This window comes from Nematolebias whitei, chromosome 14, assembly GCF_014905685.2.
Source record: "Nematolebias whitei isolate Nwh7 chromosome 14, NemWhi1, whole genome shotgun sequence".
In the NCBI taxonomy this organism is placed as follows: domain Eukaryota; kingdom Metazoa; phylum Chordata; class Actinopteri; order Cyprinodontiformes; family Rivulidae; genus Nematolebias; species Nematolebias whitei.
This window is the reverse complement of record NC_056511.1, coordinates 38,169,672-38,241,760: the sequence shown is the minus strand read 5'-3', so window position 1 is coordinate 38,241,760 and position 72,089 is coordinate 38,169,672. Positions and strand designations below refer to the sequence as shown.

The 72,089-nt window shown below is 40.5% G+C and overlaps 2 protein-coding genes across 2 annotated transcripts; both read left to right on the top strand.

The window, feature by feature from the left end:
• The first annotated feature begins 13,606 nt into the window (after positions 1 to 13,606).
• On the top strand, positions 13,607 to 26,915 carry f11r.1 (F11 receptor, tandem duplicate 1). The gene is made up of 10 exons (XM_037687525.1): positions 13,607 to 13,845; positions 17,462 to 17,521; positions 20,532 to 20,648; positions 20,763 to 20,909; positions 21,049 to 21,251; positions 24,016 to 24,118; positions 24,225 to 24,338; positions 24,618 to 24,630; positions 26,233 to 26,293; positions 26,405 to 26,915. The coding sequence occupies exons 1-10, from the start codon at positions 13,800 to 13,802 to the stop codon at positions 26,438 to 26,440; spliced, it is 900 nt and encodes a 299-aa protein (XP_037543453.1). The 5' UTR covers positions 13,607 to 13,799; the 3' UTR covers positions 26,441 to 26,915.
• Positions 26,916 to 29,028: 2,113 nt separating this feature from the next.
• On the top strand, positions 29,029 to 67,057 carry LOC119420145 (ubiquitin-associated and SH3 domain-containing protein B). Its single transcript, XM_037687524.1, has 14 exons — positions 29,029 to 29,156; positions 56,618 to 56,671; positions 56,791 to 56,977; positions 58,814 to 59,012; positions 59,111 to 59,280; positions 60,259 to 60,467; positions 60,548 to 60,692; positions 60,792 to 60,912; positions 60,996 to 61,118; positions 61,250 to 61,342; positions 64,278 to 64,422; positions 64,508 to 64,614; positions 65,995 to 66,104; positions 66,205 to 67,057. Exons 1-14 carry the CDS (start codon positions 29,029 to 29,031, stop codon positions 66,340 to 66,342), a joined length of 1,929 nt encoding a protein of 642 aa, XP_037543452.1. The 3' UTR covers positions 66,343 to 67,057.
• The last annotated feature ends 5,032 nt before the right edge of the window (positions 67,058 to 72,089 follow it).

Here is a 72,089-nt window from a genome sequence, read left to right as displayed (position 1 = left end):
TTAACTTCAGAGATAATTCGATGCGGAGCTAATATGACATTTGCTTTGAAGATAAACAATATGGCGTTGATGCACAAGGACTGGTCCAAAATATAACTTTATTGTCAAATGTTATAACTTTTTTACCTTTGACTCCTTGTCTTTAGTCTCCACTACAACATTTCCCCAGAATGCATTGCACTGGTAAAATAATGGCAATGTCTTTAGGTGAAAAATGTAATAAACATGTACTTTTAAAAAATAACTAGGAGTTTTCACGTGTCACAAACAACAACATTTAGTAGAATAGAGAAATAACATATTGGAGCCAATATGTCACAGATCCCTTTAAATGACAGTTTGTGTGAGACATGTTTGTGTTCATGTGGACACAAAGTCCACCATGATAAACAGAGTCAACATGATGTCAAATGTCCATTTCTGAAGACCACAGGTTGGAATTAAAGCTAGTATCATCTTCTGAAACTCTGTGATTGAAGCAAACTCTTATAAACATCAGATAATTATGAACCACATTTGTCAATCAAGGCCCACAGGCAAAATCTGGTCCTTGGTAACATCTTATCTGGCACCCCAAGATTATATTTTAAATGTTTTTTTGTTTTTTTAATATTGATTTGGTTAAAAAACTGAACATGCTTTCGTTTAGTGCAGACTTCCCATGACGGCCTGCTTTGATGCCAGAAAAAAAGTTGGATTTTCCTGTAATTTTTGATTTTGATGTGGTGGAGCAAAGAACATGAAACAGGACCAACTAAACTCCTGTTGATGAATCTGCAACAAAGAAAAGATATTGGGTATTTGACTTGAGTTAATGACCAATTTTTTTATTTTGTCCCCCTTATGTAACTGAATTTGACTCCCCTATTGTAGATTATTTATTAAATGGGGGTCATTTTCATTCATTAAATGCCATTTAGACCTAAACGCTTCCTTAGGAAGGACAGAAACAAATGCTGAACAAATGTATAAAGTTTAGGAATAATCATGGACATACATGCTCAAATACAACCATACACCCCCACTAATATTTGGGTCTCAGCGGGTTGAACCTGGAGCACAGTTGCTGTACCCATCAAAAGGTTTCTGACATGATTCAGCTGATATTTGACCAGCTTCTTGGTAGAGTTCATATAAACTGGTTGGTTTCTTGCCACAAATCCAGATTTTTTTTTAATTGAACTAAGGTTCGGAGTTTGGAACATCCAATCCAGAAGCTCAATATCTGCCTGTTTATCCAATTAGAAATCAGCTCTGATGTGTTGGAACCACTGTCCTGTTGGACCACCTAAATGTGTCCAGGTTTCAAACATCTAGTTGTTGATTTGAGATGAAATTTCATCCTCTTTCTTCATTTTTCTGTCCACTTTGTGCAAGGCACCAGGACCCCAGCATGATGCTACCACTACCATGCTTGACAGCTGGTACCGTGTTCCTCAGATTTGAAAGCCTCACCTTAGCTCCTTCAAGCAAACTTGACAACTTAATTTTAGTCTTGTCTGATCGTAAGAGACATTAGATTTATCCGTGTGGACAGCTGTTAATTTTTTGAACTTGTTAAAGGCTTGTTTCTTGGTCTTGGTCTTGGCAGAGAAGGCCTAAGAATTCAACCTTTTTGAAATCATATTACACTTTTTATATTTATTTGCAATGTAGATTTTTTTTTAATTTCTTTTATTTTCTGTAAGCTACTTTTGCAGTTGAGCAAGAAACATTTTTATTTAAAATCATCCAATCAGACTCTTTTAAATTTGTGTCTCCAGGCAGAAACATGTTTGAAGGAGCTCTCTCATTGGTCAGGACTTCACTTCCAGGAGAGAAGGCTGAACTCAGTCAGCATCTACAGAATGAGTTTGTTTAATAACTGACAAGATAAATAACTAATCAGAATGTTGATGCAGAGGGGGGGGGGGGGGGGGGCAAAACACAGGGCTCTGAGCCTTCAGGAAGGTCCTGCAGGTTTATCCACCATGTGAAGACTTGTGATGCATTCAGTTGCAGCCTGTAAATTCTACAATCCACACTGAAATTGTAGTTGCTCTAAAATTGAAGGTTAAATTTCCCATTCATGTTCATATTGATAATTCTAACATTACAGTTATATTATGGTTTCATTTCATGATGAAATTTTACAGAAACAGTAAGTTTTGTGGGTTAATTTTAGATTTCAGGTGAATTTTTCTAATTACATATTTGAATGCAAGAGACTCGGTGAGCTACAAGGCATTCTGGGTAAGCTTCGGACTGAAATGGGTGGACTTTTTCAGGTTCTGTGTTCAGACGGGTCATCCCTGTTGGTTCTTCTGTTTAGTGTTGCGTTTAGTGCATCCTCACTGAAAGTGTAGCTCTCATGATTCACCCCTGATGTTAAGTGATGTCAAACAAACAAACTAGCTGCTGTAGTCAACCATGATCACTAAAAATAAATAAACCTTATCAGCCTTTATGACCACTTATTAAAGGATTAGGTAAAAGTATATAAATGCATATATAAATATTTGATGTAGTTTTAATCCACCTTGAAATCAGAATCCTTCAAATAAATCAATACATTATAAAAAGTTAATTTCAGGAGTCACTGTATGTAAACAGTTGACCATAACTAATCCAACATTGACGTTTAATATAGTTTTCGGCACCAAACGTATTCAGCAGTTTGTTTTGTTCTGTTTTACTGAATGATTTAAATGAAAGACTTTCAGCAAATTCCACCTGAATGTGTGTGCAGCCTAAAACTCAAGTGCTTCAAAACGCCATAAAAACAAGTGAATATGTAATAAAATGAAGACGTACTGTGGGTTTGAAGTGTCATCATTATCCTGCCACAGAGGAGGCAGGCGGCCAGCAGCAGCTGCAGGTGATGCTCCATGTTGAGGTGGATCACAGCTTCACGCCTGCCACAGTTGAACAGAGGACATCATGACACCAGGAGGGCCCATGGACCCCCCTCCCCCACATGAGTCCAATATGAGCCTTTTCAGAGCATGGACTGAGCAGAACCTGCAGTGTTGTTATGTCACAGAGAGCGGGCCTGCAGCTCCATCTGCAGCCCAGATGCAGAGGAGACACCGCCTATGCGGACTGACTGCACTGCAGCAAACACACACACACACACACACACACTCCTCTGCAGGTGAAGCAGCCCCGCAGCCTTCATGCAGATCTCATCTGATGTTTTCATCATTCTGATTTCTTCAGGTCTGTATATTTAAAAAGGTTCTGGTCTCACCTGGTGTTCGTCCTCTGGGTTCTGCTGAGCTGATCCGGAGGAGAGCTGCAGCCTCAGCAGAGCTGGACTCATGACTGGATGGCTCCGAGCCTTTAAACACACAGGCACACTCATGGAGGAACTAAACAGAAACAAAATTAAATATAAAAATTAACCCAGCAGAGAGCTGCTTCACTGGTTTCTGGGCTTCTGAATTAAATAATAATAACTAAATGATAAATAATAACATATAAATATAATTTATATAATAATATAAATAAATAATAATAATAATAAATAATAAACTTTTTAAATATTCTCTGCAAAAATTTTCCAGATTTTATTCACTTATGATCAAAATGTGCCAAAAATGTTGATGAGCTCAAACTGGGAACTAGTTTTACATATTTTAATGTCTAAATAACTTCACATTTATGCAGATAAAACATGTCAGTATTATTTTGGAGGGGATTTATCAGTTCCTGTTGGTGCCAAGAGTTCCCTCTGCAGGACTACAGGGGGACCACCCAAACCTGGTCCAGCCAGTCGCAGATTTGGTGACATCTAGTGTCTCTTCATCAAACCTCTCCTGCTTCAAGGAACAACCTAAGAGCAAAATAATCAACTTTAATTCTCAGTTGTTTGATCTCCAGGGATGCAGACAACACCAACCTGCTTTAAAATGGCCGCCGCAGCTAAATGACTTTGGTAAACAGAAAACGATGGCCACAACTCCGTTGATTTTATACTAAGCTAAAATCTGGAGTGGTAGTGGCTGAGAGTCAACAAATACTCGGAGCACTAACAGGTTTCAATAACTCTTTTGTTATGGGTGACAGTATTTTTTTAAAGGATGCTAGTTTCAGACATAAATTTGAGTTGAAGAGTGAATAAGCTTCAATACATTGATCAGACTGAGCTGTTCTCAGTTATTAATATTAATAATTAAAAAGAAGAAAACAAAGTGAGCTTTTATCAGAAGGCAGTTTGTTGTTTTCCACTTTACAGTATCTTTATTATTAGCTTTTATTTTTATTTTATTTTTTACAAAATTCTTCAAGTTGAAACACATTCTTTCCATCTTAGTGTGACTTGTAATAAACTGATCCACTGGGCGGGGAGGGAGACGCATCTCCAAGCTGCCAGGTGAGGTAGTAGCAGAGCAGAAACAGCTGAAGGAGACCCCGGCACCATCGCTCAGGAGCATGGTGTAGTGATGACTGGCGGTCTGTGCGACCACCTGAATGTGGGATTCAAAATGTTCCACGTGTCCGAGGAGATGTTCGTCACACGTTTTCTGCGCACCGCTCTACGTCGACACCACAGAGTCACACTTTGAGCCTCTTGTGAACTTCTTGTGGGTGGCTCGAGCGGTGATTTATGGGCGGTCAGAAGAAGCCTAATGACGGCTCGTATTTGCAACCAAATATGGAAACAGATTAGTAAAAGAGCTATAATGAAACTCCCGAAACATTTTGGTGCCAATCCAGTGTTATTAACAGGGCTTAATTTGAGCTGGATCCTGCCAGAACAGGATCCGGGCACTCTCTTATTTTGACAGGGTGTGTTCCGATAACTGTTTGCTTGGATCCGGTAACTCTCAGGCTTACTAATAATAAAGTTAGGAACAAATATGACTGCCTTTAATGAATAAAACTTATATTGGATATGTAAACTGAAAATAATTATAAACACTCATTTTAAACACAACAGCCACTTACGAGCATAAAAGCTGCCCCTTCAAGTAGCATTTCTGCATCTACCCTTAAAAAAAATGTCCGTCCCTAAAAGAGTGGTGGGGGTGAGTGCCGAGCTAACCAGGCAGTCATACGTGGGCAGGAGTCCACAGCCACAGGCAGGCGCCTGGAGGTTCACATGTGGAGTCGAACAACAACAAGCAGGGACAGTTTCAGGCAACCTTCAGGTAAGAGGGGGGTAGGATGCTTGACAGAATAGGAGTGTTTACAAATGTAGGTAAATGTAGATGTTTAACAACCTGTTAAAATATACCAAAACGCAGGATCTACAGCAGCATCTACTTTATTCAAAATTTTATGGGGGAGGAACCCCAGAGCCCCCTGCCAACCCACCTACTATTTGCATTCCGGCATTGATCAGTTTACAAATTAAGCCCTGATTATCAATGACCCCTGTCTGACCACCTCTATGAAAACCTTCCATCTTTATTTTAACTTTAACTCTCTGAAGCTCGATGAAAGAAAGAAAAGTCTCAGTCAGCTGTTTGTTACAGAAACACTGTGAAAAATTTGAGTTAATTCAGGGTTTAATGACAATATGTGAACTGAAGAGAAGTTGACCATCTCTATTTTCATTCTTTGTTAAAATGAAGTTGATGTATGACAAACTTTACTTTAAAAACAAAAAGTGTCAAACTGAAGGCCCGCTGGCCAAACTCGGCCCTTGTGAACATCTTACTTGGGCCTCCCAAGACATTTTTTTAAAGAAAAATATTTTTATCACTTCTTATTTTGCTAAAAAAAAAAACATTGATAAATATTTAATTTGTGCAGGCTTCTCATGACAGTTGGCCAACTTTGAAACGTTGGATTTTTATTTTTTTTTAGTAATCTTTATTATTTATGTGGAAAGACTAAGAGCAACGAACCTCAAATGAACCTGAATCAAGAAAATTTGTCAGGTATCTGACTTGAGTTAATGTACAGAGAAGTTGGCCTGTGGCTTGGACCAAGTTTTTAATTTTGCCCCCTTTTGTAACAGAGTTTAACATAAAATATTAGCAGTAAGAACTGCAGCAAGTGGTCCTAGTGTTAAAAACTAAGAGTTAAACTGTCAAACCTGAAGCTCCTGCATGTTTCAAACCCAGCAATGATTCCTTAAAGTACAAAAATTCAAATGTAATGTAGAAAAAACCCCAACTAATTTTAAAGACAAGATTGTCAGTCATTGAACCTCTCAGAGGCTTTCAGTATCAGAACCAGGAATAAAAATCAAAGATCTGAGAAGCTTCAGGTTGTAAAAACATGAGACCTTAACAGTCGAGAAGATATCCCCACCTCAAGGTTTTTATCGGCAAATACTTTGTGGTTCAATGTTCTTTGTACTTAGAAAGTCAAATTTTAATTTCATCAGTTTGAAGTTTTACTTCCTACCACGCGACTGTAGTGTAGCCACTTATACAGGCTCTCTGGTATTACTTCAGCTGTGACATGAAAAGAGACAATCAGAAAAAACTGAAAATAGAGGAAACAGGAAAACGACCCTCGGCACTCACTGCATGCCCGTACATCAGCTCTGGTACATTAAAATCTAGGAAAAGTTTATTTGACATCCACAAGTCTACCAATAAACATACACAGAAAATACAGAATAACAAACAGCCATGGAGCACCCAACCATTCCAAAACCCCGAGGAATTCACTAAAGGAAGTAGACTGCAAAGAAAATGACGATGTGCTCTGAATCGAGCAGCAACTGTTGGTACCAGCTTGATAAAATGGGGGCTTGTCACGAATGCAGCCTGTCCGGTCACCAAATCCAGAACGTGGACCATTGTTTGACTTCCTGCACCTGAAATCCGGTATGTTTAACACCTGCTGACCTCTGTCACCTCAACGACAGACAAAGACATGGTCTTTCTGGTGTGACATGATGATGATGATGATGATGGCTTTTAGAAATGTTTGATTTGGAAAGAAGTGTTTTTTCTTCATTCTCAGAACGATATGCCTTCACAAATGGTGTTTATGACTTTATTGTCCCCCATCGCAAAGTGAGGCAGAGAATCGGAAATACCATCTGTCCATACGTCTAGGGAGCGGGATAACAAAAAAAACAAGTGAGATACCCACTTCTGTTTTGGTGTGTGGATACGTCTTAGCGTAAGAAACGTCCCTGTGGAAAATTGATTTGCCACGCCAAAATCCAAGATGGCTGCTGCCATGTATGTATATAAACCAACCAGTCAGATAATTTAAAGACTGTGCTAGTGTCCCTGTGATGGACTTGCGACCTGTCCAGGTTGTACCTCACCTCTCGCACAGTGACTGCTGGATACTGGCACCAGTGACCCCCGCGACTCAAAAAGGAAGAAGCGGGTAAAAGATAATGGATGGATGGACGCTTTCTAGTTTTTAAACTGCTTAAAAAGAGTTTCCTCAAATGAGTGGAGTGACCAAAGATTAATCTATGGTGGGCAAGGCCACCATTGGCCACCCCCTGGCTCCATTTCACCTGGTGGTGGATAAAATTGTTCCCTCAGTTCACCAGGATCCGTCACTCTGCTCTGCCTCATGCAAGCAAAAAAACAAACCTCTGTCTGTTCTTCTCCACATTGTAACTCCTACCCACTCAAATATCTTCCATCAAAAACATTAAGGTTTACTTGCATTCACTGTTTAGTCCCAGTCCAGAAAATAAAAAAACACTCATCTCACAAACTACAAATATTTAATTTTTGAACCCCTCAGTGACGGGGGACATCAGGATAACGCTTGTTCCATTTGCACCTGGTAGTGTCAAAAACATCTTTAAATATGACAAATCAGTCTGTTATAATATAGTTATCGTCCGCCATTGAAAGTGAAATATGTTTTTACTTTATGAGTTCATTTGTCTTTTTTGTTAGTAAAATATCTCATGAACCACTAAACAGACCTTAGCCAACACAAAAAATGGCTCCAACTCGGTCAGATTTGCAAACACCGAGCTAAAGTTTGATGCCGTAGCAGCTGCTTTTCATCCCTCTCATCATCAGATGCTCTTAGCCCAGAACTCTGGCATTAACGCTGGCGGGCGACATGCATTCCTTCAAGGAACGCTTGGCTCAGAGGAACAAAAACTGTGGTTGAGGAGCGAGACTTTTGTTAGACTTGTAATCCTCTGCGCTGTAGTGAAACTGAACCAAGGCTAAAAGGGAAAATAAATCAATAATAAACCTCATACGGCACTGAAATGTCCCCAAAGTCCACTGGAGCAGCACTCTCTCCCCCTCCCCTCCCTCCTTCTGTCCCCCTCCCTCCCTCTCGCCACTGTTTCTTCCACGAGCCGACCTCTACTGTATCTACCCCCGGCATCACACTGCAGAGCGCCGAGGAGGACTCAAAATGCACCAGAGAAGGTGAGAATGATTCATATGCACGCATCAGAATCAGAGCGTTATGGTCTCGTTGAAGAGCGCAGCAGGGACTCTCTCACTCTTCCATCCGGGCTGGAATAAAGAAAAGGAAAAAACATGCGTTAAAAGCAGTTTCACTCGAATTAAACGATGAAGTGTTTCAAACAAGCAGCTGTGTTGGGCTCCTACAGAGGTGAGACACAGAAATGCGTCAACGTTGGCAACTCACCAGTGAAGTTTGCAGCTCATGTCTTTGCAGCGTAAACAGCGGGGCTGGACTGGGATCAGTTGTTCAGGATTACGGGACTCTTTCTGTGGGTGGGATGGGAGCTACAGAGATGTGATACTGGTGTTCCTGATATCTGAGCCCCATCTGTACGGCACAGTCAGCTTCATCCGTTTGGATCCTCAGTATTGATGCTTTTATGTTCTGACTTTTTGGTTTCAGGAAATTTGGGAGACTGACCCTGTTCACTACGGTGTTACTCTTCGGTAAGCTCATTATAAAGAGTCAACGCTTTTGAGTTTCCAGAGCAACCCCTCTGTGGTATTATTATCACTTTTTACTAAACCCAGGTTTCACGTCGGCCCAGAAGGTGGTCCAGTTGGCCTACTGCTCATTGGCCGAGCACAACCTCAGGATGGACTGCAAGTACTCGCTCCCGGCAGAGGCGCCGGAGACCTTCTGCAAGTTCACGCAAGGCGAGAGGCTCCTTGACACCACCTTCCCCGGCGAAGAACAGCACGCCCCCTTCAAGAACCGCGCCAAGGTCCGCCTCTTCCCGGGCAACATCTGCCGCCTGCTGTTCAAGAACCTGCCCGCCGGAAAGTCCAACTTCACCTGCAACATAAAACAGGGCGACTCGGCCACGGCGACCAAAACTTCTGTGGTTGAGAAAAGTGAGCCGCTCCATCCGAACCATTGTTCAGCTGCTTCCTGCCTTTTCCCCTCCCCCCTTCCGTCAAACAAAAACATCCTTCCTCTTGAATTTGTCCAACTTTTTGTCCTTGCAGAGCTCCTGCTGCCCTGCTCAGCGTGGAGTGTCCTGTTACAGAGCCGCAGTGGGCTCCTGCCAACCTTGCTGGCGCTTCCTCTGCTGCTGGAAACTCACTGGTGGTGAAGCAAGCGTCAAACCGCTGCGTCCGTCAACACCGCCGCCATACTCACTCGGTGACCGACGCAGGACTCTCCTCGAAGCGTGTATGCACAAGGCGCAATAAGCTCCAACAGGAATGTACCGACATCATCCATACCTGGTTTGTCCCAGGGCTGCGTCCTCTGCATCGTACTAAGCACAGATCCTGCTGCATTCTCTTTAAACGCCATCGTAGCAAGTAGTACACCTCTGCCGGGACCAGACTAACTCCTGACAGACTTGTTTTCACATGTTAGCGAGTACAAAGCATGAATGTGACCTAAATCTCAACCTGTAACCTTGATTATCTGCAACTGTAGTCAATGCAATGAAAGATAAGCTTGAGCCTCTGTTCTTGTAGCACAAACTTGTAAGGGACGTTTCCTGCGTTGCCATGTGTCAACTGAAACCTTAACTCCAGCTGAAAGGTTATGCATCGCCGCACTCGCTGCGGCGTGAATAATTGCTGAGTTTCATTCGTCCTTAAGGTGGAGCAATCTATTTTGCCTGACTGAAATCTGTCCCCTGTGTCTTTTCTTGGCCGGCTGTCAAACAGTGAGGGCAGGCTGCGCTGACCTTGGGCCACACGGGTCCACGGAGCCAAGGGCTACGAAGGGAAAGAAAAATGCCGAGCAAGGTTAAATCTAAATTTCAAGAGTTTTTATTTTATTTTATTTGACTGAGCACAAACGCATGCATGAGCAATAAAGTCCCTCTGCTTTTCTGCTCACTTGGAGATGACTTTTGTTACAAAGGGACGATTATTTTTGCCTTCCACTCGTGCCTGAGACGCCCGTGTTTAGCCAAGGCTCGTTGAATGCATCCTCCAAGCTTTCTGACGTTACTCCACGATGATGCAAGATTAGCACAGATATGGATCAACGTTTTCTCTGATATTGTAAAGGATTTTTACTCATGTAGAGACACTGTAGATGAGTAGTTGGTGTGTAGCACAAGCACAATCATATAAATGCACTGAAGAGCACTACTGTACTACGTACTGTATGTTAATAAACTGACTGAAACAAAAGAGGTTTATTTTTCACTCAGACGGTGCAGTTTACAAAATCACTGCAGATACTAAATAATGTGGACTCTAATCAAATAGGGTTGCATTGAAAACTATAATTTCTGAGAACTTTACGCTACATAGATGGATTTTAAAGTTATTTTCCATGGAGTTCAAAGCAAAGACAGCAAGCGGTACTCCGATGTCCCTCGTCTCTGAGAGATTTGAATAGTGAATGTTTGTAGTTTTCAAGATGAGTGTTTTTCTGGACTGAATTGAACAGGGACTATAAGTAAACCTTAATGTTTTTGGTGCAAGGTATTTAAATGGGGAGGAGTTACACTGTGGAGAAGAAGGGAGTTAGTTTTTTTTAATTTTCCAATGTGGTGCAAAAGGGAAGACATTTTTTGAGACAAGGGAGCCATTTTTTTCACGACCAGGTGCAGTGGTGGAGCCAGGGGGTGGCCAATAGGGGCCTTGGCCCCCATAGGTTAATCTTCGGGTACTACAAAGAGTGTCTGAAGATTAGAAAAGTATATGTTTTTACTTTATAATAATTATTATTATTATTGTTTTTTTAGGAACGTAAACTTTTAAGCAATATAAAAACCAGAAACAGACCGATGAATAGTCAGATGGAGGGCATTTCCACTTCTCTTTTTCGCTCTGTGATGGAGGACAACAAAGGTCAGGTATTCCTTAAAGGAATGCATATCACCCGCCACATTTAATGCCAGATTTTCTGATTAAAATCCTTATATGATGAGAGAGGAGATTTAGTTATTTTGGTGTAAAAAAATAAAAAATTCATTCACAACCTGATGCAACAAGAAGGGCTCATCTACTTCAATGCCAAATGTGAGTTGAATGTTTGCAAAACGAGCTGAATTAGACACATATTTGTGTTTTAAGACGTCAGTTGTGGCATCCATCTTGATTTGGGTTGTCACCAAAAGTTAAAGAGTAACAGAGGTATAACCAGTAACAATTTCCTGAAAATTTCATTAAAATCCATTCAGTGGTTCATGATATATTTTGCTAACAATCATGTTAAGTTGACTCCATGTACCAAACGTCATTTAAAAAAAAAATGGTCTTGTTCAATCTGTTAGTCCTCAGAGTATGAGCTGGGGATCACTTTCCGTTACTACCACAGAAAAAATCAGGTCAATATCATAAAACAAGTTTTATACACACAAATTTATATATATTTGTGAAGTTTACAAATTGTTCGATATTATATTTTGGTTAATTAGTATAAAATACTTACATTTATGGTCAAAATTCTTATATTTATATTATACATCAGAGACTCTACTTCCTCAGACGGCTGAAGCGAGCTGGTCTGGGAAGCTCAGTCCTCACCTCCTTCTACAGGTGTGCAGTGGAGAGCATCCTGTGCTCGAGTATCAATGTGTGGCATGGAGGCTGCACAGCTGCAGAAAGAAAAGCTTTGCAGAGAGTGGTGAAGGCTGCACAGAAATCTGTTGGAATCAGTCTCCCCACCATCACAGACATTTATACCTCCAGATGCAGGAAGAGGGCTACCTGCATCATGAAGGACCCCACTCACCCAGCACACACACTTTTTGCCCCACTCCCCTCAGGAAGGAGGTTAAGGAGCATTAAGTGTAGAACCACTAGACTGAGGAACAGCTTCTACCCTGAGGCTGTTAGACTCATGAATCTCTAACTAGAATAATCACTGTGAAAAACCATATCATGTTGCTGCTGATCTGTTTCATGTTGCTGCTGATCTGTTTCAATGTTGATGTGTTCATGCGTGCACATCTGCTCACAGACTCATGTTCATGTTTGTGCTGATGTTCAATGTTTTATGTTATGAGTGCTTAGTGTATATTTAGTTGATGTTTTTCTTAGTTCATATCTTAGATGTTATTACTGTTTTTCTTATACATTTTATTGTTGGATGTAACTGGGACCTTGTGTACATAATTTCGCTCCACCACATGTACCACATGAGGTGCGAATGACAATAAAGAAACTCTGACTCTCTGACTCTGATACATATAACATATTTTATAAAGTAGATGTGATTTTAAAAAAGATTTCCTGCAATTTGGTGTATTTTAACGAGTTGAAAAGCATCTACTTTTACCTACATTTGTAAACACTTGCATCCTACACCCCCCGCCCCTTACTTGACGGTTCCGAGCCGACTTCTCCTTTAAATTCACGTCCAACTCCACATGTCAAACCTCCAGGCACTCACTCCCACCACTCTTTTGACGGGCAGGAATTTTTTCTTAAGGGTAGAGGCAGAAATGCTTCACTTGAAGGGGCAGATGATTGTATATGCTATTAAGAAGTCGTGTTGTGCCGTCTGTTATGTTTAAAATGAGTGTTTATGAAATTATTTTCAGTTTGTGGTAAATGGACTGTACTTATATAACGCCTTTCTATCTATCTTTCTATCTTATCAAGACACCCAAAGTGCTTTACACTACAATCTGTGTCCTCATTTACCCATTCATACAGCACTGTATCTCTACAAAGCTAACTGAACAATCATTCTAAAAAGAGACTCCGTATTTTATCACATTCATACACCGATGGGACACAGATTGGAGGCAATGAGGGGTTCAGTGTCTTGCCCAAGGACACTTCGACATGTGACTGCTGGTGGATTTGAACCCCCAACTCTTACAGTGGAGGATGACTGCTCTAACCACACAACCACAGCCTTCCCTATAGGTTTACAGTTTATAATTTACATACCTCAACTCTAGCTTCTGATTGGCCGGATTGGGGTCATGTGACATTAAGGCCAGGAAGTGCTGTTTTAGTGGAGTTGATGAAATGTGGAGTTTGGTAGAAGGCTGCGAATAAAGTTTTCCATTTGCGTCTTGCTCAGTTTCATATCTGGAGTGATCTAATAACCACACAGCGAACCCTTACGTCACACATTTATAAGCCATAAAACTACGGCGCTAAACATTATTTTGGCACTAACGGAGCTCCATACAGGGGGCAGTCAGAGGGAGGACGTTAAATACCTCAAACATTTGAAACTGGGGGGTAAAGAACGATAACGACAGGAGACCATTCCAGCTCCTCGTTATGAGGGTTTGTTCAGTCCGACCGGTTTTTCCTCTCTGACGTCACGGCACCACCTGTAACAATCCTTTAACCGGAAGTCACCGAATTGTTAGTCACCTGGTCGTGTTCTTCTTCAGGTGAGAGCAGAGTGGGTGTTGGTTCTGACAGAAAACTGTTCAAAATAAAGAGCAAAGGTCATTATTCGACGGGAGGACCTGTTTGGACCACTTCCCGTTCAGGTTTTTGAAGAAGTTTAGTTGGAAACGTCGAGTTGGAGCGAGGCTAACCGACATGGAGCGGCTCGTTTCGGTGCTTTTGTTCCTCTGCGCAGCAACAGGTGGGAGTTTTATTTTTACATTTCTGCTCCTTTAAAATCACTTTTTAAACTCAAACCTGTAATAAATCAGCTACAGTTACTGTAAGACAGGCCGACCTGTGGTTATCTCCCTGAACCACAACAAACATGTTGGAGTTTCGGTGGTGGTTTGGCCTCTGCTCCCAGTTTGCTCTTCAGCTTCCTTTAAATATTATTCAACACTATTTGGATTATTAATAACAACAATGTGCATACGTTTAATAGAAGTTGCGCTGAGAAATAAAGCTAAACTTTGAAATACATATAAGCAGGAAAATACAGTTTTTATTAAAGGTAATTTTGATATTTCATAAGCTTTAAAGGGAAACACAAAAAAGTGTAACTTATATTCATGTTGCCAGTCTCAGCTTTTTAAATATGTAAAAATATTTCAGCATCTGTGTAATTGTGATGTAAAAAAAAATGCAAATTAAATAGTTTAGATATAGTTCTGTTTAAATTAAAAAAATAAGCCTTTAACATAATTTAAATACATTTGTTTATAGCAGATATTTCCAGCTGTGTGCTCATTAACGAAGTGTACTTTTAAAATAATGAAGTATTGTTTCACCACATTTACATGTTAAATCAATCATGTTTGATTAAGATCTTAAGTTGCAGACATTTATTTTGCCATAATATAATCAGTTTTAGGGGAAACCATAAACAAAATGAATTTGATTTTCAAGCCGTTATAAATCTTCACTTAAATTTCCCAAATATAAAATAAACCCCCTGTCCTGAACAGAGTTTTTACAGTTTCTGGGTTCTTGTTTTTTTTTACAGTGATACTGATTTTTAAAAATGACGTCACAGTTTTAAACATGCTTCATCAGACCTTTACTTTGAAAGGTGTTTGAGATTGACACACTGAAACTGACCCAAAGAGGAAGTTTAAGGCTTCTGCTGCATTCAAAGACTTTTCTTCACCCCAGCTAAAACTTCAGTTTATCTCAAACGCCTGCAGTTTTCAGACGAGATGAAGTCGTTCCACACTTTTTTATTTATATATCTTCACCTCTATACTCCTGGTGGGGACGAAAAGAAAGTCTCTTTGCACCCCCCTCAGCCTGCCTCATCCTGCACCCCCAGTAACGCATAGTAGAGTTGCATTCGGGCCCAAAATAATCCAGCCCCAGCCCGTAGCCATCATTTCTGAACCCCACCCGACCCTATGAATTAACGGTAATTACAGGTCTGATCCCCCCCCCCCCGATATTTTTAATTGAACTTTGACTGCTTATATGAAGGTCAGCGGACGCGCGCGGTTAAGTGAAGGGCAGAAAATCGGAGCTGAGGGTGTGTTTGTCCTTTCATGGCCGTCGAAGTGCATTAAATCCTTGCTTCTGCCTGCATTCTGCATTATTCAGACACGGACCGTGCTCTGACATCTTGGATATTTTGTGATCTCACCTGTTTGGGCCGTCGGCCACGCACGTCCGCTGAGTGCAGCGGCTGAATGAACGTTTATCTGGGCGATAGATCGCTGGCAGTAGTCCATCTGAAGCTTAACTGAACTTTTTACCTTTTTCAAGGCCGGTCAGTGCGCGGTCAAATGGCCGCGTGCGGCTGGCGATTGTATGGCAAGCCATGTTGCCACATAATTGGATCGTCAGCCGCACGCTGATGCAATCAAAGCCTGACACCGACCTGGCCCACACATTAAGCACGTTATTATGGCCTGGCTCTAATTCGTGTCGGGCGGGGCCGGGCTCCATGTTCGGGTTAGAAATGACCACTTTAGTACACGGGTCCTCTTATCGGTGCCTAAAATGTGAACAAAAAACCCTTTACAGCCTCTACTGTTATTACAGCTCTGCTTAAGAGAGAATGTATTTATTATTAGCATCAAATTCAATTAATTAAATTTAAATCAATCAATTAATCTGTTCCTGATACACCAGGACCCTCCCCCACCCACAAGTTTAAATTATTACAGTTGGATTCAATATTTGCTGGTTTATATTAATAAACAAAATTTTTTTTTTTTTTTTTTTTTTTTTACCACTAAACACGATAATTTAAAGAAATGTATGCAGTTTAATCTTGAAATGGTTTGTCAACGTGACATCAGTGAAGAATTAAGCCCCTGCAGGAAGTTGTGACGTGTGTGCACAAGAGCCAAATCGTGTCTGCACGTTAAAGCTGTCATTTCTAACCCGGGTCCGAAGCTCGGCCCAACCTGAGTTTGGGCCGGGCCATAATAATGATCTGGATGGCCGAGTCGGTCTCGGGCTTTTGATTGTGTTAGCAAATGCGCGCGACTAACGATCCAATTATATGGCAGCATGGCTTGCCATACAATCACCAGCTGCATTTCCCTGCGCGCTGACCGGCCTTGAATGGACGTTCAGACACTGCACTCGGTGGACGCGCACGGCCGACGACCCAACAGGTGAGATCTTAAAATATCCTCGCAGACGGCAGAGCGGGGTCCGTGTCTGAACAATGCAGAATGCAGGCAGAAACGGGGATTTAATGCACTTTGATGGCCACGAAAACACAAACACCCCCTCAGCTCCGATCTTCTGCCCCCGCTTATTCAGCCACACGCGTTTTTTGAGTGTTCATAACTATATAAGCAGTCAAAGCTTAATTAAAAATGTCGGGGGTTTTTGGGTTTGGACCTGTAATTACTTTTAATTCGTTGGGTCGCGTTCGGAAATAACGTCTACGGGCTTGTCGGGTTGGATTATTTGTGCCCGAATGCAACTCTACTGCACGGGTAAGAAAGGGTGACCTGTAGGGCCGGGAAGAGTACATTTTTTTTATTTATATTTAATGAACAGAAAATGTATAAATTTTTTTTTTTTTTTTTTTTTTTTAATTCAGGAGCTGTTTAGTAAAGGAGTTCAGGCAGTTAATTATTAACTCCATGTTTTCTGCTGCAGCAAAGGGACTCATTAGTGTCACCCGAGACAACGTGTGTGTGTGTGTGTGTAAAATGTGAGGTGTGTGTGTGTGTGTAAAATGTGAGGTGTGTGTGTGTGTGTAAAATGTGAGGTGGTGCGTTGATGAGACCTGCAGGTTGTGTTCATGATGGCGTCGTCTGTGCAGCAGCTCGGTTTCGCTCCCAACAGTTTCACCGAAAGAAGCTTCCTGCTCAGCTCAAAGGAATGAGCCATGTTTGTTTTTTTTCCGGCTCTAAACGGCCTGTGAGCTCCTCCGACTGTTTGTTTGCAGGTGTGGTTTTTCTTATTAAAGCTCCTGCAGCCGGAGTGAAAAGGTTTTGTTTACAGTTCATAAGTGAAGCGGTGCTTATCGCTTAACAATTAATTCCTGTTTTGACTCCAAATTATATTTAAAGTGAACATAACTCCTGTTTTCAAAGCAGCTCAGTCAGATCACTGCCGACAGCTCGTGAGAGTTCAGTTTCCTGAATAAACTAGTTTTTCACCCACAACCTGTCTCCAGTCGTATTTCACCGTAGACCTTGACGGCTCGTTTAGAAAAACAAAACCCGAACGGCTGCTGACTCTGCTAAACCGGACTGAAACCAGGAAGTAAACGTTCAAACTCTGCAGCTTTATACAGGCGGTGAATTCTGCTGAGTTGCGTCTGTAAATTCACAAACTTGTTTCTTTCTTTGTGCACCCAGGTGTCCGTGGCTTTTCTGTCACTACCACCAACGCAAACGTGAAGGTGAAAGAAAATTTAGGTGAGTTGAAATTAAACATTGTTCTTTGTTTCTGGAAAAGTTGAGCAACACTTGATGTTTAAATCAAGTGTGCTGCAGGTTGTCTTCACATTTTAAAATGTCCACGGACAAAAATGGAAAAAGAAAATGTTAAAATGGGTCAAGTGATTACCGTAATTTCTGGACTATTGAGCGCACCAGAATATTAGCTGCACCCACTAAATGGCCTCCCCTCCCTGGTTCATTGGTCCACTGTGACCTTTGCAGTAAATTAAATTGATCAGATTTTATTATTATTATTATTATTATTTTAATCTTTTATTTATACAGGTCAGGTAGTCTCTTTGAGTCATGAGGACCCACCCCCCAAGAGAGACGTGTATTGGGCAGCTATGGGAGCGCACGGGTGTGATGAGGCTAAATGTTTTGGCATCATGAAGTTTGTGTAAAAAATAAAATAAAAAATCCATAAATTAGTCACAGCAGTGTATTAAGCCACAGTGTTTGTTCAAAGCGTGTGGAAAAAAGTAGCAGCTTATAGTCCAGAAATTACCTTGTTAGTTCTTTACTGTCACTTCTTGCTAATTATTACAGCTGTGAACCGATCAGTGTTATTTATAATATTTGTTCAGCTTTAATTAAAAAATACAAAGTTTTTAAATTTAGTCATTAAACTATTTTAATCCAGATATAATATGATTTAGTTTCTCCTTGGTAAACCTTTTTTATGAGGGGGAGAAAAAAAAAAAACAGCCACTTTTTTTTTTTTTTTTTTGGTCTGTTTTTATGCATTTGTTTATTTTGGTGAAGTCAATTATTATTATTATTATTTTTTTTTTTTTTTTTGACAAAACCTGAAAATCCTTCAACTTGTTTAAAAGTTTTGTCAGAATTTTTTCAAACGCTCCCATAATCTGTTACTTTACTGCACTCAGCCACATTAAAATGCACTAAAAACAACTTTTAATCCCATATTTATCATGTCCTAAAATAATGTATTCATATCAGAAATGCTTTTTGTTTTACTTCTTTCTGTATATGATAGATTTTTATATTTGTTCACTATGTGGTGGTCCGTCTTTATTTGAGAGCCTCGGTAAAAATTTACAGAGACGCAGTTTGACTAGTGCTAAAAGCAGGACCTCCTTTAGGCTGGAGTCACTGCGGAGTCCTGCCTCATCTTGTTCGACAAAATCATTTTTAGTTTAGGTGTAAAGAGCAAAAACTCACTTAATGTGCATAAATAAACATTTAGTACTAAAAAGCTGTTTCACATTTTGCAATGACAAAACACATTTAAAAATTTTTTTTTCAGTTAAAAAAAAAAACTGTAGTTTTTTTTTTGTTTGTTTTTAAATTGACATATTTATTTAACAATTTTTGAAAATATGCATGCATGCACGCACGCACACACAAACAAACAAACAAACAAGTATTTTTAAGCAGCTAAGTAACACTCAGTTAAAGAACTTTCAGGTGCAGAAAAACACAGAGCAAGGTCATTTAAAAAAATGAAACTTCTGTAATTTTATTTAGTGCTTTCAAACTACTTTTCCCTACTAGATCCTATTCAGTCGCACTGAAACACCACTGACTGATGGTCATTGTGACAATTATAATAATTTGAATAATGTTGAAGCATTTTTCAGGCGTGCCCTCACTAAAGCTGTGATATTTGTAGTCGACGGTTGTTTTTATTTTTTATGATGGACAATAATTCTCAAAGATGTCACATTATTTAAAAAAAAAAAGTGGTATTTGTAACAACTTGGCTCAAACATTGAAGCAGCAAACATATTTTCTATGGTTGCCGACCGCAGCATTTCTCAGTTTAAACAATGAGTATTTCAAGTTAACTTCCTATGGGATGTAAGCACTGAAGTAGTCTGGGCACAGGATTCTTTAAGATACCCAGTCATAAAATTGACCTCACATTTTAAATACTGATGTCAAAAAAGTAATGGTAAAATAATAAAATGAAAACGTTTGGAGAGGCATCAATGTCCTGCATCAGTAATTTCCATAAACCACCTGGTCTTCCTGCCGTTTGTTTGCTCGGTGGTAAAGGCACTCCTGGTTTGAGTCTTTTGTTTATCTTCAGACCACACGGGCAGCTGGTCCTCTCACCTTCATTGACTTGTTAGACTTCATGGTGCGTTTGCTTCAGACATGTGCAGTGTGACAGATTTTCTACACATTTAGGACATCACTGCTCCGCCTGGGTGTATCTCGGGTGTGATTGGTTAAATGCAGAGAACCAAATTTGGCATTGTGTAGGAATCATCTGCAAAACAGGTCGCTCTTGAAAATGAGTTCTCGTGGCTCATTGAGACTACCTGTATAAATAAAGTGTAAATAAAAAACATACAATGATGACAACACATAGCACTTAACTTAATATTGGAAGTTTGTAAACCTCGTTTATGTTGTTAAAGTTGCTCCTTCTTCCACTTGTCAGTGGAGGCTAACGCGCTGCGCTAACCTCACTGGGCTCACTCCCTGCAGGTCTGCTGTGAGTTACCCCAAATAAACGGGGAAGTGTTTGCACGCAGGAGGTGGTGTGAGATTAAATCAGGGTTGACGCATTATATCATGTATAGTTTCCTCCAAAACTGTGGCTGAAGATGAATCTGTGGGGTCAAGGCCACCATTTGCCACCCCCTGGCTCCACCATTGCACCTGGCAGTTGATACAATCCCTCCACTCTTCTTCTTCACAGTGACACTCCTCCCCACTTGAGTTTCTTGCACCTAAAACATTAAGGTTTACTTGCATTCCCTGTTTAATTCCAGTCCAGAAAAACACTCTCCTCCAAAACTACAAACCTTCTCTTTTCAAATCCCTCAGGGACGGGGGACATGGGCGTACTGCTTGTGAACCCTAACCCTCTGTACAAACGATGTGGACTTGTTTTTCTGCAGGAAATGTAACCTTGAACATCATTAACGACAGTCTCTTATTTTGCCAAAAGTCTTGTTGTGAACTGGTATGGAAGAATCGTGTGACATAATCACGTGACCTGTTTTTCCAGGGGTGGACCTGACGTGCTCGTACTCTGCAGACTTTGGTTCAAATCCCAGACTTGAGTGGAAATTTAGGGACAAAAGTGGCTCACAGACATATGTGATTTATGATGGAAAACCAACAGGTAAGGAAACGGACATGTCTTTGTAGCCTTATCTTTTAGAAAATGATTTTTTTAAATTAAACACATTAAAGTACCAGTGAAGCTGTTCTTAAAGAGCGTGCGATTCTTCCACAGAGACCTATTCCAGCCGCGTGACTTTGATTAGCAACACTAATTTGAGGTTCTCCAAAGTGACCCGTGACGATAATGGAGACTACACCTGTGAGGTGTCCAGCTCCCAGAGCCAGTTTAAGGAGGTCACTGTGAAGCTGACTGTACTGGGTAAATATTTTAAATGTTAAATTCAGAAACTTCAACTCGCAGAGACTCACAATCACAAATTTGCTAGTACTACCAGTAAATCTTTTTTTTTTTTTTTCCCCTAAGTGATCAAAATTAAAACTGTCATCATGTTTTACAGTGCCACCATCCATACCCTATTGTAACATCCCTCCGACGGTAACGACGAATAAGATGGCCATCCTGTCTTGCAGCGACCCTGCTGGTTCCCCCCCTCCAACATACAGATGGTACAAAGGCGGCACCCTCCTTCCTGTCGACCCCAGCAAGATTGCCGGCTTCCAAAATGCCACCTACAAGCTGAACCCAGACACTGGAAAACTGGTCAGTTGTACCTCCATTTTATTTCTCTACTGTGTGTGTGTGTTAGTTCACGGTTCTGCTTTTAACCTTCAGAATGTCTTAACTTTCTGACTGTGTTCCTCTAAAGCAGGGCTAATCAATTAAACTGCACGGGGAACCACAGTTACTGAAAACCAGCAGCTCAGGAGCCAGACATCCAGAAATTAGTCTTTATGTGAATAAAAAATGTATTAAAATGATTTACCTTTTTAAAAAAAAAAAATTTTTTTTACTGCATTAAATCATAAATGCAATAAACAGAACCCTAAAGTGTAATTCAAAGAAATTACATTTCCATATTTATTTCCTTGCAGTAACTGTAAATATTTTAATGTGAAACAATGTTAAAAACAAAAATGATTCACTACACCTCCTGTTCCTGACATCTCTGATGTTATACATCTTTATGCCTTTCAAAATAAAAGTAATTTTGGCTGTTTTTGATGTTCCCTGAATGAGCGACATGTTCCAGGTGGGTCCATTAAGAACCAGTTCTGCTCAGACCAGTTGTTCCTCAGTTTGTAAATCACAGGTGAAGAGTCCACGTCCTGCTCGGGTGTGAGCTTTGAGCAGAACCTAAAGAGGCGGATCAGGCTGGAAATGATGTGCAGCAGGTTAGGCTTATTAAAGACGGGAATGGTAATGTTCTAACAAGTGAGGAGAGTCTGATGGTAAGATGGAAGGAGTACTTTGAGGAGCTAATGAATGAAGAGAATGAAAGAGAAAGAAGAGTAGAGGTCATAGAAACTATGGACCAGGAAGTGGGAAAGATTAGTGAGGGTGAAGTCCAGAAAGCTCTGAAAAGAATGAAGGGGAAGGCAGGAGGACCTGATGACATACCAGTGGAGGTTTGGAAATGTCTTGGAGAGATGGCAGTGAGGTTTTTGACTAAAATATTCAATGACATATTTGAGAGCGAGAAAATGTCTCAGGAATGGAGAAGAAGTGTGATGGTGTTCATTTTTAAGAACCAGGGTGATGTACAGAGTTGTAGCAACTACAGGGGAATTAAGTTGATGAGCCACACGATGAAGATCTGGGAGAGAGTTGTGGAAGTAAGACTTGGACGAGAGGTGACTGTGAGCAGCAGTATGTTTTCATGCTGAGAGAGCACCACAGATGCCATATTTGTTTTAAGGATGTTGGAGAAGTACAGAGAGGGTCAGAAAGAACTCCATTGTGTTTTTGTGGATTTAGAAAAAGCATATGACAGAGTGCTGAGGGAGGAGGTGTGGTATTGTATGAGGAAATCTGGAGTGGCAGAGAAGTATGTTAGACTGGTACAGGACATGGATGAGGACAGCAGGACAGTGGTGAGATGTGCTGTAGGAGTGACAGATAGCTTCAAGGTGGGGGTGGGAGTGCATCAAGGATCTGCTCTGAGCCCCTTCTTGTTTGATCTGGTGATGGACCGACTAACAGATGAGGTCAGACAGGAATCCCTGTGGACTATGTTTGCAGATGACATAGTGATCTGTGGTGAGAACAGGGAACAGGTGGAAGAGAACTTGGAGGGGTGGAGGTATGCACTTGAAAGAAGAATGAAAGTCAACCGCAGTAAGATGGACAATAGTTTTTTGTTTTTTGCTTTTACTGAAATGGATATCTTGGAGAGTTGCTGCAGCACGATGCATCCGTTATTGATGCGCTGATTTCAGTCAAGTTAACGAGAGTCTTCCTTTCTGAGCCGTGGAGCATCTGAATTTATGACTTGCGTGCACGTGGAACTGGTTTGTTGCAACATGCGATTTGCGTTTTTGTTTTTTACATCTAAACTATCCAAACATTTTAGTCCAGATCAAAGACTGAACTCGACCGCAGCGTCTGGTTGAAGATGTGTATCTTCCAGGATAAGTTGATGTCTGTCTCAGTAGATTTATACAGTGGCTCTCAAATGTAAAAAGCAAAGCATCACTGAGTGAGCTAAAATAAAAATCAAACATACAGCTATACATGTGAAATAATGAAATGCGTTACTGAAAGCAACACGTTTATACGATATAAATGCAGGATCAGAAATCACATTTATGAGATCTTCCTATGGTTGGTCCCATGATATTACTACAGGGATGTTACTGTGAGGTTATTGCATAAAATTCTGATAGAATGATAAAAAAAAGATTTTAGACTTTGTCAAGAACGTCATTTTTACTGACAGCACCAAAATAAATAGAGATAGAAGCATGGACAACAATAAATGCCTGCCTGATTGTTTTCCACACGAGACCTTCTGAGTGTTGAGGAAATTGTACAACAAAGTATGTTTGTTGATTTAAATTAGCCTGAATTTAAAAGTGAGAAGCAGAACATGAATTATGAGAACATAAAACAAATGCAAATGTTAAACATGCAGCGTTTTATGGCGTAAAGTAGACGCCTGAGGGCATTTTAAAAGAGAATTTTGACCCTCTTGGCTTTCCATAAATCCTATTTTCACCAGGAATGTCGGACTGTTTCAACCTGCAGATTTAAACCAAACAGGCAGGTCTTTAAGCTTCATCTGATCTGGCTTGTCTGGGTGCAGAGCGCTTTAGTATCTTCCTCTGCTCCTCTACTGTTGTGGCAGTTGGCTAAAAAACTAAAACCAGAAATAAAACCAGAGTGGCGTTACTGTTCCAGTTTCTCGTGCACACCCTGACGCTGGTACCGGGATGGCTCGCTACAAATACCTGGACTGTTTCACCCCTGCTTTTATGCTGTATTTTTGTAAAGCTTTTCTTTAAAGCCCTAACTCGTGTTGCTGCAGGAGTTTCCTGTCGTCACCAAGATGGATTCGGGTCAGTACTACTGTGAGTCCGTGAACGAAGCTGGACCCCCTCAGCGCTGCAGCGCTGTGATGATGGAAGTCCGTAAGTGCTCCTCACTTCTCTGACGTGAACTGAACTGTGCGGAAGTGTCTGTTACCCAGGAATTTTAAAAACCATTTATCTAACTAATCTAATGCAACTCTTTAAGGCGACATGAACACTGGAGGAATTGTTGCTGGGGTGATCATATTCCTCATGCTTTTGGGCCTCATCATAGTTGCTGTTTGGTTTGCCAAAAAGAAAGGCTATCTGCCAAGTACCGGTAAGTACATTTCATTTTATTTAAAACATTCATAAGTATTGCATTTATCTCAAAGTATTTTAATTTAAGATGGAAATAGATATGAACATAAACGGCTGTATTAGATAAAAGCATAAAGTTGCTAAAGGAGATTTTTCCCTTTAGGAAGCTGAAGATGATTTTTTTTTCTTCCTGTTTTTAATAAAATATCAAATAATCCGTCACTATAAGTTATACAGCATTTCTTATGTACAGTTTATTTTATTTTATTGACTTTGTCTCCTCTCCTTCCTTTTACAGTGAAGAGAGAAAGGTGAGTTTTGTGTCCTTGAACCTTTTTTAGTGATTTTTTTTTTTTTTAAATATGGTTTCTGTTTTCTTGGGCTAAGTTCACACTGCATGTAAAAGCAGCTCAAATCCATTTAATTTGTTTGTTTTGCTCATATGTGACCTACATCGCATTTTTTTATGACTGTCTGAATGTGACAAATCCAGTTTTTTATTTTTAAGTTTTCCTACATAAGTAAATTTTATTTATGTAGCACCTTTTACAGGTCAAACCACAAAGTGCTTTAAAGAGTACAAGACATAAAAACACAAAAGATAAAAACACAAAAACGATAAAACAACATGCGTATGACATGTGACAATATAAAACGAATTAAAAGCCAATCTGAACAAATGTGTCTTCAGCTGCTTTTTAAAAGTATTAAGAGAATCAAGACAGTGCCAAGTCAACACATTCCACAGTCTGGGGGCCACAGCCCTCCAGTTTTATCCCCTCTAGTCTTAAAAAGAGTCCGTGGGACCATTAACAGCCTTTGACTGGAAGATCTGAGGCTGCGTGAAGAGGAGCAGGGCTCTAAATGATCAGAAATGTAGACTGGGGCTTGACCACTCAGGGCTCTAAAAGTAAGAACTAACATTTTAAAATGAATTCTAAAATGTACCAGTGAAACTGGTGTTATGTGCTGTGTTTTCTGTGTGTTAAGTCTTGCAGCAGCATTCTGAACTGTCTGCAAACAATCAAGATCCTTCTTGGTCAAACACATGAAGACTGTTACGATAATCCAGATGGGATGAAATAAAAGCTTGGATAATCATCTCTAGTTTGGCTTTTAACACAAGAGGCTTAAGCCTAGAAATAATTCTTAGTTGAAAAAAGCAATTTCTGATTAATCCACAAGAATGGCAATGCAATGACATGGCAGAATCAAAATCTGTCAAAATCAATCTACATCTGACCAATGTGTTAATAAATCAGATGTTTTTCCATTCAGTTTATTTATACAGCACCAAGTCACAACAGAAGTCATCTCAGGGCACTGAACAGAAACATTCATACACATAAAAATTAAGTTAATAATGTTATTTATCTGAGGAGCAGACTGCTTCGAGTCAAAGCAACCTCAGTGAACAGTTGCCCACGTGATGAGCTCCATACTGGAGTTTGTTTTTACCGTCGGCTCGTCTCTCCCGTTCCAAAACGACGTGCACGTTGGGCTGCCTTCAGGCCTCCCTTGCAAAAGAGATCTGTGAGCTCACAGGAATTCTCCTGGTTAAATAAACGTTGATGAACGTTCAGAGAAATGGAGTTTTAAGGATACAAACACTCCATTTAAATCCCCCTCTAAAGAAAATGTACCGCTTCTGCGGAGATCAAACTTTACCTCACTAATGAGTAACTGTCTGTAAATGGTGTATCTGTTGAAGATGAGACTTGTTGGATCAGATGAGTTCTGTTTAGCAACAAAATTCTACCTTTTTTTTTTTTAACTCCCAAGTTTAATCTCAACATGTCCACCTTTTTAGTAAATTTGTATTATTTTTAAACTCCATGACTTTAGCTCCCTCTCCTGGTTCAGTTAATTTTTTTCACAATGGGCCTCACCCGTCTTCATATTTGTCCTTCCAGCAAACAGAAGTCCAGCACGGTCTACCAGCCCACAACCACGTACGCTGGTGAAGATGACGATGTACGTATTCATTTCCTTCGATTTTTAAGGAACAAAACTCAAATAAAGTTCTGAGTGTTTTGAATGTAGATAAACGAACATTTTTGACTGAGGTTTGTTCCGTTTCTTCAGGGGGATTTCAAACAGAAGTCGTCTTTTGTGGTGTAGACAACGACGAGCAGCTCCAGCGTCCCTCCGTTTGTGACGTTTTGTATCCGACACGTGAGATTTTCTGTGCAGTTTTTACAAAGTGTGAAAAGCTTCAGCTGTTTTCAGTGCAATGCCACGTTCAAATGGCTGAAATATATGAACTATTTAAAAAAAGAACCAAAAAAAAAAAGCAAGCTTGTTTTTTGTACATTTATAATTTAGCGTTGAACCAGTTTTTAGTCAGGCTTCCATCATGCTTCTCCTTGTTTAGACTTTTTTTTTTAATTTTATTTAAATATTCAGACGATTTATCATCAAAGACATAAACTTGCTGATAAAAGAACAAACTCATTTAACCTAGACAATAAATCTTCTCAGCAGTTTTTACATTTGCCGTCGGATCATTTTTAATATCTGGTTTAACTGAATAACACTTAAGCTCAGTTTTCTGCCGACGTTATTGGATTCTTTCCTGTAAATAAAGCAGCTTTTACATAGAAACTTTCCATCAGTTCACTGATTTAGTCATTTCTGAGCTTCCTGCTACTAACAATTTTTCGTCAATATTTTCTAATTCACTTTGTCGCTTTCATCTTGTCATGTTGTGAGATGTGAACGTGTTGGTTTTACTTAACCTTATTGTTTTCTACCTCCACATTAATTGCCTTTTTTTTGTTTCCTTTGACTTTTAGTACAAGAAGTCAGGTGTGTTTGGTCATTTTAATGAAATCAAGCACTACATTTGGATTCATGCATCAGATTTAATATTTAAACTGGGAAACATTCTCTATTAACTTGTTTGGAGGAGTTTTAGAGCTACTGATTGTAATTGCTGTGTTTATAAAGATAATAAAATTTCTTGAAACTGAGTTTTCTAGTTTGTTGTGTCAACATTTAGGTCCCTTTTTATAATTTAGCTTCACTTCCTGTTTCTTTCTTTAACCTCCTAAGACCTGGGCTCTTGCATATGTGGATGCCAGGTCCTAGGAGGTTAAAGCCTGTCCAGACTGTTGCAGAGGTTTTTGTGCACAGATTAATAATTATTTAGAAAATCCAAGAATATAAATAGTCCCCTGATTTATTGTAATGTCAGTGAAATTACACTATAATAAATTAAATTACACTACTTTATACTCTGAAAGGGGTTTTCAAGGTTGCCAAGATGCCTGTGATGATTCAGCACGAGTAATAAAAGCAAAAAACACGAGGATTAAAATAGTTTTAGCCCTTCTGTTGTATATATCTGAAATATTCATATTCGCACAATAAACAGAAAAATTAGAAAGGAGTAAAAAAAAAAATGGTTTAGCAACTACAATTTACTCCTCTATATGGTTGTTACACTGGTTTTCTTAAAAAATAAATTACGGTAAATTTTGGCCATTTTAAAATTAAATTGTGCAGCATGTGGTGGAAATTTCAAAATAAAATACAAAAATATAGAAACGAATTAGACAAAAGGCTTTTTCTGCAGAACTAGAGTGAATGCTGAGATTTACTGAAGCTAAAAGAAGCAGCGGACGATTGCTGAAAGAAACAAACGGCTGGCTTAAAGCCAAACATATCTAAAGGCTGGCTGAAAGTATCCAGAAACAAAACCGAAGCATCTAAAGAACTGTTTTTGTACAAATTGGAGAGAATTAAGTGTATATGGGCAAAGTATTTGCAAATAAATCAAAATATTTTTAAAAGAATAAAAATGACAAAACCAGAAGAACTGAAAGTTTTTATGAATGGTTAAAATAACACAAAGCCGTTGCCGTGCAATAAACAGAGGAAAAAATGAAAATGGTGTAAATGCTCGCATAGAAGACTTAAGTAAAAGTGTATAACGGATCACACATGCAGCCTTCTGCAGAATAGCATCACTGGGTTGCTGTGACAACTGATGATGGCGGGCAGTTTCCTGTTCCGGCAGTGCGCATGCGCGGAGTACCGACAGGAAGTGTGACCAACATTTTCCACCTAGGGACTTCTCATCTCTTAGCCTCAAATAGCCTGAAAACTTCACCGCCCTCGTGCTACAACGACACGTCTCACTGGAAAAAGCGCGTGTTACAGTTTCACTCCGAGTCGGTGTAAAAGTCGGAACAGTTTTTTTTTTTTTTTTTTCCGTCGTCCCACACAAAATGCTGTACTGTCCCTTTAACTGAAGGGGTCGCGCGCGCATCTGTGAGCTGCAGCCCTTTAAAAGCTAACCCTCCGCTACTCTCCTGGTCCATTCATAAATAAGACGAGAGGAGACGCACGTCGAGTTTTTTTTTTTTTTTGTAATTTTTTAAATTTTTTTCTCGCTCCGCGAACGCGCGGGAAGCCAAGAATGTCCACTTCCGTCGAGGACACGACTCAGGGAGCGGGAGGGACGTCTCATGGCTGAACCCCCCGCTGATGGTTGTCACTTCGCGCCGTCAGGAGGCAGCTCTGACCCAGAAACATGCTCGTTTTCTCGCAGGGGTTGGCGACATTTACGTGCTTCCGTCCATAACGAGTCACCCTGGTGGGAATAGCCGTTTCACTTCCGTGCTCCCTCCCCACTGGTGTATCTGCTGTTAAATGATCGCGCATCACAGGAGCTGTGGACCTGACGCACCGAGGGCCAGTGAGTTATGGCCGCCAAGGACGACCTGTACGCCAAAGTGGCACCGCGGAGGCAGCGCCAGAACCGGCCGAGCACCATCAAACATGGCTCCACTCTGGACGTACTTCTGTCCATGGGCTTCCCCAGGACCAGGGCGTGAGTGCACAGCTGTCCCAACACGCACGCACGCGCACACACACACTGCTATAACTAGGCTAAATCCGAACAACAAACCCTATATTTAGTCTCCTGGTCCAAAGTTTCCTCCTGGTGGCAGCATCAGCAGCTAAACTGGAGCATCTGTGGGTCTTTTTAAATGACCCCCCCCCCCCCCCCCTTTAATCTGGATTGTGTTCATTGCACAGCTGGATTGTTTGTGACTTCCTGATTTTTGTTTCCTAGTTTATTATTCTAGTGTTATTTCCTCATTGGCATAACAAAGCTATAATAGTTTTACTGCATTGTTAATACTACCTTCCTGGTGCAGAATATCAAGGTTTAATATTTAATAAAGTGTTGCATAACACGCTGTAGGCACATGCAGTGCATCATAACGACACATTTAAGCTCTACCTTGTGCACGTAGTCATTTTTTTTCAATGAAAGCCTGTTCTCTTGGGCTGTTCCTGGCTCTCAGTACTTCTTTTCATTCATTCTTGAGCGATGAAGATTCCTGGAAAGCCCCGTTAATAGTCTGGGAGTTATCACAAAATCCACATTCATGGTTTCAGAAGAATTGTTTAGGAGAGGTGGAGAATTGTGGTTCTTAACTTTTTAGCTTAGGTATTTAAAGGATAGCTCAGATCTTCTGAAGCGGGAGTTCTGTGGGCCGTTTATGAACAAGTAATATCTTACCTGTTGTGAATAGTCCTTTCAATTATCCCATTTTTCAGGAATGGAGTTCAATTTGGACCTTGGGTGAGACAGAGTCCAGTAGATGGCTTATATTTCAAAAATTTTTGATAACTTTGTTTTATAAACCTTTTCACTGATGAAAAATTAACACTTTAAGTTGGATATTAAATCCTGGTTGCTGCAGAACTTCCTTAACCAGGACAAAACCGAGGCGCTCAGCATTGATCTAATGTTGAATTATTATGGATTAAAGCCAAGAGGCAGGAAGTCGAGGTCAGATTTTAATTGTAAGCCAGTAACAAAAACAGCTTTTTATCATTTAGAAAATATTTTCAGGGTGAGGTCATTTCTGGGCAACACTCAGACGATTCATCTTTTTAAATCCAGCAGGCTGGATGACAAGAGCCCAATAAAGCCGCTCCAGTTGGTCCAGATATCAGCAGTGAGAGTTCACAGGAAGACCAGAGGGAGAGCTCCCGTTAGTTCTGTTCTAAAGTCCTTAACGTTTATTCTAGGATTGATTTTAAATAGATTTTATTGGTTAAGGCCGAGCACCAGACTGCGTTAGACGGATGGATCTGGTTGATGAACCAGGACGATTCTCTGGTTCCTCTCTTTCTTTATAACTGTTCTACCAAGCACAACAAGAACCTTTGGAGGTTCTGCTTTTAGTAGCTGCGCACCGACCCGATGGAGGATCTGAGAGGAGTCCAACATGTGGTCACTTTTTAACCAAGGCCAAAAACCTGTCTGTTCAGTTGGACTTTCACATGGGCTTGATTTATTCTGTGGGTGGGCAACATCTTTTTCCAAAGGGCCACATCAAGACGTATAAAGCAATCAACGGGCCGCATAGAGAACTGGAAAATAAATTTTCTTTGACAATCTAGAAGACCTTTTTCTTATTGTATCATAGTTAGCATGCTTTAAAAAAAAACATGCCTTTCCAACATCCTTTAGGAATAAGACTTATTCTGTAAAATGACTCTTGTGATGTTATACACGCTAGCTTAACATGTTATACGTGTTAGTAGGCCTGTCACGATAACAAATTTTGCTGGACGATTAATTGTCTCAGAAATTATTGCGATAAAACGATAATATTGTTTGGAGACCGTTTTTAACTAATTTAATGATAATGACATAATAATACAAGTACATCCTCTCAAAGATAAATAAACTTTAATTTCATAAGAACACAACACCGGAACTGGAAAATAAACAAAAACGACGAAAAACGAAAATAAAATGGACTCTCAGTCTCCGTCAACAAAAAAAATGCACTTGAATAAAAACTGAATACAACAAAATGGAAATAAAAACTACATTCAACCAAAACGGTATGGATTATGAAGTCTGTAAACTAATTTGCTCTTCAAAAAAATAAAAATAAATTCTATATAGAGAAGACGGGCAAAACTGACAGTTTGATAAACAAAAACTAACAAAAGCGCACTGCATTTAAATAAGAGCAGATGCCTCAACAGTCCACGAGCAGATCTGTAGCTACTGTAGTCTGGCAGATTCTGAGCAAGAAACACCAACATGTTGACAACAAAGTCCATGCTCAATAATCCAGGTATACAGTCCAACATTTTTCAATCGGGTCATCTGGACGGTTTCTTTTTTTTGTGCTGAAACGTTTCGCCTTCGATCCAGAAGGCTTCATCAGTCAAGGAAACGCACAGCACAAAACTGATTCTTCCCCCAACAGCTTACTCCAAAGTGGAACAAACCAGTTATGTTGGTGCTAAGATGGTGTCTTTGTCACGCCCCCTCCTCCATTGCCGGCTCTCTTCCTTGTTGACAGTCGTGTCAAACTGGTTGAAAAATGTTGGATTGTATACCTGGATTATTGAGCATGGACTTTGTTGTTTTCAACAGGGGGGCTTGATGGAGATCGCCCAAGGGTTGCTTTTGGCCCTCGGGCCTTAAGTTGCTCACGTCTGTTCTATAGGATACCTTTACTTTCCTCGCTGTAAAGCTTTTTGAATTGCACTGGACTCGTATGAAAGGTGAACAGAAATAAAACTCGTTGATTGATTATTATGGGGTGGGGAGTTTTAGGCGCCTCACAGTTTAATTGAATTATGACTAGGTGGGCTGTGATAGGATTATACAATTATTATTATTTTGCATACATAAATGCATTTATAGTTTTATGCCTAACAAAGATTGCACAATTGCTTATGTTAAAAAATATATATTTTGACCAACACTTAGCGTAGATGCTAACCTACCATTGAAAACGCCATAGTGAAGCTAATGCGATTAGCATTGTGTTTATCGCTGAGGTTTTATACATGATTAAAATATTTCAAAAAGTCATTATTACTGTCAGTGATGTCATGATAACTTAGATTATTATAAGGGTACAGTTTAAAACAATGTAAAATAACAAGCTATAGTAACTCTCCCCGACCAAACGGCTCCACGCAGCGTCACGGACAGTCTGAACGCTTCTTTTACTTTTGTACATTTTTCAGCACCTAACTGTTCCTCGGTTTTTGCTATTTCAACAATCCTTTTATCAAAACTTGCAGCTCGTTCAGGACGTTCCTGCTGGGGCTTTGACTGGTATTTGTTCAATTTTTGCCTTTTTGAAGTTTTTAGCTTTGTCGGCCATGTTTTTCTCATTGAATCCTTCAGCCCCTTTGAGCTGTTTTTAACTGCTCATTTCAGCTTTGCTTCTGATTCAGCTTTTTAAAGCTTTTTTTATATATTAATTTCAGCTATTTTCTTTCTGCTCCCGTCAGCTTCTGTCTGCTACATTCAGCCGTTGTTTCTTTTCTAGCTCATTTTTAGGTATTTTTCAGCTAATTTGAGCCTGTAATCTGCTTTTTTTCTTCTACTTTCCAACTTTTGCGCTTCTTTCTGCTAATTTCAGCTTTATTTATTTTATTTTATTTTTATCTGTCCGCTACTACCTGGATGATCGAGCATGCATCAGGACACTCTCTCAGCTGCTTTATTTATTTATTGCAAATTTAATATTTTTTCTGCTCTTTTCAAAATTTTTTTTTTTTTTTTTTTGGCTTATTTTAGACTTTTTTTTTTTTTTTGTAATCTTTTCAGCCTCTCTCTGACTGTTTCAGCTTAATCTGCCCATTTTGGAGCAAATTCAGCTTTTCCAGCACATTTCTGCTGCTTTGTTTTTATTTTCTGCCCTTCAGCAAACGTCAGCTGTTTGAATTCGATTCACATCAACTGTTCAGAGATGAACCTTTTTCAGCCTGGTAGCTGCAGCAGTACGTGTTCACACTGCACAAAGAAAACAAGAAGAAACCGTCCAGATGACCTGACTTAACTTTGTTGGATTTTTTTTACCTGGATTATTGAGCATGAACTTTGATATTCACACTGCACATAGTTACTTTTACTTTCTGTGGGGGTTAGTCTAGTGATGACAGTCAGACTGATGGCAAAACAAAACTACTGATCAGGTGCAATAATAACCCTGCACTACCTAACTTCACGTCATGTGACATGATTTACTTTCCGTACAGTAGATGGAAACTACTTTTTTCTTATTTAATTGTATTTGGTGTTTTCGTGGTTTTGACTGACTGAGAGCTCTGCACAAGAATTTCCATGTGCCTGGATTGTTGGTCTGTGCACAAATGGCAAATAAAGAACTTTGAACTATTAGCATGCTCAAATAGCAACAAAAGCAGCTAGCTGTAGCACCTTCCAGTGCTGGAGTAACGATGCAAAGCAAAACGGATCATGATTTATAAAATTATGCTTACACGACGGCTGCAAAACCTTTTGTGATTGAATTTTTTTTTAAGACTGCAACAGCAATCAGTCATGTTTGGTCTCGACCTCGCGTGGGCTAGCTGTTAGCTTGTGAACCTGGTCAGAATTGGATTCTATTTCTGTTCCTAAAGTTATCTGCAACAGGTCAGATATTAACTGCTCATACCTTTTTTTTTAAACGGATCCCCACTTCAATGGTTCTGATTTGTCTCACACCTCAGAATTGGTTTTAAAGAACAAACCTTAACTTGTTGTTTTTACACATTAACTCTCCCCGCTAAACAACAACACTGTTTTTTACCAGAACATTTTAGTTCTACGGTCAGCGCCAGTATTCATACAGTTTCCATATTTGAACAATCGGTGTCGAACTGTAAGCTCGGCGCAGTTTTGCTGTAGTTGCCGGCCTGTCGTCTTTAAAATCACACAAGGTATAATCAGAACGTCTCCTCACTGTTTGCTCCGTCACCAACTCCCACATGAAATATTAAACCAACTGTTTAAACACACAAAGACCTTTTTTGTTCGTTGCCTAAAATGTCTCCTATCATGTATATGTATTAAACCCCCCTGAAGTTCGTATAATAGACTTCTTTACTTTAAGCCTGCCTTCTGTAAAACAAAGAATAAAGAATAGATGAAGGCTAATACTCTTCTTTTTCCAGACTGATGCTTTTTAAATTTATCTTTTTAAAAAAAGTGTTGAAGGCCATCCAGGCTTTGATCATTTATGATTTAGCTTCCTAACTTACAGGAGTGACTGAGATTGATTTTTAACATTAACAGGTGGAAAAAGTTTGGTCCAAGTAAAACTGGGACCAAGAGGGATAACTCCAGGTGTAATGTTTGGGATGGAAGCGGATGGGCTTTAATTTCCCAAAAATAAAATGTCAAACTGAAATGATCCAAGTTACCGTTACTCTGTTCAGTTGCCATTATCTCCACAGCCTCACCGTGAAAACACAAACTGTCTCGGCAGAACTTTTCAGGGTTTGTTATGAAAGCCCCTCTTGGATGCAGGCGAGAGAGAGAATTAAGGAACAAAAAGGAAATCGGTCATCCATCACTGCGTCGGGGAACAAAGTCTTCATTGTGTTCGAGCGTTTGTTTCTTTTTAGGCTTTAGGGAACATGAAGTATGAACACGCTCACACAGAAAGAGAGAAATGGTCCCTCTCTTGTTCTAAATTCATTATTTATTTATTGTTTCTGCTGACTCATCCAGGAAGTGAGCCGCCTGATCAGATAACAGCTGGATGCTCGTTGGGCTCCGTGTCTGCGATGAGGGCGTGAAATGCAAAGTGATCTGGATGAGCGTCGTCAGGCCTGAAGCTGTAGATGTGGTTCTCCAAAACGTGCAGCATATCTGTATAATGCAGGGAACCATCGCTGGCCATCCCAAGGCCGACTTTTAAAGATTTAAAATGTTTGGTTTTTTTTTAGAAATTTTTTAATTTCTTCTAGAATTTTTTTTTTTCTTTTCTAGAATTGTAGAAATTCTAGAATCTCGCTTCTCGGGGTGTCTGCACGTTGGAGCAGCTCTGTTTTGGAAACTTTAATTCCTCTTCTTCTGGATGTAAATCACATTTTTTGGATGATTGTTTCCTCTGGTGTCGGATGCTGTGCAGTTGGAAGGATTTTACTGAAATTCTTTTACTTTTGGACATTTGTTATGATGCGTAACCATGGCAACAAGGTGGTTTTTACAACCGGGAGCTGCTGATTGATCAAAGCTCAAATAATAGCTCAACTACAGCCCCAAATTTCAAATGAGATGAAAAGGAGGCATAGTAGATGCATTCCCGTCTACCTGCTGGCTGTGCTCAAGTGCCTGACTGCTGAGATGCTGGAACTGGCAGGAAACGTGGCTCGTGACAGCAGAAGGACCAGGATCGTCCCCCGGCACCTGCAGCCGGCTGTCCACAGAGATGAGGAGCTCGACAGGCTGCTGCGAGGAGTAACCATCGCTCTGGGAGGAGTTCTGCCCGACATTAGGAGATCCTGCAGCCCGGGGGGAACCGAGAGGCCAGCTGAGTCTGTGTGGATGGATCGGATAACCTCTGCAGCCATTTTCTTCAGATTCATTGTGGGATGGACGGACCTTTACAAGAGATCCTTGCTGCCTGCAGCCATCAGCATCTATAACATCTCTTAATGAAACGAGGATAACGAGTTACATTTCATTTCCTTTTGGGATTAATAAAGTATATTTGAATTTGAATTGAATTAATAATTTCTTATTGTATAATACCGGTAACTATTTTACAGCATAATGCTGCTTATTTCTTGAAATGAAATGAAATCAGTGAAAACAATTGAATAGTTTCCATAAATCCCTTCCTCTTAAATGGTTTAATTTAAACTAAATGTTGTCCTTAAATACCCTAATCCCTTGTCTTTTCTGCTGCAAATGAAGCACAGTAAAATATTTGCTTCACACACGTTTTATCCTCCCAGCTGCAAGGTCAAGAATCAAGGTCAGCATTAAAACCAGCTTGTCCCACCTATAACTTTTGATCTTCTCAAAACAATTTAAAATATAACTTCTGTAACTGCACATATGCATCATCACCAGACTAAGTGTTGTATATGCGTTTCATCATGCCAGCTTCAAGGTCAAAAATCAAGGTGACATTTACAAATCGTTTTTCTTATCCGAGCCAAAACTTCTGATCTGCTCAAGAGAGTTTAACAAAACTTCACACTCATTTATACCACCACTCATCTAAGGTCAAGGTCATAAATCCAGGTCAAAGTTTATACAAGTTCTTTTTTTCTTACTACTATAGATCGCTGTACAATATTTTTTCAGTGGGCGTAAGCTTTGTCCTTTTTCTGTAAACGGAACCATCAGAACCTGTGGACGGTGCAGGACTGGTTTTTAAAACCTGCGCGTGTGTGCAGTTTTAAAACGTCTCTTTCATCCAAAAATAACCTACAGGAAGTAAACATCCAGAACCTATAAATCACCCTGAGGACTCTCTCTTTGGTGGATGGTTGAATACAAGGTAGCATTTGAAAGAACTGAAAATCTGAAATAAGACCCAACCCAATAAATAAATAAATAAACAGACAAGGATGCAGAAGTTGTGAGAAACGCCAAAAAAACCCCGTCTGCTGCGTTTGGTCACGCCAGCCGTGCATGAAGTGTTAACTTTCACTGGATTTAAACGTAACAAATATATGAATGTGCTGCAGGATATCAACATTGGTTTGCATGTTTGTTTCCTTTAGCTGCAGTCAGAAATAAATGTGGCAAACACGAAGCAGAAAGTATAGACCATGTGTAACGATGGCTGCACCGATAAACTTCACCGAAACGGCTTAAAAGATTTGTTTCCAGCCTGTAGGACACCGACGAGACCTCGACCCGCCGCGGACAGGCCAAGTCCTGTGGGAGAAACTCAGATTTATATCGTGAATAAAATTTACTCTCATCCACGGAAGTCTATTCATTTTAGAAACTGGAGGATTGTCTGATGGAATGGAGGGAAAACGGGTACCGGTTATAATCACACCACTTTATTTGACCGGTAATAGATGATTACTGTATGTTTTATTTGGCATTTAAATGCTTATTTAACTTGTATTTTCATAATTGGAGCAAAAGAACAACCTAACGAGCAGCTAGTCATGTAAATATGTCATCTTTAATCTAAAAATGTAGCTTGTATGTTAATAAATCTGATGTTTTGCCATCACAGTGAATTCAGAAGTTGTCTCGAGCTTGCGTCGTGTTTTCCCACACGTAGCACAATTGAAGACATCAAAGCCCCTGTGGTTAGCGAGCTGTAACGCATCTTGCTGAGATGAGATTATAAACGCTAAGCTCATAAGATTTTTTTTTTTTTTTCCGCCTTCGAAGCCTTTTGTGTGTTCGAGAGGAAGTCTGTGTGTAAGCCGACGGCGGTGCGTTGTTCCCCCTGCCTGTATTGTGCTCGTAGCCCCTTCCTTTGCCCAGAACGCTGCCTTTGTATGACACACAAAACGACGTCGCAACGAGCTGTTGTAATTTGTGCGATGCTTCAACACAACGCCAACCAACTTTGGCGTTCATGCGACACGTTCGGCTGTATTGCAAGCAGCAAGAACACATTCAGCTTGTGTTCAAGACAGCCAAGAGGAAGTTGGCTATTTCCGGAAGTGGCTTGCGTCCTTTTGCAGAGCTTTCTGTGGAAGTGGTAGCTTAGGTGAAGCTTGAGTAGATTCATGTGTCACTTGCAGTTTAATCAAATGATGGTTTATATCGTTGCTAATTTACTAAATCATTTTACTTGTTGGACAAAACCTAAACCTATGGTCTTGATTTACCAAAGGATTTTTACACCTGAAGATGGGTAAAATAGATTTTGCATGTGCATGTAACTCCCAAAACCCAACAAAACAGAGATGTGCGCCTCAAACTGCGTCGCCAACCAAACGGTACCTTTTTGCGTTGGCTCAATTTGCCCAAATGAGGATTTATGCATCAGTTTAGAGGAGAACCGACCCGTGTTCATGTAAATATCTGTCAAGGTTAAAAGTGTTTAGTCATTAAAGATTAGCACTTTTAGGAGGAACTGTTTATCGTCTCCTGAAAGCTGGTAGTAGCTGTGTCTCAGGTGGAGAAACTGATCCAGAGCAATCTGCTGCACAGTTTCCTTCACAAAGGTGGGTCAGCAAAGGTGTAATGAATTCTCTTGTATCATGATGATTGTCTGACAATGTTGCATCTACGGGCTCTTTGTTACAATACAAAACCTCACATCTAACAGATTGGGGGTAGAGCTGTCATGTCTAACCTGGACCCGAATCCCTGCCCGATCCAAATTTGGTCTGGGCCAGGTTGGTGTTGGGCTTTTGATTGCGTCAGGGGATGCGTGCGACTGGTGATCCAATTATATGGCAACATGGCTTGCCATACAATCGCCAGCTGCACGCAGCCATTTGACCGCGAGCTGACGGGCCTTGAAAGAGCTACAATAAAGTTCAGTTAAGCTTCAGATGGGACTGTACTGCCAGGAAGCGATCCATCGCCCAAATGGACGTTCAGCCGCTGCACTCAGCGCACGTGCGCGGCCGACGACCCAAACAGGTGAGATCCCAAAGCAGACATGTCAGAGCAGGGTCCGTGTCTGAATAATGCAGAATACAGGCAGAAGCAGGGATTTAATGCGCTTTGACGGCCAGTTAAGAACTATATAAGCAGTCAAAGATAATTAAAAATGTCAGGTTTTTTTTTTTCGGGTTCGGATCTGTAATTACTGTTAACTTGTCGAGTGGGGTTCGGAACTGATGGCTACGGGCTGGAGCTGGGTCGGGTCAGATTTTTTTGGGCCTGAATGCAACTCTTTTGGGTTAACAGAACCCATAATAATTACACGTACACAAACCTGTCCTTGAGTGTTGCAGTTGGGGAGCTGAGGGTGAAATAGTTCCTGACCCCTTGGTCCATGCTAGAAACCAGTAAGGCATTATTTTTTTAAGTGAAACCTGGAGGTGGTCAAGAAACTCAAACTATCACTGACTGGTCTATAGATGCCGTTCTGAAAGCAAATTTCTGATTTAGTGAAATGTTCACACAGTTTTAGAACGTGCTTGGACCTAGAGCTCATCGTGAGTACGCTTTTTTCTTCCTCACTTTTGCGCCCAACATGTTTGTGTTTTAAAGGTTTTATTTAGACTGTGCAGCGAGGTCAGCTGCATTCTGACACAAAAAGAGAGAAACAGAGACACGCACTGAAATGAGGCAGATAGTGGGAGCAAATCGTGAAAAATGAAGCCAACGCCATGTTCTGTGCATCTTTACTGAATCAGGGCCGTAATCTGATGAACTTCAACTTTTGAGCCAATTTGTTAAACTTTAATTTCCGACACTGATTAGTATGGGAGAGTCTTGAGGTGTACATTTTAAGATGGCATCAAGATGCCTGCTAACCAACTGTGGAGGCCACTTTTATTTTGCTTGGTTGACACAAATTCAGGACTTGAAAGTGTCAAGATTTTGGCACTGAGCCTCAATCAAAGTATGTCTGATTTGCTCTGTGAACTTGTTTCACTCATGTCTAAAACAGTGGACTTCACTTTGACTTGGGAAACATTTTAATGGCCATAATAACCCAGTAAATTCCACCATTAGTGTTGTCTATTGAGTGAAATGTTCTCATAGTTCGCTCCTCCGCTGGTGTCACTCTGACCATGTGAACGTCCCGCTCCAGTTGTTCAGAGATAATACAATTAAAAGAAAAGACGTCGGTCGTACACAGTGACCGTTGTTGCAGATGTGGCTCTGAGATGCTGCTTTATCAGCGAGAAGAAGTAGTTTATGAGTGTAGGGCACAAGAGCTGGCTGTGTTAGTAAATTTGCTGAACCCGTACAATATGTTCATGTCGATTCCAGTCTAGGAGTTGAATACGAAGCAGCTGCCTTCAGCGAGTAAAAATTCTGATCCAGCTGTGGCGTTCCGCACTTTTTGAAGGTGTTGGCGTCACGCCGCTGGTTCCAGGATGTCCGCTTCATGTACGCGTGCACGTGAATTACCAAATAAAACTGAGCTGACGTCACAGAGACGCCTTATTTTCCTGGGGTTCTCAATCTTTTTTTGTCGGGGCCCCCGTTTTGAAAAAGTAAGTTATTGTTATTAAATTCATGTATAGTACGCTACATCACAGGACAGTTATACCACGGTGAGATTTAAAACATAACCAAATATAAAGCGGCGTACCAATTGAAAAAACAGTTTTTAAAAAAAAAAGGGTGTACCCTGCCTCTTGCACAGTGATGGCTGGACGTGGGCACCAGTGACCCCCACAAACCAAAAAGGAAGAAGTGGGTAAAAGATAATGGATGGATGGATATAATCCTGTGACATATTGAAATCTGCAGCTATTTATGACATATTCCAAACATGTGAAACGGCACCTTCACAGAGAGAACATGTTTTGAAGGAAGAAAACAAAACGGAAAAACACCTTCACTATAATCTTGGGCAAATAAATCCAGTAGTCCCTCGCTACTTAAGCTGATTAAACTATTTCTCGACAGATATTGAATTATCAGGGAGACTCTCTTAAGAGTTTGCTGGCCCAGTTTAACCCAGTCAGAACCGGGTCATAATTTCATTATAATCCCGTCTCTGAGCAGATAAAATCCATAGGACCAGTCTAAATGGGAAATATCTTAACATCGCGGCTCAACTTTCGAAGACTCGCTTTTTCGCAGACTTGCTCTTTCACTGTTTTTTAAACGATTGTCAACTTTAATATTACTCACGTGATTGGGATGGTACGAGATAAAACGTTAACGAGAAAAAAAAAAACTTTGGACAGGCACCACCACTTTTTTTTTTTTGTTTGTTTTCTTTCAATAAGCCTACACTGCAGCGCCAGTCAAAAGAACTACACTACCCAGAAGCCAACAGTGCTTCCGGCCGCTGCTGTCTACGGAAATGGAGGGAAAATTTTGCAAAGCAAATCTACGCTATCTATTAAGCTCACAGAACTGGCAAGAAAGTTGCAAATAATCCTGAAGCTTTCTGAAGCTCGATTATCCATGCCCACCGTGGGCTTCGTCGCTGCAGGGTAGGTCTGCAAAACCAGAACCGAGCTGCTGTTCTGCAGAGCTGGTGAGTAAAATTTTGCAGTACTGTACAGTACATATACGCAAGTTGTTAAAATTACATAGTATATTTATTACATTACAACAAAATTATTACAATATCTTATAAGTAACGGGACCAAATTCCCACTATAATGTGAATAAAAGTGAACATCTTTTGTTTCAATGTCAAAAGTTGTATAAAAATTGTAAAAACATAAAAATAAAAAGTCATGGTACAGTAAGTTGTATGTTGTTCAAATGTAATCATTTCAAGTTATAATGTGATATGGTTTTGTTTAATTTTTTTCTAAGGTAGCAGCTACATGCTAACGCAATTTAAAGTGATTACAAAAGTGAAAAATCAAAGTTTATATAAATATGGAAAGAAATTGTTTGACATTTATTAAATATTTAATTTAAAGGTTAAATAAGATTATTATTGTTGCTGCTAAACTGTTACGTAGTCAGTCAGCTTAGCATAGCTAGCTATTGACACCATTGGCTATTAGCCCGTCTTGTTTTTTTAGTCTCATCAACTTAAAAGACTAATTATTAAATGTTAAATATAATAAACTATAAGGACATGAAAATGTCATAATGTGACAATGCTGTTGTTTGAAGAACAAACCTTTCACTCTATCTATAATGTGATGTATTTACAAACCGGATTCCAAAAGAGTTGGGCCACTAAACAAATTGTGAATAAAAACTGAATGCAATGATGTGGAGGTGCCAACATCTAATATTTTATTCAGAATAGAACACAAATCACAGATCAAAAGTTTAAACAGAGAGAATGTATCATTTTAAGGGAAAAATCTGTTGTTTCCAACTTTCATGGCGTCAACAAATCCCAAAAAAGTTGTCAAAAGTCCATTTTTACCACTGTGTGGCATCCCCCCTTCTTCTTACAACACTCCACAGACGTCTGGGGACAGAGGAGACCAGTTTCTCAAGTTTAGAAATAGGAATGCTCTCCCATTCATGTCTAATACAGGCCTCTAACTGTTCAATCGTCTTGGGCCTTCTTTGTCGCACCTTCCTCTTTTTATGATGCGCCAAATGTTCTCTATAGGTGAAAGATCTGGACTGCAGTCTGGCCATTTCAGTACCCGGATCCTTCTCCTACGTAGCCTTGATGTGATTGCTGCGTAATGTGGTCTGGTATCAATCAATCAACCTTTATTTATACAGGTAAATCCCATTGAGCCTCGAGGACTCATTTACAAGAGAGACCTGATTTCAACAAAGAAAGATGACAACAATGGACAACAGCAACAACAATAAGCAGTTATAAAAACTCATATTACAGTTTTTTTTTTTTTTTTTTTTTTTAACAAATAGGATGGCTAAAAGGAAAAAGGTAACAAAACCAAAAAAACTGCTAGATTCCAAGACAAATGTATAAAACTAAAAACAGGAACATGTCTGCATTGGTCCCTGCCAGGAGTCCAACAGATTCTTAAAGCCACTTAGAGAGGTCAAGGTCGAGAGCTTCAAATCTTTTTGTAAGATATTCCAGGAAACAGGAGCGGAGTAGGAGAAGGCCCTTTTGCCTAGTTCAGTCCTCACTGAGGGAACACTGCAGGTAATAATGTCCTGAGAGCGCACTCCGTAGCTGCACTCACGCAGAGACATGTAGGAGGAGATGTATGAAGGCAGCAGACCAAGAAGTGATTTAAAGATGAAAATGTACCAGTGAGAGAGTCTGCGTGAAGTTAATGATGTCCAGTTAACCAATGAATACAGGGTGCAGTGGTGGGTACGATAATCACAGCCTGTTATGAATCTTAGTGCACCATGATAGACAGCATCCAACATCTGCAGGGTTCTTGTAGGAGCGTTCATGTAAATAATATCACCAAAATCAATTGAGGGAAGGAAAGTCACAGATACAAGGCGTTTTCTAGCATTCAGGGTTAGACAGGATCTGTTTCTGAAAAAGAAACCCAGTTTAATTTTCAGTTTCTTTACCAAGTTTTCCACATGGAGCTTAAAAGAAAGATGTGAGTCGACCAAGATACCCAAATATTTATAGGAATCAACAAACTCAATGGGGACACCATTTGAGGATAAAATCGGAGGAAGAACTGCTGGGACCAACTTCCTATTTGAAAAAAGCATCCCTTTGGTTTTTTCGGCATTTAGGACAAGTTTGAGGTGAAACAAATCAGTCTGGATGTAGTTAAATGCAGATTTCAGAAGCTGGAAAGCCTTAGCAACTGTTTTAGCTCGACAATAAACAACTGTGTCGTCAGCATAGAAATGTATGGATGCATTAGGGATGTTTTTACCTACATTATGTATGTAGATTGTAAAGAGGGTGGGTCCTAAGACTGAGCCTTGTGGTACACCATTGTTGACTGTTAAATAACTGGAGGAAGTACCATTATGTTGAACACATTGCCTCCGGTCTGAAAGATAGTTAGAGAACCAACCAATGGTGTGATCTGAGAAACCGATTTCTGAGAGTTTATGACACAAGATGTTATGATCCACAGTGTCAAAAGCTTTAGACAGGTCTAAGAAAAGTGCAGCACAATAATCCTTAGCATCCAGTGCTTCAACAACGTCATTAAGAACCTTCAGTGAAGCAGTGGTTGTGCTGTGTTGTTTCCTGAAACCAGATTGATGTGGAGGTAAGATGTTAAATGAGTCCAGGTAATTTTTGATTTGAGAGTTTATCAGTTTTTCTAGAACCTTGGCTAAAATGCAGAGTTTAGAGATTGGTCGATAGTTGTTCAGTGATGTGGGGTCTCCTCCCTTCAGCAAAGGAAGAACAAAGGCTGTTTTCCAAGTGTCTGGGATGGAGTTTTGTCTTATGGAGAGATTGAAGATGTGGGTCACAGGGACTGTGATGATATGAGCAGCCAGCCTTAAGAAATAAGGTGGAAGTTCATCTGGACCTGCAGATTTTTTAGGATCAAGATCTTTTAACAGTTTATTGACCTCACTGACTGAGAATGGAGAAAAAGAGAAGGTGTGATTAACTGAGGATTGACTTGTATGAGGGATTTGATTTGTAGAAGTTTGGTTATTAAGTGAAGTGGCTGATTTTCCATTAGTTACTGTGTCAAATAAAGAACCAGAAGCAACAAAATGTTTGTTGAGACAGTTCAGGATCTCGTGCTTATTTGACACAGGAGCAGAGTTAACGAGAAGTTGTGATGGGAGGTCAGATGATTGGGGGGTGCCTGAGAGAGATTTAATTGTTTTCCAGAATCTGTTAGGGTCATTTAGATTTTTGGAAGTCTGAGATAAGAAATAATTTCGTTTTGCTGCTTTGACAGCAGTTGTACATTTATTCCTCATCTGTCGAAAACTCAACCAATCAGTGTCTGAGTCAGATTTTCTCGCTGCGGCCCAAAGATGATCTCTCCTGTGCAGGAGGTCAGCTAGCTCTGGAGTAAACCAGGGGCTGTCTCGTCCCTTTATTCTGAACTGACGAAAAGGAGCATGTAAGTTCAGGAAATAAATGAAATTATTATGGAAATAGTTCCAAGCGGAGTTCACGTCATCAGTTAACAGAATACGATGCCAGTCAAAGTGAGACAGATCCCAGAGGAATGACTGTTCACAGAAATGTTTCAGATCCCTTTTTTTAATTAATCTGGGCTTAGAAGGTGGAAGTTTACTATTTCTTAAAGCCGCTGTCACACAATGATCACTCAAAAGATCAGCGAATACACCTGTATTATCGTGTTGAAAAAAGCAGGGTCTTCCCTGAAAGAGATGACGTCTAGATGGGAGCATATGTTGTTCTAGAACCTGAACATAGTTCTCTGCATTAATGGTGCCTTTCCAGACATGCAAGCTGCCCATGCCACAAGCGCTCATGCAACCCCATATTATCAGTGATGCAGGCTTCTGAACGGAGCATTGATAACAACTTGGGCTATCCTTGTCCTCTCTGGTCCGGATGACATGGCGTCCCAGTGTTCCATAAAGAACTTCAAATCATGACTCATCTGACCACAGAACAGTCTTCCATTTTGCCACACTCCATTTGAAATGACCCCTGGCCCAGTGCAAACATCTGAGCTTGTGGAGCTTGCTTAGAAATGGCTTCCTCTTTGCATTGTAGAGTTTCAGCTGGCAACAGCAGATGGCACGGTGGATTGTGTTCACTGACAATGCTTTCTGGAAGTATTCCTGAGCCCATTCTGTTATTTCCTTGACAGTGGCATTCCTGTTTGAGGTGCAGTGACGTTTAAGGGCCCGGAGATCACGAGCATCCAGTAGAGTTTTACGGTCTTCACCCTTACGCACAGCGATTGTTCCAGATTCTCTGAATCTTTTGATGATGTTATGCACGGTTGATGATGATAACTTAAAAGTCTTTGCTATTTTACGCTGGGTAACACCATTCTGGTACTGCTGCACTATCTTTCTGCGCAACAATGGTGGAATTGGTGATCCTCTCACCATCTTGGCTTCTGAGAGACACTGACACTCTGAGAAGCTCTTTTTATACCCAATCATGTTGTTAATTGACCTAATTAGTGTTAATTGGTCTTCTAGCTGTTCATTATATGCTCAATTTCCTTTTTCCAGCCACTTATTGCTACTTGTCCCAACTTTTTTGGGATTTGTTGACACTGTAAAATTTTGAATCAACATATTTTTCCTTTAAAATGTTACATTTACTCAGATTAAACGTTTGATCTGTCATCTATGTTATATTACGAATACAATATGGACATTTGCCATCTCCACCTCATTGCATTCAGTTTTTATTCACAATTTGTTTAGTGTCCCAACTTTTTTGGAATCCAGTTTGTATTTTTTTAAATTTTATTAAGCAGTAATACACTTCCTAAACTCTAAAATGCTCTAGAAAACTAATCTAATGGGAGCTGGACACATTCATTACCTATTTAGTGTTAAAGTACAAGAAACGTTTGTGTCATTTGACAACTTCTATACAACGTTATAAGAGTTAAAGCACTTCAGTTTCTGATTGACAGATGTGATATCATCTGGTTTGTCTTCGGTGTCAAACGTCTGGCTGAGCGAGGGATCGTCTCTAAACTGGTGCGCCCTCTCCTCTGGGTGCACTTGAGGTTGTTCTGAGCGCCGCTGGTGCGATAAGTGGCTCTAGATGTCCGTTTGCTGTCGGCTTGTAAACAGGAAATGCTGATTCGCTGGCGGAGTCGAGTCAGGGAGCGGCCCTGGGGAGCCACTAGCTGCAAATCTTGTAGCATCTGTTTAGACGTGTGTGTGTATTTAATTTACTTTTCTCTTTCGTGGCTGATCTGCCGCCATGAAAGACGTGACGTTTATGCAGTGGATGTTTGGTTTCGTCCAGCGGCCTGGAGAATGTCTTGAGTTTGATGTTATAAACAGCCCAGAGACTGTTTACGAAAAGACAAACGCTTTGAACATGCAGAGTCCACTGAAGACGTCTGATCCAGTCAAACGTGCAAACACATGTACAAAAACATCCATCCATCCATCCATTTTCTTTACCCGTTTATTCCATTTTGGGTCACGGGGGTCGCTGGTGCCCATGTCCAGCAATCACTGTGCGAGGGGCGGGGTACGCCCTGGACGGGTTGCAAGTCCATCACAGGGCCACATAGAGACAAACGAGACAAACAACCATTCACTCTCTCACTCACACCTAGGGACAATTTAGAGTTACCAATCAGCCTAACATGTATGGTTTTGGTCTGTGGGAGGAAACCGGAGTACCCGGAGAAAACCCACGCATGCACGGAGAGAACATGCAAACTCCACCCAGAAAGGCCCCCGGACCGGGGTTTGAACCAAGGACCTGCTCGCTGAGAGGCAGCAGCTCTACCAGTTGCGCCACCGTGCTGCCTTGTACAAAAACATGTTTCCAACTTTTCAAAGTGAGAAACTAAAGTCTCAGTCTAATAAAGTCAGCCTCACCTCTGCTGGTTGGTTGAAAACCATTCTTAATTTAGACACTTCTCTCCATCACACTCTATCTTTTTTTCATTTACCTTAGAAAGGAAACGCAGATTAAAAATAACTTGTTTTTTTGTTTTAAAACAAACAAAAAAAAAACTGAAAAGCAAAAAAAGCCAGAGTTGAGATAGATGTGATCAACATGCTGCTTGTTTTCAAACTAACAGTTCATTAATTACTGGTTGGTCCACTGTGATGACTGACTTAACTTTGTTGGATTTTTCTACTTGGATTATTGAGCATGAATCTGGATAGTTCATTCTTGACCCTCAGATTAGCCGTTAGCTCGTCCATGCAGTTCAAATGAATCTTTGTCCACGGTGCAAAGCAAAAAGGGGAATTGGGAATGCCCTCTAGCTATCCGTCAATCTGTGAGCTGCATAACTTCAAAAATACGTGAGGTACTGACTTTCATATTGGTGTGTGGCTACATGTAGGCGTAAGAAAAGGTTCTTTCAAAAACTGGGTTGCCATGTCAAAATATGGCAACCCAGTTTTTGAAAGAACCTGGGATATATACCGGGATGTATATGTAAACGGATCACCCCCATCATTTGAGGAAACTATACTTTCTAGTTTGTAGATTGTCTAAAAGTATATTTTCCTCAAGTGATCGGGGTGGCCAAAGAATAATCTATGGTGGTCAGTGCTACTACCACTGGCCACCCCCTGGCTCCACTCTTGTACCTGGTTCATGATCAAATTCAGATCTGTTTCTCTTCTGTATGTTTTTCAGTTTGTAACTCGTTCCTCAGTTTTTGTTTTAGTTCAACAATTCATGTCTCAAAACTTCAGCTCAATCAGGACATTCCTGCTGAGACATTTGGTGTTTGTCCAGTTTTTCGTTTTTGAGGTATTTATCTTTGTCGGCCATGTTTTTCTCATTGAAAATGAACGGAGCTCTCCACATCCTTTTTACAACCTGTTACTGCTCATTTCAGCTTTTGTTCTGGTTAAGCATTTTTCAGCTTATTTGTGCTAATTTCAGCTTCCTTCAGCTCCTTTTAGTTTCTTATTGCTCATTTCAGCTTTTTTTTTTTTTCTTTTAGCTTTCTTACCGCTTCGTTCAGGTTTGTTTTCTTTCCGATTTCAGCTTTTAAGCTCCTTTCTTTCTGCTCAGTTATTTTTTTTTTTTCAGCTTTTTAAAAAACTTTTTTCCTGCTCCTTTCAACTTCTTTCCTCTAATTTCAGCTCTTTCCTGCTTTCTCGGCTGCATTTCAGCAGTTTTTTCTGTTAATCTCATTTTTTTGGGGCTTCGGCTAATTGTAGTTTTTGATCTTTTCATTTTATCTTTACCTATTTCCGTTTTTCCTGCTCTTTTAGCCTTTTCTGCTAATTTCTGCTTTTTGTGTAGTTTCCAGCTATTTTCTGTTGATTTTTCTGCTAATTGTATCTGTAGCTGTTGTAGCTGTTGTAGCTATTGTTGTAGCTGTTATAGCTGCTGTAGCTGTTGTAACTGTTGGAGCTGCTGTAGTTGTTTTAGCTGCTGTAGCTACTGTAGTTGTTTTAGCTACGGTAGCTGTTTTTGCTGTGGTAGCTGCTGTAGCTGTTTTATTTACTGTAGCTGTTGTAGCTGCTATAACTGTTTTAGCTGCTGTAGCTGTTTTAGCTGCGGTTGCTGTTTTAGCTGCGGTAGCTGTTTTAGCTGCTGTAGCTGCGGTAGCTGCTGTAGCTGCTGTAGTTGTAACTATTGTAGCTGCTGTAGCTGTTGTAGCTGTTGTAGCTGCTATAGCTCAGCATGTGCCTTCATAATGACTCTTGTAAACGAGCTTCTTTAAAATCTTCGGCGGTGTAAAACCTCAAAGAAGGTCGGCGCTCGTTTCTGCGACAGGATGCAGGAACAGGCGGTCTGTCACTCAGGGAGGCTGCCGCTCTTCGGCTCTTTCATCTTCTTGCTAGCTGCACATCTGCTGCAACTTTTAAGACACCACATTCTGCATTTGACCCTGTTGGACTGAAAGCAAATGGGCTTCTGGCTCCTCGTATAGCATCTCCCGCTAACACGGCTTTGATCTTTTGCTGTGGTGTAAGAAGACAAACTCTGAGGAGATGATCGGCTGATGTGGATTCCTTCAAAAACCTTTTCTTTGTTACAGATTCTGTTTTGGGACGAGGTGAACCTGAAAGGAGTTCATTTTATGATTTATTCAGCTGCAACAAATATTAAGGGAAAACTAGAGGAATGTCACGTTCTTTGAAAATGCAGCGTGAACGCTTGTTGCTGAATGGCTTCTGCTGAGAGCTGCTGAAGAAGCTGAAACCAGCTGAAAAGGGTTCATCTCTAAACTGGTAATGTGAGCTGAATTTGAACAGCTGACATTTGCTGAAAGGAAGTTTATCCTGCAGGGGGAGAAAAAGGAGAAATGTGTAGAAAAAGCTGAACAGCGTAGAAATGTTGAACTTTTAAATTATTTCAAAAATAAACTGAAATTAACAGAAAAAGTAGCATAAAAAGTTGAAATTATTAGAAAGAAGCACAAGAGGTGGAAATTAGCTGAAAATATGGCAGAAAAAGGCTAAAATTAGCAGAAAATACCTAAAAAGTATCTAAAAATGCTGATTTAAGCAGAAACACGTAAGGAACATAAAAATAGGCCTGTCACAATAAATTTTGCAGGGCGATTAATTGTCTCAGAAATTATTGCGATAAACGATAATGTTGTTTGAAATTTGACAGTAATTAGTAATTATTGTCAAATTTAAGAAGAAGTGTTTAATTTGTGTTGCATGTAGTACCTTTTTTCAACCACCGGATGGCGATAAAAGATTGAAACGAAGAATGGATAGTGAGGGAGCGAGCATTGTGTCTCTAAGAAAATTGAGAGTGAGGCCTCTTGACATGACATGGGTTGTCTCTTCGGTTCTTAAAATGGCAGACGCTCGGTGTGGTTTGAGCTCTTTAGCATAGCATTTTTTTACACAAAGCTTTTAATAAAAAAAAAATCAGTTAACAAGTTCTCAGCTTCTTTGTGCAGAGAAAAACAACTTTTTAGACGAAGGCACGGGTTTCAACCGTGAATTTTGGAGCTTCGAAAAGACGTTCTTAGCTTAGCTTCACAACTTAGCTGCTTTTAACGATCCAAAAAATGCGATCTTGGACAGTTAAAATGGATTTTAAAGAGAAAAGAAAAAGGGAGGGGTCAGTGAAGAGCCTTTTGTCATCCAGTGTCTTCAGTAGAAAGAGAGACACGAAGAAACGATAAAGCCGATAAATGGAAAATGAGGTTGATCATTTTCATTTATCATGCGATTAATTGGTTTATTGTGACAGGCCTACATAAAAAGAATAAATTAGCTGCAAGAAAAGCAAATCGCTTGAAATTAGCAGAAATAAGCTAAAAAAATACTCACTAAAGCTTAAATTAGCAGAAAGAAGCTGAAAGGAGTACAAAAATTATAATTATTAGCAAAATAAGCAAAAAGAAGCTGAAAGGAGTCGAAAAAATTATAAAATTAGCAAAATTAGCAGAAAAAATGCACGAAAAGCAAAAACACAAAAAATTCTGAAAATAAAACAGAAGCTGAAAAAGAACAAAAAAATGAAAATGGCACAAAGAAGATGAGATGAGCTGAAAAATAACCGAAAAAAAAAGCTTAAATTAGCAGAAAGAAGCTGAAGGAGACTGAAATTAGCTGAAAGGAGCTGAAGTAGAACTAAATTTGAAATGTGCCAAAAATATAAGGAAGAAAAACTAATAAGAGTGACTGAGTTATAAACTGGCACAATTAGAGAGTAAATTTTGTGTTTATACACATTTTAACTTTTATTTACCACGGAGCATAGCATCCAGACCATGGACCTCATGAATAAATAAATGACAAGCCAACATTATTTTGCACCAGCAGTTTGACACACTAATTAATATTTATGCCCTCAACTGGGCTTCAGAAGCCTAAATAAAACCTGATTGAATGTTTTTTTAATATAAGCACTGCGAGAACCTTTCCATATTTTCATGTCACAGGGGCTTTTGCTCGCATAAAGAACCAAGCAAGAGATTAAAAAAAATAATGTCTGAGCCTGGATTGGATGTTGTGATGTCTCATTCACATCTGCTTGTAATCCCATCATGCCTTCTGTGGAAATGAAAGGAAATAAAGACCCTGACTTTTCCTCCTCCACACTGTACCAGTTGAGGCCACTATCCTGTGGCGACTGGTCCTTGGCAACATTCTCCGCTCTGTGGCCGTTACCAGAACTAGCAGTGGGATTTGGTGGGTTGTGGTGGATTTTGTTAGGCAGGGTGCTTGGATTTGTTGACAGGGCGGGACGCCCTCTTTTGGTAATGGTAGGAGTAACACTGATGTAAAACCTGTAAGTTGAATAACTTGGAAAAATGGACAACGTGCAGACTTCCATTTTGGAGTGTGGCTACATCTAAGGATAAAATAAGGTCCTTTTTGAAACTGGTGCAGGTCAGGGATGATGAGTATTGTGGGAAATCCCAGATGTCAGGCAAACCATGGGCTAGACGGCCAGAATAATGGCAGTGCTTTTGTCCATGTCAACCTAAGCGAACATGATATCCCCGGGGCCAAAACTGACGTTGAATGTATGGAAGAAGTGATGCACAGCTCAGGCTATGGCTATGCAGGGGACTAGCCGTGTCCTGCAATCGTGCCAAATTGATAAAATTTGGTACGTATGGCGATCCTGATGTTTTCCACGCTGATTTGTTTTCTGAGCCTCCGTGGAGAAATTGCATGGATGACAGAAGATTTCATCCATGATGCATGCCATGGATTCGCCATGGATTGCACAGGCTTTTGAATGGTTTTTGCCAGCTTCTTCTATTTTACTTTTTTAGCCGGTGCCAGCTGTTAGCCATGAGTTCTTTCAGTCTGTTTTTCAAACTGTTCTTAAAAAATTCATTAGTTCTAAGTTTTCTTATTACCACAATCATTTTTTTTGGCTTGTAAAAAGAAACATTGAAGTTTCTTCATATAAACCTTTTAGACTGCTTCCACTCTACTCCAGGTAGAGAATGCCAGGATGGTGATGGTACTTAAAAAAATATTTTTAATATAACGTATCATATAAAACATGTACATACATGCTTCTGTTTACATTTGACAGTGACGGCCATCAAATGTAAACAGAAGCGGCTCAGTGGTTAGTACTGTTGCCTCACAGCAAGAAGGTCCTGGGTTCAATTCCCGGTTGGACCTGGGGTCTTTCTGTGTGGAGTTTGCATGTTCTTCTCATGCTGGCGTGGGTTTTCTCCGTTTACTCCAGTTTCCTCCCACAGACCAAAAACATGCATGTTAGGCTGCCTTCAGGTCCAGGCCTCCCTTGCAAAAGAGATCTGTGATCTCAATGGGATTTGCCTGGTCAAATAAAGGTTAATAAATAATTTGTCCAATTAAAGCCAACTCGTCCACAAGAGTCAAATCCAACGACCATATTTTTTTCTTTGAGTAATCGGCTTTGGAAACTGCATAAACCATATATGTTACATGTAATTGCTATGTGTTGTCATCATTGTATGTTCCTATACAATGATGACATTAGTTCTCTGCATTTAACCCGTCACACATGAAATACACCCAGGTGGAGCAGTGGGCAGCTATGTCCAGTGAATAATTAAAGATTAAGTGTCTTGCTCAGAGACACCACGATATGTGGGCATGGCGAGGAGTCGAACCATGACTTTCTGGTCCCAGGTCGGCTGCCCTACCTCTACACCATCTTGTCTCCCATGAGGCTTGTCAGCATATCGGCCAACACTATTGCAAGTCCCGTAGCAACAAAGCTTCTTAGATACTATTGTTTTGCTGTTGTTCATCAGCACAGACCACAGCTACAGTTCTAATTGTATTGTACTTGAAGTTACACTTGCCTGAGAACTGGGTACTTGCTGACATCACACCTTGCATAGGGAGCTCTTTGTAGTATCTCTGACCAGCACCGTTGGGTTGACAAATCCAAATCCAAGATGTCCACCACCATATATACATCTAAATTGACCATCCTGATCACTTAAAGAAACCATGCTTTCTAGTTTTTATATTGCTTAAAAGTATAGTTTCCTCAAATGACTGGGGTGGCCGAAGATTAATCTGTGGTGGCCAAGGCCACCATTGGCCACACCCTTGTGCCACCATTGCGTCTGGTGGTGGATACAACGTCTACCTCTACTCAAAAACTAGAAACATTTATTCTTCAAATCCCTCAGCGGCGGGGGACATCAGCGTACAACTTGGTAGTTTTTTTTCTGCTTTAATTCTCATAGTTTCCCTCAGTTACTGTCTCGCCTTGACAGACTCACCTGTCAGCCATTTGCAATCACCTCACCTGCTGTCACTTCCAGTCATGCCTCCTGATATATAAAAGCTCCTTGTTGCACTCAGTCTTTGTCAGATCGTCCCCCGTTTTCTGGACTTTCCCTCCTGCACCTTCTCGCTTTTGGATTCAACCTGCTTGGCTGCCTCTCACCTGCTTTGGCTCCGCCCACAAGATGAGATGGTGCTTCTTGACACCAAGTCCCCGTCAGCTCGATGTTTAAAGCCGGTTCTGTTCTATGGCTGACACAGGGTGTCTCGAATCTGACAATGTACGATGAAATCTCAAGACTATCGAGGCTTTCTGGAGCTAAAAGTGCAGCCCAGTTCTTGAGTATGTTCACGTTTAAGTGTTTTGTTGTAAATCTGTGCAAGCTGTCGTTCAAAATCATCTCTAACCCTTTCGACCCGAGCCGCCCACCCTGCACTCTGCTCTGTCGGGGCCTCAGGGTTCAGGCTTAACATCTAGGACCCTCTCAGCGGGACGGGTTTAAAAATAGCTCGTTGAGTTTGAACAGTCGAGGGGCACAAAGAACGCTTTCAGCGTCGCCGCTGATGGAGATGCTCCAGCCTGTCTGTGTCACGCTGTGAACAAAGTCAAGAAAAGGCTTTAGTGGTATAGAAAACAAAACTTGTTCATTTTGAACAGTTAGAAAAACTGGTACTTAGACTCGATTGTAATGGCCATGAAAACGAGTGGAAAACTGTCCTGGACATAGGATTAGTATTTTTTACTAACAAATGGGTGATTTATGGGTGAGACCGAGCTTTATTTTCATATAAAACACAAAGAACTTGATGTTGGAATGAAACTGAATCATGTTACTAATCACTTAAAACAGTGCAGAGAAAGTGTTTAAACATTAATCAATAAAAACAGAAATAACTGGGTCACCTGCTGGGTGGCAGTTTTTATAAAGAGGGACTAACTAGATAACAAGCTCTCCAAATGTAATCACACAATCGCTAATGTGTTTGAGAGGCTTAAATTAGGTACCAATTAGGAATGCTTATCGCCCGCTGCTTTCCATGCCAGAGTTTAGGATTAGTGTAATGAAACTCTAAGAGCGTAATCTTTGAACGCACAGGTTCAGCTGAATAACATTTGGAGTCTATCTTCACCGACACAAAAATGGCTTTAATTCAGTCGCATTTACAGATATTGAGCTGAGCTGTCTGAGATTGAAGTGATCCTACGAGAAAGTCTTCGGGACAACCTTGAAACGGGACGAGTGCGAGACTTTCTGTTGGAACCTGTTATCTTAATTTTGTACCACGTAGCTGGTGAGGAAATATATAAATTGTTAAAGGGATCTCAGAACAGTTGGAACCATAGACCTAATCTGATAAACAATTACCGTATTTTTCACCTATAAGTCGCAGTTTTTTGTATAATTTACATGCCCTGCCACTTGCACACCAAAGCGACATATTTATGGATTTCTTCTCATATTTATAAACCAATTTTTAGCTGAGATATGACCGTTTTCATTCATTCTGATTGAAAATATTGAACACTACCATTTACAGCCGCTAGATGGCACTCGAGTAGTATGGCATGCCGTTGTGTCATGTAATGGGTAAAAGTGGCTATTAATGACACAATTGGCTTGCCATAGCCTGCCACATTCGTTCTGTTTGCTGCTTGGAGCAACCATCCATTATATTTTACCCGCTTCTTCCATTTTGGGTCACGGGGGTCGCTGGTGCCCATGTCCAGCAATCACTGTGGGAGGGGCGGGGTACACCCTGGACGGGTCTCCAGTCCATCACAGGGACACAAAGAGACAAACGAGACAAACAACCATTCGCTCTCTCACTCACACCTAGAGACAATTTAGAGTTACCCATCAGCCTAACATGCATGTTTTTGGTCTGTGGGAGAAAACCAGAGTACCCAGAGAAAACCCACGCATGCACGGAGAGAACATGCAAACTCCACCCATAAAAGCCCCCGGACCGGGATATGAACCAGGGACCTGCTCGCTGAGAGGCAGCAGCTTCAGTTGCGCCACTGTGCTGCCGCTTGGAGCAACCGTCACATCAATTTCATTTCGCTGCGCCGCCCCAGCGAAATGCAGCTGATTTAATCATTAAAGTCCTTTTATTAAGTAAAAGTTCAACAGAGACACACCTTTTCTATAAAGTCGAGCAAACAAATAATTGTTTTTAGGTGTTTATCTTGTTAAGTTTCGAAGAAATGCACAGCGAGTCCTCCAGTGCATGCGCCTACTTCCTTGTATCGGCTTTTAAAATGCAGCTGATTTGACCGTCAGAATGAGACAAAATACGGTAATTCAGCTCTTGAAATGAGACCATAAAAATACTGGAGGTTAGTGTTTATTATTTCTAAAAAGTTAATGATACATACATGTGGCCATTTTATTTACAGCTGCATTCTGGGTAAATGATGTAGACAGGTTGTTCCGGTCTGAGCTCCATTCAGCTTGACCGTTAATTTTAGACGTTATCTGAAGTTCATCTCTTTAATTTGAACCGAAGCGAGTTGACAGAGAGGAGAACAAGAAATGACTCTGCTTTCATGTTAGCTCCAGAGCTAATACATTAATCATCACAAGTTGAGCACATTTGATTGTTTGGAACCATTTATTGTACATTACTAATACAAAATATAACTTTATTGTCACATGTTGTAACTTTTAAGTCATGACTCCTTGTGTTTTAGTCTCCACTAAAACCAATGTACGTCATCGTCCCAGAATGCACTGCACCGGTAAAATAATGGCAACATCCTTGGGTGAAAAATGTAATAAACATATATATTTTCTAAGTAATTATGAGTTTTCATATGTCACAAACAACATATTTTAGTAGAATAGAGAAAGCACACATTAAGACCAGTATGCACAGGTAGTCGGAGATCCCTTTAAGTTAGACTGGGAGCTGGTTTGGCCCAGATAACTCTTGTCTCTCTGAGTGGTCCTTACTGAATCATGCACCACGACTCATGGATGATTGTTCAGGGCTGCGATCGAGCCCAACCCCAGGAAACTCAAACAATGAGGTTTGTTTCTCTGAGCTGGGCAGTGATGTCAGATCGTGAAGCTGTTCCCAATCAGAAATAATGAATGTGTTATAAATTAATGTGTGCTCGTTAACTCCCCTTTGTTTTCATCCTATTGAATCTGCTCTGAAGGAGAACGAAATAATTCAGCAACTCTGCTTTGATCTCCCTTTGTTTTTTGCAGCTTGAAATCTTTGGTGTCGACAGGAGGCAAAAATGTCCAGGCGGCGTGTGACTGGTGAGAGCAACACACACACATTCCCTCAGGAGTCAAACAGGAAGTCAAACATTATGATAAACATCAACTGGTTGAACGTTACTGACCTCTGCTGGACGTATTCCCGTCGTCTCCACCAGGCTCTTCTCCCACTTGGACGACCCCTTCCTGGACGACCCCCTACCCAGAGAGTACGTGCTGTACCTGCGACCCAGTGGACCTCTGCTGCAGCAGCTCACAAACTTCTGGAAGCAGTCCCGCCTGTCCTGCGGCAAGAACAAGGCCCACAACATCTTCCCACACATCACCCTCTGCCAGTTCTTCATGGTCAGCTTTTTGTAGATTTTGTCTTGTGTTGTGATGATCTCTAAAGGGACTTGTTGTCGCGCCGACGTGCATCACAGACGTCCCCTCCCTGTAAAAGAGAAGTGGCCACAACTTTCAGCTTAGCTGCACTGGTTCACCTCAGTTTTCAAATCCCTGCTTCTCTGTTTCACCTGAGAGCAGGAGTTCCCCTTTGAGAGTGCAGTTTATCGATGTTTACGTTGGAAACAAAGCGACATGAGCAGATTTAAAACATGAACAAGTGCCTTTTTTGCTTATGACCTTTTGTGTATCCCACAACATTTAGACTTAAAGTTGGCCTCCTGGAGCCTCATGGGGCTCCTTGTAACTTTGACCAAAAATGACACGAATCTGTCATTTTTAAATTAAATTGACTCCAGGAAACATTAGTTATCAGCCTGGAGACGAAGGATTTAGAGTTAATGTTTCTGCCTGTGTCTGTGTTGGTCTGTTAGCAAAATATCTCTGAAACACTCAGAATTAAGACAGAATTATCTGCATTATTTCAAACGGGAAATTTTAATTTTCTTCTAAGGAACTATATATTTTTTCCACTTTATCCTAAAAATAGAAAAAAGTGCCACAAAAGCTGTTGTCTTAATTCTAAATGGATTTTGTGCTCTTTGCGAAAAAAGGTTCCTTTTGCAAATTAGGTTACCATGTCAAAATCCAAGATGGCTGCCTCCATATATGTATATGTGTGAACCCAACAATTTTCAGTCAGGTCATCTGGACAGTTTCTTTTTTTTTTTTGTGTGCTGAAAAATTTCACCTTCCATCCAGAAGGCTTCATCAGTCAAGGAAACACACAACACAAAACAGATTCTTCCCCCAACAGCTTACTCCAAAGTGGAACAAACCAGTTAGGTTGGTGCTAAGATGGTGTCTTTGGCACGCTCCCTCCTCCGGTGTCGGCCCTCTTCCTCATCGACAGTTATGTCAAACTGGTTCAAAACCAACAAAGTCCATGCTCAAGTCCATGTTGAATTGTATAACTGGATTATTGATTCGTCTTAGCACCAACATAACTGATTTTTTCCACTTTGGAGTAAGCTGTTGGGGGAAGAATCAGTTTTGTGTTGTGTGTTTCCTTGACTGATGAAGCGTTCTGGATGGAAGGTGAAACGTTTCAGCACAAAAACAATAAAAAAAAAAAGAAACTGTCCAGATGACCTGACTGAAAATTGTTGGACTGTATACTTGAATTATTGAGCATGGACTTGTTTGGTATATGTGTGAACCTTGTGAGCAAGATAACTTGAAAAATGAGCAATGAGCTGACTTACATTTTGGTGTGTGGCTGCATCTAGGTGTACTGGGTGCATCTAGGGTTGCCATGTCACCAAGATGGCCACCGTCATATATACAGTATATATGTAGACCAGCCCCCCCTCCCCCCAATCATGAGAAAACTGTACTTTTTAGTTATTATATTGCTTTAATGTAGTTTCCTAAAATGACTGGGGTGGCCAAAGATAAGACTATGGTGACCAAGGCCACCATTGGCCACCCCCTAGATTTGCCCTTGGTGGTGAATAAAATTGCCCTTGATCAGTCACCCTGTGCCGCCTCGGACTAGAAAAGCAAGCAAACAAAATTAAACAGAAAAAACTACCTCTATTCAGAAACTACAAACAGTATGAAACCCCTCAGCGTACTGTTTGTTAGTACTGGTAAGTTTTGGTCCTTTTGCTGCTGATGAAACTTCTCTCTGACAGAAAGAACGTATAAATCTACAGCAGCCGATCTCCTTTAAGCCCTTTAACACCTCGTGTCGACTTCTTTTAATATTGTTGCCTATTTTGTTTTTCCACCCAGTGTCCAGACGACAAAGTGGAGGCTCTCTCCGACGCTCTCCAGAGCACCATGGCCAAATGGAAGGGTCGCATCCCTATGCCCCTCCCCCTGGAGCGCTACATCTCCTCAACCTTCATCGGCCTCTTCGTGGAGGAGCAGATGGCGGAGGTTTTGAAGAGTTTTGCTTCGGATTTTGCCACCGAAGCAGAATCTAAAGCAGGTTTGTGTCTTTTTGCCACAGTAAACACCTTTCGAGCTCTCAACAACATCTCCAGAAAGGATATCAATACTTTGGCTCCATCTCTTTCTCTCATCCAGATGTTCACGTTGAGCCCCACAAGAAGCAGCTTCATGTCACCTTGGCGTACCACTTTCACGACAGTCACCTTCCACTTCTGGAGAAGCAGGCCAAAACCATAGACGTATCTTCAGGCTGCGACTGGCTGGCGGTGCTCCTCTCCAGAGATATTCGCTTTGCTAATCACGAGGTACACTGTTCCCTTTAATACATCTGTATACAGTAGTCTTTCAGTTATCGCCGGGATTACGTTTTGGACTACCTGTATAAATAAAGGGTAAATGAAAAAAAAAAAAAAATCTATATATCTATATATATCTCAGGTAGGGTTTCGACCCATATATTGTGCATAAAGACTACTACAAAATGTAACTTGTTTGTCATATTGGATACGCTGGTGAAGATTCATATTCATATTTGATGACCCCCCCACCACCACAATAAGTGAAAATCCGTGAAGTAGGAACACACATGTACTCACCAGCTCTGCAGAACAGCAGCAGCTCGGTTCCGGTCGGTTGGGCTCAGTTTCGGTTCTGCAGGGCTACTCTGCCGGTTCTGCTCTGGTTCTGGTCCGGTTCTGTGCAGCCCTTGAGCACCAAAATGTTAGAACGCCGGACCTCCAGGCAGCGCCTCCCCCGCTCGGGAGGCTTCGTGGACCGGCGTGCGTCACTCAAGTTGACTGATGAGTGGCGGTCCGGTTCTGGTCCGGTTCTGGTCCGGTTCTCGGTCAGTTCCGTGCGGCTCTCTGCATCCGCTGTGCGCCGAAGTCACTATGAATAAGGACCGAAATTTTTCGGATCTGATCAGAACTTTACCTCTATTTCAGCAGAAGGCAACAGGGTTTTTGGGCGGGGCACTGTTGGCTTCTGGGAAATGTAGTCGCTTTGAGTGGTGAAAACTACAAAACGGCGGAGCCTGTCCAAAGTATTTTTTTTCTTTTTAAACTTTTTACTGTATCCCGTACTGTCCCAATCATGTGAGTAATATTAAAGTTGACAATTGTGTCGTGTACAATCTTACTTTGAAAAACTGCAAAAGAGCAAGTTCGCAAAAGTTGAACCACAAAATAGCAATCGACTACTGTATATGAATTGACCCACTCCCATAATGACTGTTAACTGTTAACTATCTCTCTCTACCCCCCCCCCCCTCCCCCCCACTGCAGACGCTTCAAGTGATGTACCCGTATGTGCCTCAGAATGACGACGAGCTGGAGCTGCTGCAGGGAGACTTCATCTTCACGTCTCCAGTGGAGCAGAGCACTGCCAGCGAGGGCTGGGTGTATGGCACGTCACTGGGCACCGGGCTGTCCGGCCTGCTGCCCGAGAACTACGTCAGCCGGGCGGACGAGTCGGACACGTGGGTCGTCCACGGGTGAGGAGGGGGAGAGCAGCATGTACTTCCTGTCATTTGGAGCCCTGAGACTAAAGAAAGCTGTTTTGTGTTTTTGCCAGGTCTTACTCGTTTCTCAACTGTGCCTCTCCGTCTGCCTCTGGTAGCTCGGTGGGTGGGCTGTTACTGGATGGACAGTCCAACGACAGTCTGCTGGACAGTCTCATGGACATGTCCAGCCTCACCGGCCTCTGTCCTCCCATGCAGGTGCATCATCGCAGAAACATTTTAGTCAGGCTGCCTGCTTTAGAGCGAGTTTAAAAAACAAATGTGCAGCCTAATATAAGAGCTGCGTGTGTGTCTTAGGTGTCGAGGCCGACCGGTGCGCCCTCGCTGTCCAAGATGAGGCTGTTTGTGTGTCGTCACGGCGAGCGGATGGATGTGGTGTTTGGCAAACACTGGGTCACTCAGTGCTTCGATCCCAAAGGTCAGAACATCACAGTTGATGCATTTTATTTTACTTTTTGTTTCGTTTTGCTGTTAATGATGACTCAGTTTGTGCCTGCGCAGGTCGTTACATCCGTTCTAATCTCAACATGCCACCCAGTCTACCAGCCAGGAGCGGCGGTCACCGGGACTACGATAAAGATTGTCCAATCACTGTGTTTGGTTCCACCCAGGCCCGTCTAGTAGGTCCGTAGGTCTCGTTTTAGATTGACGAATGCTAACGCGCTGCAGGTTCTTGTGGATTGCTAAATATGGACGAAATTGTTTCCAAAAATGTGTATAAATGAGACGCACGTCTGTGTTCTGTCCCTTTCCAGGTGAAGCTCTGTTAGAAAGCCACACGACGATAAATTTTGTTTACTGCTCTCCGTCTCTTCGCTGCATCCAGACGGCTCAGCACATTCTGCAGGGTAGGACCTCATTTGCCTCAGACCACACGTTTGCATCGAGCATGTAAATTGTGTTCTTCAGCTTCGGCTGATGTTGAGGATGTCTGGTGCTGAGGCGCTGACATCAGGAGTGTTCGTCTGTTTGGAACCATGCACCTCTTAAACATGGCGGTCAGGACATTCTGACACTTTGACATCAAAACAAAAATTTGAAAACATGATTTATTTACTGCCGCTGCTTAAACAGTAATAGTGTAATAACGTCCAAGGTATTATTTATAGCTATTTTAATTCTAGTTCACAGATATAAACAAGAACACAAGTGAACATCACTCTGTCTCAGCTTTTTCATGAAGATTTTACACCAATTTGTAATCAGCCCTTTTTTTAAAATTAAAACAGTTTTATTTGCAATGATATTCAAGAGTAAGGCTGAATTTTGTATAAAAAGTTTTTCGCCGATGGTTTTGAATTTTTTTTCTATAAACAGATTTTAGAGGACAGTACGGACATGTCACTGTAGGCGTCTGCGCTCCCACCCTGATTCATCCAAAGACAAAGTCTGTTTCCCTTAAGAGACAGGAAGACAAAACACCCGTCGTCATCTTTTCTGTGAGCTGCACAAAATGTCCGACTGAAACTAAACTACATCCCCAGATCAGTTTATTTATAATTCTGAGGTAATTGTGCGTGTTGCGCGTGTGATTCTGCTGTTCTGCCCTTTGTGAAGTAACTGACACTGTGATGGGCCCATGTTTGGTAAGGTGGTTTGTTTCACATGCTAACATGCTAACTCTGCAGCTTGTTGCAAACAATTGCTTCAAAACCTGCGTTACCTTTAAAAATAGAGATGGGTGTTGCTGATCTGGTAGACGCCACGACTTTATTATCCACTACAAGTTAAAATGTTCAACCAACCGACATGTCTTTTGATCGGATTGTTGAAAGGTGGACGTATTGTGGTATAGTCTGTCCATACAGACTTAAACTTTCTCTTATGTTGGAAGCTCCAAAAATACAGGTGCTGGTCATAAAATTAGAATATCATGAAAAAGTTGATTTATTGCAGTAATTCCATTCAAAAAGTGAAACTTGTATATTATATTCATTCATTACACACAGACTGATATTTCAAATGTTTATTTCTTTAAATGTTGATGATTATAACTGACAACTAATGAAAACCCCGAATTCAGTATCTCAGAAAATTAGAATATTGTGAAAAGGTTCAATATTGAAGACACCTAGTGTCACACTCTAATCAGCTAATTAACTCAATACACTTGCAAAGGCCTTCAAATGGTCTCAGTCTAGTTCTATAGGCTACACAATCATGGGGAAGACTGCTGACTTGACAGTTGTCCTAACAACGACTATTGACACCTTGCACAAGGAGGGCAAGACACAAAAGGTCATTGCTAAAGAGGCTGGCTGTTCACAGAGCTCTGTGTCCAAGCACATTAATAGAGAGGTGAAGGGAAGGAAAAGATGTGGTAAAAAAATTATACAAGCAATAGAGATAACTGCACCCTGGAGAGGATTGTGAAACAAAACCTATTCCAAAATATGAGGGAGATTCACAAAGAGTGGACTGCAGCTGGAGTCAGTCCTTCAAGAACCACCACGCACAGACATATGCAAGACACGAGTTTCAGCTGTCGCATTTCTTGTGTCAAGCCGCTCTTGAACAAGAGACAGTGTCAGAAGCGTCTCGCCTGGGACTGCTGCTGAGTGGTCCAAAGTTATGTTCTCTGATGCAAGTAAATTTTGTATTTCCTTTGGAAATCAAGGTCTCAGAGTCTAGAGGAAGAGAGGAGGAACAGAATCCACATTGCTTGAGGTCCAGTGGGGCCATGTCATCTGCTGGTGTTGGTCCATTGTGTTTTCTGAGGTCCAAGGTCAACGCAGCTGTCTACCCGGATGTTTTAGATCACTTCATGCTTCTTGCTGCTGACCAACTTTATGAAGATGCAGATTTCATTTTCCAACAGGACTTGGCACCTGCACACAGTGCCAAAGTTACAGTACCTGGTTTAAGAACCATGATATCCCTGTTCTTAATTGGCCAACAAACTCGCCTGACTTTAACCCCACAGAAAATCTATGAGGTATTGTGAAGAGGAAGATGTGATACATCAGACTCAACAATTCAGAAGAGCTGAAGGCCACTATCAGAGCAACCTGGGCTCATAACACCTGAGCAGTGACACAGACTGATCAACTCTATGCCACGCTGCATTGATGCAGCAATCCAGGCAAAAGGAGCCCCAACTAAGTATTGAGTGATGTACATGTTCATACTTTTCATGTTCATACTTTTCAGTTGGCCAACATTTCTAAAAATCCTTTTTTTTAATTTGTCTTAAGTAATATTCTAATGTTCTGAGATACTGAATTTGGGGTTTTCGTTAATTGTCAGTTATAATCATCAACATTAAAAGAAATAAACGTTTGAAATATATCAGTCTTTGTGTAATGAATGAATATGATATACAAGTTTCACTTTTTGAATGGAATTACTGCAATAAATCAACTTTTTCATGATATTCTAATTTTATGACCATCAGTTGTAGCGCCGCGGACCAATGACGAGGTCCAGCTCTTTCTGTCTTTATTGGCGGATCAGAGGATTCAGCGAGAGCTGAATGACGCTACAAGAAATGAGCGAATTTACCGTGAGAAATTGGAGATGATGGCGCAGCATGGCTACACCCGGACCTTTAAGCAGTGCCGGGATAAGCTAAAGAAACTGAAGTCAGGTTACAGTTATGATTCTGCCCACAGAGAGGGGAAACAAGCCACGGTGAAAATTCACCCACACCTGAGAAGAACCGATAAGACGAGAACCGTACTTATCAACGGCAAAGTGGCTCTTACGATTTTACCATGCTTAGTGGTACCAACAGATCTTTTTCAAATGTAACTTTATCTCTTTCTCTTTTTAAATCTGTGTCAGGTCTCCAGCAGGAGGCCAAGACAAAGATCCGTGTGGAGCCCGGTTTGTTTGAATGGACCAAATGGGTTTCAGGCACGTGTTTACCCACCTGGATCCCGCCGGCTGAGCTGGCGGTTGCTAACCTGAGCGTGGACACAACCTACAGGTACACAGTGTTGCTAACGCTGCTGCAGTTTATCCATGAAGCTGTGATATGATTTCATTCCCTGTATTGATCTTTTCACCCCCAGACCTCATTTTCCTGTGAGTAAGCTGACCGTGTCAGAGTCCTACGACACCTACATCAGCAGGAGCTTCCAAGTGACCCGAGAGATTCTAACGGAGTGCAAAAGTCAGGGTAAAGTAGAACTCAACAAGTATACAAGGTTTCAGCTTAGCTAAACTCAAAATATTTGAAACATTTATCATCAAAAACATCTTTCTTATTGAAATGTTTAAAAATGTATTGATTTTTGTTAAAGGGATCTCCGACTACCTGCACCTATTGGCCTTAATGTGTTATTTCTCTATTCTACTAAAAGTTGTTGTTTGTAACACATGAAAACTCCTAATCACTTTTTTTTGTGTGTGTTTATTAATTTTATTCACCCAAGGACTTAACCATTGTTTTACTAGCACAATGCATTCTGGGGCGATGATGTACATCAGTTGTAGTGGAGACTAAAACACAAGGAGCCAAGGCTTAAAAGTTATAACGTGGCAATAAAGTTAACGGTATATATTTTTTAGTCCTTATGCACAATAAATGGGTAAAAACGATCCAACGTGATGAACTTGTGATGTTTAATGTATTAGCTCTGGAGCTAACGTCATATTAGCTTTGGATCAAATGCTATTAGCTGTGGGAATAATTATATAAATATTAGCTGCAGCGCTAATGCTATTAGCTCTAGAGCTAACATCATATACAGTATATTAATTCAGGAGCTAACATCACATATATTAGCTCTGGAGCTAATGTCATATTAGCTTTGGATCGAATGCTATTAGCTATGGGGCTAATGATTTAAATATTAGCTGCAACATAAATGCTATTAGCTCCAGCGCTAACATCCTATACTGTATATCAATTCAGGAGCTAACGTCACATATATTAGCTCTGGAGCTAATGTCATATTAGCTTTGGATCGAATGGTATTAGCTGTGGGGCTAATGACTTAAATATTAGCTGCAACACTAATGCTATTAGCTCCAGAGCTAACATCATATATTAGCTCTGATGCTAACTTCATATATATTAGCACTGGAGCTAATGTGAAAGCTGAGTCACTTGTTATTCTCCCCTCTTGTCATTGTTTTCTGGTTCAAATTAATGAACTGAGCATCAGATAATCTCCAAAATTAACATTCAAGCTGAATGAGCTCGCACCAAAGCAACCTGTCTACATCATTTACCCAGAATGCATTGCAACATGAATAAAATGGCAACATCCATGTGTCAATAACTTAAAAAAACAACAGCCAAAAAAAACAGCCTTCAGTATTTTTAGTCTTGTTTTTATAGCTGAAGTTATCACATTATTGTTACAACTTGTCGGAGATCACTTAAAAAACACACACAAGCTGCTAAAATATACATTTACACTTGGACTAAAGATGCACTGAAACTTAGAAACCATATGATGACAAAAACGAATAAGCAGCAACTGAGTCCATAAAGTAGAAGCTTGTGGTATTTATGGAATGCGCCTCGATGCTTTCTACCTCTTTCACACAGGAAATACGGTCCTGATCGTGGCCCATGCTTCCTCCCTGGAGGCCTGTACTCGGCAGTTACAAGGCCTCAGTCCTCAAAACTCCAAGGACTTTGTCCAAGTTGTCCGAAAGGTCGTTTTCTCCGCTCTTTTCATTTCCACAGTTCCCATCAATTGTTCTTTCTTTTTTGTGTTTGTTTTTTAATGCGCACATCTGTCTGCCTTGTTCCCAGATCCCTTATTTAGGTTTTTGTGCTTGTGAAGAAATGGGAGAGACAGGCGTGTGGCAGCTGGTCGACCCCCCCATCTTGCCTCTGACACATGGACCCAATCACAGCTTCAACTGGAGGGAAATGCTAACGCAAGACTGAAGGAATATGCTGTTTTCGCCTAAATATTATTTATTTTTTTTCCCTTGACATTTCACTCAAACTATTGAAAGGACAAAGAGAATCACAACCTGGCTTCCATCTAAGACACCATGCAAAAATAAATGAAGGAATAAATAAAAGTCTGTATATAATATGGGCTAATGTATTTAGACGCACTGCTCAGGAAGAAGGAAAACGTCTTTGTGGAGTTCACGTATGCAGTTTGGATACTTGTCTTTTAGCGTGCTAAGAATATGCAGATGCTGCAGAGGATTTGGATATTTAAGAAATGTGACAAACTTTTTTTTTTTTTTGTCTGAAGAACGAACTCTGCGACCCTTCTTTAGCAGACAGGAAGTGAAATCTGCTGCTTTCTCACACACTGTGACAAAAATTAACTAAGAAGGACTTGTGCCACAGAAATATTTTTCCACGCGTCGGAAATGATTATCTTGTAGCGACAACCCCACAACCCCCGTCTTCTGGGGAAAGAAAGCACAAAAAGAAAGGCTGACAATCAAAACAGTGGCGCACTGACCACCATTGTTTCTGTTGCTGCGGTTTGGTAAATTGTTACACGTCTTTTACTCGAGTGTCATATCATTTTCTTCTACTTTAATGGAAATTTTAACACGCGTGAAAACCGCAGTATAAAAAATTAATCAGGAAACGACCCAGCTGACAAGATGACATGATAATAACTTACAGAATAATAAACTCCAGGTGCCTCCTTAAAAGTTTTAATTGTTTATCATGAACTGAATGCTCTGTCAACCCTAAAACTGCTCCGCTTTTCAAATATTTGGTGCATTTCATGTTTTTTTTTTTTTTTTTGTTTTAACGAAGGATTTATTTGTTCTCTGCTTCAACCAGTTATTTACTCTATATAACTGAAAATTCATACTCTATAAACAAATAAAGCAACGTTCTTGAGCTTTACTTTAGTATTGTGTGCACAAACAAGGCTTTCTTTATCATGTTAGTAAAAGGTAAGAATGTTGCAAGAAAGTTTTCTTTCTTCTTAAAACGTCTTCCTGACATGTCAAAACTGGAATAGCACAAGTTCGAATGAATATTAACGTGTGGTGTAGTTATAATCATAATTTCAGCACAATTCCTTTTTTTTTTTTTTTTTATCAAACTGCTGTTTGCTTATTTACATTTTAAAATGGCTGAAATAGAAGAGCTAACATTTTGACTTTCTATTAATGGTCAGGCTGGCTTGCTAAGCTAACTGAAAAAAATAAGCTAACAAACATGGCTAAGCTATTAGCTAACACAACTATGCTAATGCTATCAGTAAGCTAACAAACAGCTAACTAAAAAAACACGCTAAGCTAACATGGCAAAGCTAACCATAGATGCATTTGTCTATGAAGGTAACTATCGGTAAGCTAACACATACAGCTAAGTTACCAAATAGTAAGCTAACAAAAGCAACTAAGCCAACTAAAAAAATAAGCTAACACAGCTAAGCCAACAAAAATTAAGCTAACAAACACAGCTAAGCTAACTTTCAGAACGCTAACAAACATGGCTAAGCTATCAATTAGCTAACAAGCACAGTTAAACTAACTTCAAATGATTTTGTAACATGCTTTTTTGTTGTAATTTTCATGTGAAATATTTTAGGTTTATTGTATAATACTTTTTAAAAGCCCCAAGACGTCTTAACTGTTGTATGTGAGGGATTTTTAACTAAGCAGTAAGGTCAGAGTTCAGAAGTCAAGGTCAGGCCGGAAGTTAGTGTAATAATTTTTCGCGCCTTTACTGTCGACAGCTACCCAGAGGAAAAGTTTTTGTCACCGTAAGAAACTCAAAAAGCAGAAGTGGAAAGAACATTAGCCCAAATAATTTTCAAAAAAATAGGTAAGTAAAAAACAAAATGAGCTGGTTATTTTTCCTCTGAAATGTCGTTTAAAGAGCCGTCAGGAGCAAATGGGAATGAATTTAAGGTTTCTGACCGAGTTGAGTTTGTCTTGTGGAGGTTGCTGATGATCCACAAACCTAAAATTAACTTCACATTAAATATTAATCGTGTATTGTTACCAGAATTATTCAGAGCGGTGCAGCTGTAATCATAAATGGATAAAAAAAAATAGTACCTAAACCGGCAACAGTTTTTTCAGTAATTTTTAATTTTTTAGGTCAAGCTGGTAAGTTCGGGAACTCCTGATGTATTCTAAAATTTGTTTTGACTAAAGCTATAACTTTTTAAACTTTTAACTAAAATAGCTTTAATCCAAATCCCTTAAGTGTGCAAACCCTTAACATTGTCTTGTAAAACTTTAGCAAAGATAACATTTTTAGTTAATGTAATAAAACTTTATAGCAAAGCTCAGCTAAATATTTTTTTCCTCCACCAATGTATCAGAACATAAGAAAAAGGTGAATTCAAAACTTGAGAGAATTGGGAGTTATCTTTGACTCTACAGTTCTCAGTCATTGGAAATGAGAAAAAGGCAGAACAAATATGATGGTTTGAAAGCATATTTAGGACAGGGCCACTAAGTAGGGAGGCAATGCCACCTCCAAGCAAACGATGTCCCCTCCTTGGCCAGACGGTTTTATCCTCTTGAGTCCCAAGGTTTTGCGAGGCCCAGACATCTCTTTCCACAGCCACCTCTTCCAGCTCTTCTGGGAGGATTCCAAGGCGTTCCATAGTCTCTCCAGTGTGTCCTGGGTCTTCCCCGCGGTCTCCTCCCAGTCGAACATGCCCGAAGCACCTCTCTAGGGAGACGCCCAGGGAGCATCCTTACCAGATGCCCGAACCACCTCAACTGGCTCCTCGACGTGGAGGAGTAGCGGTTCTACTCCGAGTCTCCGCCTGTATTCGCGATCTCATTCTTTTGGTGACTACCCAGAGCTCATGACCATAGGTGAGGGTAGGAACGTAGACCGACCGGTAAACGGAGAGCTTTGCCTTACATCTCAGCTCTCTCTAAAAATTAAGAGAGGGCAAGCTTCAATGAGCTGATTAGTGATCATGCTTGTCTCAATAAGTAATATCCATCCATTATCTTTTACTCGCTTCTTCCATTTTGGGTCACGGGGGTCGCCGGTGCCCATGTCCAGCAATAAGTAATATCATCTGTAAATAAAAAATAAAACTAAAGTAGACAGATGTATATCAGAAGGTGATTCTCTAACTCCTGTGCCACTACTGCCCAGAAAGACTTTTGTCTCTGAAAAGAATGGGGCAGAATGGCCTGGGTTGATGCTGCGTAAAGAGAATAAAAACACTACAAATAACGTCTTTTTAACTCTTAAAACCAGGTTAGAAATGAATTCTTGTTGGCACAGCGATGGAGGCCTGTTATATCACACACCTCTGGTGCATGCAGGAAGAGCACCAGATGGTGCCGTTGACTAATGTCTGCAGCAACCAGCAGATTGTCAACTTTTTCATGTCTTGTGCTTTATAATGTATTCAATTTTTTTTATCCACTTGTTAAATTCTTAAACTTAAAACTTAATTTGCCTGTGGTTTTACTTTTATGCAGGGTTCTGTGCACTAAATTCAGGAGGAATGATGTTTTTTTTTTTTACCTTGTACGGCTTATTGTTGATGTAGGAATACTTCCAATGAAAGTATTTTTACTCCTTCATAAAAAGGGCCGATAAAAGGGGATTGCGATGGTTTTCTTAACATTTGAAGGCAGCACAGATAAGGCTTTGCACTCAGTTCTTTCTCAGCTGACCAGGGTCGGTCCCTCGATTACATCTTTTAAAAAAACGATTCCAGTTTAAGAAACATTAGGAGAAAAAGGTTTGTTTGCTGCTCATAGGCTCACGATGCATTTGACGTATCTTTTATTGTTGCTGATCGTTCTTTTCAGAGAGAATACATTGAGCACATGAACAGCAGATATCACTTTGCTTTAAATTACAAACCAAGATGTTTATTTTTTATAATAACACATTTAAAGTATTGTCTAAACTTAATATATTTAAACAAAACCTAAAATATGAAGCTAGCTCGGGACACTTAGCCAGTGACACAATTTACTTTCTAAAACCAATGATGACAATCAGAATAATTAAAAAAAATAGCTTTTGGAGTTTGTCAGCTTATTCATGTCTTTGAGTAAATTAAAGCTGCCTCACTATAATTGTTGAGCTTCACGTTTATTTAAAATGCTATGAAACGCATTTTGTCCTGGCTCTTTCTTAATATTTAAAAGTATGAATTAATGTAAACAGTTAAAATTAAAGAATAGATAAATGGTTCAAATTCACTAAACCAGATTAAGATAATTTACTTGCAATAAAATATTAATTTTAAATGTGTCTGAAACTTTTCAAGCTTTTAAATGTAACTTGGATTCCTGAAATTAGGTTGTGGAATTATTTTAAAAAATCCTTTTTAGCTAAATCCTACATCAGGGTAGATTCCTCCGTCTTTGTTATCAGACACCTGAGCAGGTGCAGGCTCCTCGTTGGCCGTAACGACACAAACCAAACGGAGGTCAAATCTTTGAGTTTATAAATCTGTGTTGAAGCCAACGTCTGAGGCTCCAAATCCTGAAACACGGAGGAAGCGATGTAGAAAGTCCGACTCAAAGGGCATGAAACAGCAGGACGTCCTGCTTCATGTGACCGTGGTGCGACGCGACTCGTGTTCATTTTAAAGTTCATTTTTACTCGTAACGGTTTAATTTCATTACCTTGAATTGAAGAAAAACTCAGTTTTTTTGTAGATGGAAGGTCATTCAGCACCAGCTGTTCTCTCTGGTAGGAAACAAGCCAATCTAATGTGGGAACTTTCATTATTTATTTATTTGTAAAACAAGCTTTTGTCAGTAAAAATGACAGTTGGATCAGTTTTTGACCTTCGAACCACGGCAATGTGAAACCATTCTGGATTCAGCGTCAGTGACGGACAAGAGAGGGAAAAGTGACATTATTTAGTGACTTGCAGTGAAGAGAAATGTTTCAACACGCTTTAACTGGCCTGTTAAGCAAACCAGCATTTTACTTGGCGATGCTTAATGGTTTTTATTGTTGCTGACAGGGTTTGTGGTGACGATCGTCCCCTTCAGCTGGTCAACAACCGAGCCCCTGATCACTGAGACCCTCACACTGTATTAAAAAACTGTAGAGTCAAACAGAGACCTTCACCAAGCAGAGTCTTGACTGAACGAGACAGATGTGGGCAACATGTGGCTCGAGGGCCAGAGGTGGCCCTTGGACAATCTCCATCCAGCTCCCAATACTCTGAATTGAAACAAAAACAACCTTTAAATAATCAAAGCTCATGTTCAATAATCCAGGTAAAAAAATCCAACAAAGTTGGTCAGGTCCTCTGGATGGTTTCTTTTTTTTTTTTTTTTTTTTTAGGTGTTTCAGCCTTCATCCAAAGGACTTCATCAGTCTGAGGAGCCACAACAAACTCAGTTGCCTCAGAGGAGTCGATGGAGGAGAAGGCATGCTCAGAAACCATCTTATCATTATCAAACTGGTTGGCCCACTATGTGAGTGCTGCTTGTGGGATTGAGTTTGTTGTGGCTCCTCAGACTGACGAAGTCCTTTGGATGAAGGACGAAACGTTTCAACAACAAAAATGAAAAAATAGACTGTCCAGCTGACCTGCCTGAACTTTGTTAAACCTTTAAATAAGTTGCTGAACACTGGCGTTCTGTCAGTGAAACTTTAGGAAGTTGAAATTAACCATCTTGGACAAAAACATCAAAACCTCTGGATTAAGATAAACTGAAGCTGTTTGTATACGGCTGCTGTTTCCAGAG

What these genes read in the sequence shown, in the direction of transcription:
- f11r.1 (XM_037687525.1), top strand. Translation starts at nt 13,800, where the DNA reads ATGGAGCGGCTCGTTTCGGTGCTTTTGTTCCTCTGCGCAGCAACAG. An exon ending in GTTCCTCTGCGCAGCAACAG is followed by an intron (nt 13,846 to 17,461) that starts GTGGGAGTTTTA and finishes TTGTGCACCCAG; the next exon opens with GTGTCCGTGGCTTTTCTGTC. An exon ending in ACGCTGGTGAAGATGACGAT is followed by an intron (nt 26,294 to 26,404) that starts GTACGTATTCAT and finishes CCGTTTCTTCAG; the next exon opens with GGGGATTTCAAACAGAAGTC.
- LOC119420145 (XM_037687524.1), top strand. Translation starts at nt 29,029, where the DNA reads ATGGCCGCCAAGGACGACCTGTACGCCAAAGTGGCACCGCGGAGGCAG. An exon ending in GACACGTGGGTCGTCCACGG is followed by an intron (nt 60,468 to 60,547) that starts GTGAGGAGGGGG and finishes TGTTTTTGCCAG; the next exon opens with GTCTTACTCGTTTCTCAACT. An exon ending in GGCTCAGCACATTCTGCAGG is followed by an intron (nt 61,343 to 64,277) that starts GTAGGACCTCAT and finishes AATCTGTGTCAG; the next exon opens with GTCTCCAGCAGGAGGCCAAG.